This window comes from Alexandromys fortis, unplaced genomic scaffold, assembly GCF_014885135.2.
Source record: "Alexandromys fortis isolate MF-2015 unplaced genomic scaffold, M_Fortis_MF-2015_v1.1 scaffold_1, whole genome shotgun sequence".
NCBI classification, from domain to species: domain Eukaryota; kingdom Metazoa; phylum Chordata; class Mammalia; order Rodentia; family Cricetidae; genus Alexandromys; species Alexandromys fortis.
In genome coordinates this window covers 12,583,969-12,654,950 of record NW_026067927.1, presented here as the reverse complement: position 1 = coordinate 12,654,950, position 70,982 = coordinate 12,583,969, and the positions used below count along the sequence as shown (strand labels likewise).

The window sequence follows — 70,982 nt, the reverse complement described above, 5'->3', positions numbered from 1 at the left end:
GCTTTGACAAGAAGCCAGGATAAGAAATGATATTGCTCCTTCAAGGCATGAGCTGCGTCAGAAGCCAGGGAAGAAGCTCAGTTTAAAACAAAAAGTACATTTGGTTTACACAGGAATTCAATGGCGTTTCAACATCAGAAAAGCCGCTCATGGACTACTTCACACTATGTGGTTACAGAGGGAAAAGGGATTATCTCGCTGCCTGAAGGGAAAAGCCACGGATGCTAAAACCCAGTGCCCACTCATGGTTAGAGATGAATGAACCAAAATCAAAAGGAAAGTGCTGCTGCTGTTTAAAATTGCATTTGTATATTAGATACTCCAGTATAACATATTATATTATATGATATTACAAATACCTTAAGCCTTATCAAGCAACATAGTTAATGCTAAAAACCAAGAGAACTGTTTCCAGGTGGGAACAGTGTAAGGATGTCCTCTTATCAATCGATGGGACCTTGATGGACAGCTGATTCTGAACAAGGCTGCCGGTTCATCCAATGGGGAAAGAAAGGACCCTGCCAGACAACTGCATGTAAATACTAACCCTAGATTCTCATACCATAGTTTAAAAGGAAGAATTCTAAATGGGCCAAACATGTAAATGTGAGCAGTAAGACCTTATAATTCAGAGGTAATTCCTGACCTGGAATTTGGCAGGTTTCTTAGTCGAGGCACCGAGAGCTTGACTAACCAAAGAAGAAAACAGATCAATTAGACTTGACCAAAATAGAACTTTCTGTGGTGGTGCCCACCTGAAACCTGAGTACCTTAGAGGTAGAGCCAGGCAGAACTCCTTGAGTTTGAGGCCAAACTGGGCTAAATAGTGAAACCCTGCCTCAAAAATCAAAAACAGAACAAAAGTTAAAAGCAAACACATAAAAGACAAAAGCGGAGCTTGAGGTTGAGGGTATAGCTCAACAATAGTGTGCTTGCCGAGCAAGTCTGAGGTTCAAGCTTCAATTCCCAGGAGCTAAAAAAAGAAGGAAGAAGGCAGAGCCAGCAATGGCTCAGTTCAAGAAGACACACAAGGGACACCTGATGATGCCCTAAATTCAACCCCCAGGACCCACAGGGTGGAAAGAGAGAACTTCACAAGGTGTCTGTCTTCAGACCTCCACATGCTTGCCTTGGCATAACCACACACACCATCACAGTCAATACATGAATGTAAACAATACAGCTCCTGCAATTCTACTTTTTTGTGCGTATTTTAGAGCGCTAAATACCTCCTGTCTTCCAGGAATCTAGATGAAGATATCACTTCAATAGATTAAAAATGGCCACAAAGGGGGCTGGAGAGATGGCTCAGAGGTTAAGAGCATTGTCTGCTCTTCCAGAGGTCCTGAGTTCAATTCCCAGCAACCACATGATGGCTCACAACCATCTGTAATGGGGTCTGGTGCCCTCTCCTGGCCTGCAGGCATACACACAGACAGAATATTGTATACATAATAAATAAATAAATAAATAATTTAAAAAAATGGCCACAAAGCCTTTCCATCCCCACCTCATCCTGAGGTGAAAACTCTTTCCCACTTTCAAATCTAAGCTGGTCATGTGGATCGCTTTAACCAATGGGATTCCACAGATGGGGCAGCTGTCTGGTTTGTTTCTTTTGGGGGGGAGGGGTGGGAGCTCGACATAGGGTTTCTCTGTGTAGCCTTCCTGGCTGTCCTGAAACTCACTCTGTAGACTACGCTGTCCTGGAACTCACAGAGATCCACCTGGCTTTGCCTCCCAAGTGCTGGGATTACAACAGAGTGCTCCACCACCGCCCGACTAGCTGTCTAGTTCTGAGAGTCAGCCCAGGCTTCACGACATCTGCTCGTGTACTCTCTTGCAATTTGCAATATTCCCATTGCTCTGCAAAGAAGCCCAGCCTGAGGGCAAGCCTCTGACCTCCTAGGGAAGGCACCGGATGCACGTGAGCTGTAACGGATCATCGCGTCATCGGCCACCTCACTACAGCTACTAAGTAAGCCGGGTGTGAATGAAAGAACATCCTTGTCAGTTCACAGAATGTTGACAAGAAACGTGCTGGTTTAAGATCCTGAGTTTTCTCATTCCCCACTAATAGTAAAGGAGAACTGACGCTAAGCCAGAGCATTCACAGATCCCGGCTTCCTGACTGACATACAGTGTGACCTGCTGCCTGTGCCTGCAGCTGTGGGACAAAGTAACCTCTCCCTTCCTCCAGTTGCTGTTGTTAGGAGTTTTGTCCCAAGGGATACAAAGTAACTAATACATTCACCATCATGCAAGGAAGTTCATCTGCTGAGGGGCTCAGACCTTCCTGCTGAGGCTCCAGACATGTAAGGAAGGTCTCCCAGGTCCTGCAGAATTCAGAGCTCAGCAGGGGATGCAGCTCAGAGGTAGAGCACCCATCGACAAAGCCCTGGGTCCAATCTCCAGCACCACAAACAACACCAAAATAATCCAAGGTGCTAATATTCAGATGAGCTAGGCTGGCCTCTGGTAGAAAGGCTCTTAGCTGTTGGCATGGTGTGACCATCAGTAAATGGAGTTCCTCAGTGTAATGGGGGACTCTGTACTTCACGGGTCACACACAAGTGTCATGTGCATCCACTCGGAAAAGGCTCAAAAATACATAATTGTAGGTGAAAAAGTGAGTTGTAGTCAGGCATGGTGGCGCACGACCTTAATCCTAGGACTCTGGGAGTTCCAGGACAGCCTGGTCTACATAGTGAGTTTAGTTATGTTGAGAGAGACCCTACCAAAAAAAAAAAAAAAAAAAAAAAGAACGAGGATTATGGAGCCTGAACCAGTCATCTTCTGTAACCAGGCAAGGCTTCCAGTGGAGGGATTGGAACATCAACTCAGTCACAAAATCTTTGACTTAAAATTTGTCCTGTGTGCAAGATACGCTGGGATAATGGTGGTGCAGAACTTGTGGGAGTGGTCAACCAATGACTGGTCCAACTTGAGCCCATGACATGAGAGGGAGACCATGCCTGACACTACCTATATGGCCAGGAACCAGAAACTGGCTAGCCCAGAGGACTAAGATAGAATCAAACACAACTGGCCAAAAAAAAAAAAAAAAAAAAAAAAAAAAAAAAAAAAAAAAAAAAAAAAAAAAAAAAAAAAAAGTCAATGAAATGATCCCTAATGACCTTCTGCTGTACTCGTAGACCGGAGCCTAGCCCAATTGTCTCCAGAGAGGCTTCTGCCAGCAGCTGATGGGAACAGATGCAGAGACCCACAGCCAAAAACTTGGTGGAGCCAGAGAACCCTGCAGAGGGGGAGGAAGGATCGTAGGAGTCAGAGGGGTTGCGAACACCACAAGAAGCAGAGCCCAGAGGGGCTCACAGAGACTAAAGTAGCAACCATGAAGCCTGTATAGGACTGACCTAGGCACTCAGCCTATTTGTTACAGCTTTGTAGCTTGGTGCTCTTGTGGGACTCCTAACAGCGGAAGCGAGGAGGGTTTCTCACCCTTTGGCCTGTTCTTAGGACCCTTTCCTCTTACTAGGTTACCTCACCCAACCTTGATATGAGGGTATATGCTAGTCTTGTAGTAACTTGCTGTGCCAGGTTTGGTTGACATACCTGGGAAGCCTGCTCTTTTATGAAGGAAAACGGAGGAGGAGTGGGTATGGGAGTGAGGGGAGGTGGAGTAAGGGGAAGCTGCAGTTGGGATGTAATACGTGAGAGAAAAAGAAATTGATCAATAGATAAGCCCCCAAAAAGTGAGCCACAGTGTGTCATAAATGTTTCTTAACTGGGAACAGTGGTGGTACATACAATCCCGGCATTTGGGAGGTAGAAGCAGGAGGATATAGGCTTTTCCTGACTGTGAAGTGAGTTATAGCTGACCTACCTCTAAAAAATGAAACGAAATAAAGGGACTTTCAGGGAGCAGGAAGAGCTTGTGATGATTAACAGTCCAGAAGGAAGGCAGCCTCTGGGCACACCTGGGAGACTACTGAGATTAGGTTCCTTTAGGCAGAGGACCCACCCCCTTCTTTGGGAGGGAATGCCCTGGGCAAAGGAAGACCTTAGACTAAGAAAGAGGCAAAGGTTAGAGTCCTGGGAGTGGACACGCTGTTACCAGCTAGCTGCCTGGGCCCCTATCTACCAGGCCTAAACGGACAATGTCTTCAAGCTGCTAGCCAACAACAACAATAAAAAACAAGAACAAAAAAATAAAAAAATAAAAAACAAGAACAAAAAAAAAAAAAAAACAAAAACAAAAACCTAATCCTTTCTCCCCAAAGGCACTTGTCAGTGTGTTTTGTGAGCAGTACAAGTGATTAAGACAGTCACACAACAATTTAGAATATGGCCTGTGCACTCTCTCTGGTTTTTTTTTTTTTTTGAAAAGAAAAGAAATTTTATTAAAAAGAAAAATAACAAAAGGAAACCAGGACCAGAGCGCAGGGTTAGTCCATCGGGGCCATCAGTGTCCTGGTGGTGATCTTGTCCTTTTCAATGATGTGGACGATGACACCCATGCCCAAGACAGCATCCCGGGCCACAGCGTTCAGCATGGCTTGGGAAATGGTCTCAAACAGGTGTTCTGGATCCGTGTTGGGCTCCCAGAGAGACTTGCACATCCCATACATCTGTTTGGAGCAGGTACCACTGACTACAAAGTTGTCAGTTACCATGGGGCAGCCAATGAGGTCTAGAGAGCAAGTGAAGGGCTTAAAGGTCTTCAGGTCCAACCAGGCAATGACAGGCTCTGTGTAGTAGGGACCAAACCGTTTCTCATACAAGAGGTTGGCCACCATGCTCGTGAGGGTGTAGGGCTTGATCTGCCGACCTTCCTTCAGCTCATACAGGTTCAGCCGGAACTTGAGGCGCTAGGCAACTGTCTGGATATCAGTGGCCAGCCCGGCCAAGCCTATGAAGAGCCTGTCACCCATGGGAAAGATCTTCTGGGAGTCTGTGGTCACTATGTGGGCCTGGATCCCAAAACGCCTGTCAGCGGCGATGGTCACACAGTTCTTTCCCTTCGTGGCCATGACAGCCCCTCAGTTAAAGGACATAATAGACATGATTTCGCTCTAGTAGGACTCCGGTCGCCACTGCCACTGCGATTCTTGTAAACTGGCTCTGGCTTTCTCTCTCTGGTTCTTGACTAGCCTCAAACTCACTGTGTAGCAGAGGCTGGCCTTGAACTTCTAATCCTCCCTGCCTCAACCTCCCAAATACTGAGACTGCAAATCCGTTAAACATGCCTCTTTGAGGAAAAGGAGGGGGCACAGCTCATAGCTGAGTTACAATGCCTTATTTTTACTCTGCAAAAAGAACACTAGCTGTGGGACTTATTTTTCCATTCGTTTGCATTGCTTGTCATTTGCATTGACTGAGTCTGACTTTGTAGCCCAAAGTGGCCTTTGGCACTCTTTACGTTTAAATTTACAATTCTGTCTCCACCTGCTTGGTGCTGGGAACATAGTCATAAACCACCATGCGTTGGTGCTTCTTTAAAGTATATGTTAAAGGAAGGAAGGAAGGAAGGAAGGAAGGAAGGAAGGAAGGAAGGAAGGAAGGAAGGAAGGAAGGAAGGAAAGACTGCCCTGCACCTTAGCTGGGGAAAACAGTAGAGCTGGCCCTGGAGGTGGCAGTGCCAGTGAGCCAGTCCCTAGGGCGTGAGAGCAGAACTGGCCCCACTCCTTGCTGCCTGCTGCCTTGGGTAGGCTAGCCGGGGCGGTGCTGGAGAGCTGACCCAGGTGGGAAGATGAGGGAAATCTGGCAGGCTGATCACCCCGGCTACCACCCAGGTCCAAAACCAGGGCTGTGAGTTAGCCTACCCCAGCATCCACTTCATATCTAAACCACCGGAGCCTGTGAAGGGGCCAGACCTTCAGATCCGAAGTTGCAGGATCTCCATGACACGAGGCAACAACAGGATATTCGGGAGTTCCAGTGAGGACCCAGCATCGCTGGTGCAGCAGAAGCCAAAGGCCTTGGACCAGACCAATGACTTACAGCAATGAACACTTGCAAGTAAAGATGTACGGACTAAAGGGTTGATTGGGTGACTCAGCTTTACTGCCCTACAGCTTCCCTGCCAAGACTTTTGGTTTGTTTGTTTTCTTTTAAATTTTATTTTATTGGGGGGAGGTTGCAAGGGAAGAGGGCGGATATGAAAGGATGGGAGGATGAATGGGATCGGAATGCATGATGTAAAATCCACAAAGAATCAACAAAATGTTTTTTAAAAACTGACCGGGTCTAGGGAAATGGCTCAGCTGGTACAGTGCTTGACTGTGCAAGTCGAAGAACCGAAGTTCCGACCCCCAGCACCCACAGAAAAGTGGACACACTCAGGGTACATGCACTTGTAACCCCTGAACTGGGGAAGGGAGACACTGAAACGGTGGATTCCCCAGAGCTTGCTGGCTAACTGAATCTGTGAGCTCCAGGTTCAGTGAGAGACTGTCTCAAAAAATAAAGTGGAAAGGACTGCAGAAGCTACAGTGTCCGGCCCACACGTGCGCATATGCACAGCACCACCACCATCACCTCCACCGTCACCTCCACCATCACCTCCACCACCTCCACTACCTCCACCACCAGTTCCTTCCTTTCTGCAGCGTCAGCCTGGAGCCCTGCACCAGCCCTGCACCAGCCCTTACATCTCTCTGCAGGTAGGCAGACAGGCTGGTGGAGCCAAGGAACATGCTGCACCCCGTTCTGAACGCTCAGGCCTCTTGCAAGCAGGGCCCCCCCATGCCCTCAGGTGGTCACATTCTTGCCAAGGCTTTAGATCTCAGGCTTTGATCCTCCCGAACATCAACTCGTTAGTTTTACTCACGTGACAAGATGGACCCCCCCCCCAAACTCTGAGGAGACCCAGGCCCTCAGGCCAGCTCCAGAAGATGGGGGGGGGCAGCCACAGAGGTGCTTCCCAGAGGCGATTTCCTCCCCTAGCAGCTGTGGAACGGAGGGCTCTATCGGGTCTTTAAATTTTTAAAGAACTTAGCTGGTGATGTTTTTATCTTGCCGTCACCCTTTATCCAGGGAGTGGCTTTGGTGTCCTAACTATTGTGTAGTAAGGTGTGAAAGCCACTCCAGCAAGCCCTACAAAACGCATGTTAGTGGCAGAGCCAGGAGACTTGTTAGAGTCTCTGCAGAGATCTTCCGGAGTCTTCTGTTAGTGTGTTGTGTGTTACCCTACCCCCACCCCCACCCCCACCCCCGCCTGCCCTGGAGGTTGTCCTTTCTGGCTTGGGTCAACTGGTTCTTTACTGGCAAATCTTAAAACCTGATCTCTGTTTAAAACTACTTTTTAAACTCACAAATGACAACATTTTAAAATATTTTTTTACATTGATTGACTGATTGGTGTATATGTGTGGATACACTGAATCAGAGAACAACCTGGGGGAACTGGTTCTCTCCCTCTCTACCTTGTGGGTCCTGGGAATCAAATTTGGGCCATCAGGCTTGGTGACAAGTGCCTTCACCTGCTGAGCCATCTCGCTGGCCCAACAGTTTGTTTTTTGTAGAAAAACAAAAAAGAAAAATATACAAATGTGATACAAGGAAGATGAGAGAGGAAGACACAATCACTAATAATTTTGCTATTCACTGACTTCTCTTCCAGAAGACAGCTTCAACAGTGAGAATGACAGGCTCAGTCCAATAGATCTTTCTATTTTATTGTTGTTGTTGGTGGTGGGTTTTTTTAATTTTTTTCCAGACAGGGTCTCTATACCCAAGGCTGATCTGGAACTCAGACACCCGCCTGCCTCTGCCTCCTAAGAGCTTGAAGCAAAGGTGTGCTCCACCAAGCCTAGCTGCTACTACTTCTTTTTCGGTTTCATTTTTCGAGTTTTTTTTTTCTTTTCTTTTCTTTTTTTGCCTGCATGTATGTCTGTACACGGTGTGTGTGCCTGGTACCTGCAGAGGCCAGAAGATGGTGTTAGATTCCCTAGAACTGGAGTTACTGACAGTGTGAGCTGCTGTGTGGGGCTGAGAACTGAACCCAGGTCCTCTGAAAGAGCAGTCAGGGCTTTTAATAGCCGAGCCATCTCTCCACCCTACTTTTTAAATACAAACGTATTTCTTTTTTATGTGTATGAGTTCTTTGCCTACACAGATGTACATGTACCAAGTACATGCCTGGTACCCGTGGAAGCCAGAGAGGCCATCAGATCCCTTGGAACTGAAGTTACAGAAGGTGGTGAGCTACCATGTGGACGCTGGGAACTGAACACAGGTCCTCTGGAGGAACAGTCAGTACTCTTAACAACTGAGCCATCTCCCCAGCTCCACATTTGAAACTCTTGCGTCTCTTGCCTCTCGTTCCCAAGTACTAGGATCGAAGGCATGTGGCTTCGTGCCCTGCATGTTTAGAGTTTTTGAGACAGGGTCACATGTAGCCCACAATGGCTTAAAACAATCTACTTAGCTGAGGCTGGCCTTGAACTCCTGATCTTCCTGTCTTAGCTTCTAGAGTATTGGCTTATTATTATTGCTGTTGTTATTTTGACACAAGATTTCATCAAATTGCCAGGCTGGACTCAGATTCTGGATGTAGCCTCGACAGGCCTTAAACATTCAGTTCTCCTATTATAGCCTCCCAGGGAACTAGCTTTATAGGATCATGCTATCAGGATCTGATAATTTTTTAAGTTGTTCTACTTTATTTTATTTATTGTATGTGTATGAGTGCTTTACTTGGATTGTATTGCTGTGCATCACACATGTGCCTTTGGAGGCCAGAAGAAGGAACTGGAGCTGCGGGTATCTAGTTGAGAGTCTTCATGTGGATGCTGAGAACCAAACTCAGAGTCTCACAATAACTAATGCCAGCTGCTCAGTCACCTCTCCAGCTCTGAAACCCATCTAGAATATCATGAGGATTTCTGCTTTGAGATAGTCTTCCTCTGTTGCTTGGTTGACCTTGAAGGTGAGCCTGCCTCTGCTCCCTAGTGTTGGTATTCTAGGCACACACCACAATACCTGGTCTTAGATGTTATTTTTAATTATTTGTTTATTTATTTATTTATTTACATTTTTGAGACAGAGCCTAGCTGTGTAGCCCAGGGTGACCTCAAACTCACCATTCTCCTACTTCTGCCTCCCAAGTGTTGAGTACAAAATACCACATCCAACAGAATAATTAGGTCCAAATATTATATTACAAATTATTCTGAAAAGCTGAGGAGATAGCCTGGAGGATAAGAACATTGCCGTCTAAGAATGAGAACCTGAGTTCAGATTCCACACATATATTAAAAGCTAGGGGTGGCTGTGCACACACCTGTAACCCCAGACTGTTGGGGGTGGAAACAGGAGGATTACTGGGGCTTGCTGGGCACCAGCAGCCGGCCTGGCTCCAGGTTCAGTGAGATACCATGTATCAAGTGAACAGAGCAAAGAGCGATAGAGCCAACACTGCCATCCTCCTCCAACCATGCACACGCCTGCATGTGTGTACACACCATACACACCCACACCACACTCACATACATATACAATACATGCTAAAGAAGACATATCAGTCAGTAAAGTGCAAGCCTTGCCAGTATGAGGACCTAAGTTTGATCCTAGAACCCATGTTAAAAAAAAAAAATAGGTATGGGGCTGGAGAGATGGCTTAGAGGTTAAGAGCACTGGCTGCTCTTCCTGAGGTCCTGAGTTCAATTCCCAGCACCCACATGGTGGCTCACAGCTATCTATAATGAGATCTGGTGCCCTCTTCTGGCATGCAAACATACATGGAAGGAATGTTATATACATAATAAATAAATAAATCTTTATAAAAAAATAAGTGTGATGGTGCATCTTTGTAGTCTTTAACACTAGAGGGGCATCTGCACACTCAGGACACACACACGTTCACGCACACATACACACACACACACACACACACACACACACACACACACAGAAATTAAAATACACAAAGGAATGAAAGAATTGTACCAGAAGCAACCACCTGGATTCCCCGAGCGACAATTTCGTATGTTTGCTTTATCACATATCTGTCTAGTTACCCACACTCTAGCCAGCCACCGGCACCTTTCTCTTTGTATTCAACGGCGCACTGTGGACATCTTTTCATAAAAACAAACACTTCCATGGTGGTAGTGTGTGAGATGGCCTCTCTCATGCTGCCACTGATGTGGGCCTTCTGTAACACCTGCAAGAACCTGCCTTAGTGTAATTGTTTAAGGAGAATGTTCCAGTTGGGATGTTTGATGGGGCAAGGAGTGCTCAACACCCATATTAGAAAGCCGAGTTCTAAACCAACAAGGAGACAAATCAGAAGGTGGGGACCCAAGTGCACCTGCATTGCTGGTGAAGCTGCTACTGGAGAGCGGAGGCTCTGCCTGCAGATAAGCGAGCTCGTGGATCTCCCGGGAGGAGAAAGACCTGGCCAGCTAGCTGTTCTCTCAGCACCCGAAGGAGCAGAGTAGAACATGTTCTCTCATTCTTTCGTGTGTTTGAAGTTTTTCATAATGTTTGGGCTTTGCTGTGGTTTGAACACATCTCCCAAGCTGATGTGTTAAAAGCTGGATTGCCGTTGTTGTGGTGTTGGGAGGTGAGAGTTAATGAAGGGTGGTCAGGTGGTGAGGGTAGAGCCTTCAGGAATTATCCTTATGTCAGGAGCGAGTTAGTTATCGGGAGAGTGGGGCGCTTCAAACCTGCAGCTGGTAAGGTAGCTCAGCAGTTAAGAGCTTGTGCTGTTCCAGAAGAGGGTTGGGTCGAGGTGGAGAGATGGCTCAGCAGTTAAGAACACCGGCTGTTCTTCCAAAGGACCCTGGTTTGATTTCCAGGACCCACACACCTGCTATCAGCCGTCTGTAACTACAGTTCCAAGAGGATCTGAACCATCTTCTGGCCTCCATGGGCACTGCATGCACATGGTACACAGACACACACGCAGTCAAAACACACATACACATAAAAATAAATAAACCTCAAAAATTTGCTGGGCAGTGGTGGCACACATCTTTAATCCCAGCACTCCAAAAGCCAAAGAAGAAGAAGAGACAGGAAGTTGGTTCCTAGCATACAAGTCCAGTGGCTCACAACCACTAGTAATTCCAGTTCCAAGGTATCCAATGTTGCCTTTGGTTTTCTAAAACACTGCATTTGTGTATGTGCATGAACACACGCATACACGCACAATTAAGAATTAAATAAAATGAAAAATGGCAAATCCAAGCCAAGCTAATCTACCCGCTCAGACTGTGGCAGAGAGACTGGGGGTTCATAGCCAACTTGGGCTACACAGTAAGACTGTGTCTCAAAAAAAGAAAGTTAAAAAAAAGGCAAGTCCACCTTTGTACTCCCTTCTGCATGTAGGGGCCTCTTCTATGCCCTTGGACTCCCCAAACTGTGAGCTAACCAAACTTTCCTTCTTTGGCTCACCACCTTCCCTTTTTGAGACAGCATCTCATGGCCTCCTGTAGTCCAAGCTGGCTCCAGAGTCACTAGGAAACAGAGGGTGATCTTGAGATCTCCCTTCCTCCACTTCCCAGTCCTGGGGTTAAAGGATTGTACCACCATGCCTGGTTTATAAGGCACAAGGACCAAACCCAGGGTTCTGTACTTGCTTCTCACTCTACCAACTGAGCTTTGGAATGTGTTTGAGCTGGAGGTCAGTCTCAAATTTTTCTTTATAAACTACCAAGTCTGTTATAGCAATAGAAAACGGACTGAGATAATTTTAAATTGTTTTAAATAAAAGAGGCCCTCGGGCAACCCATTTTTAATAGATACTCCAAGGAGGTAACATCAAGATGGAGATGCTAGGTGGTTCAGTTAGCCCTGGGTCTAGTTTCTAGCATCCTTGGTTAACTTTTCCTGAGGTAAACACTGTCGAGGACCGGCCTCCACAAAACCACCTATTGCCAGGGTGGGGCGTGGGAATTTTAGAAATATAAGTAAAGAATATGAATATGCATAAAAATAATAAGACAAGCCGGGTGGTGGTGGCGCACGCCTTTAATTCCAGCACTTGGGAGGTAGAGGCAGGCGGATCTCTGTGAGTTTGAGACCAGCCTGGTCTACAGAGCTAGTTCCAGGACAGGCTCCAAAACCACAGAGAAACCCTGTCTCGAAAAAACAAAAAAAAAAAAGAAAAAGAAAAAAGACAGAAACCATAGAATAATACCGGGAGGGCTTTCCAGTGATTGCTGAAATCCTGAAATCACCCACGTTTATTTTTCCACAGCTTTTACACCCAAAGTAAATGATGGAGAACAAAAGACTTTATTAACATGATACTTGGACAACTTAACCAGTCAATGGCTTCATCACTCTGAGCATTCTGTTGTTCAGGCAGTGGAATTGCTCTAGGTCACAAATCCTGAAAGCCATCCCTCCCCAGGTGGCCTCATAGTTATAAAGGAAGGAGCAAAAGTATGTATGCATATCCTGACCATCTGTCAGGACTGAATGTCAATCAATCAATGTCAAAAGAACCAAGCACTCACATCCTGAGTGGGGACACACACTATGCTTGTCAACCATTTTGAGTGACCTTCAAACTTTCTTACCGTCAGACAAGGTGGAAATTAGACTCACATTTTCAGGCCTCCACAAAACACAATTCGCCCCTAGATGGGCACCAACAACTGACCAAAGTATGCGGTCTGTGTCTATATGGGTGGTATGTGCTCCTGAGTGTAGTTGCATAATAATGCCAGAAGATGGCAATAGATTTTCCCTACAGCTAGGGTCACAGGTGGTTGTAATCTGCCCAGTGTGAATGACCGGAACCTAAATCATGTCCCTTGCAAGCTCATTCCCACTCTTAATGGCTGAGCCATCTCTCCAGCCCGTCTTAGCCTTTCTTTTAGCCAGAGTCTGGTCAAGTATTTAACTGAGAGGAATTTAAACATAGTAATGGAGAGCCTGAAAAGCCAAGCAGCGGACAGAAATGAAACTCAGATTAAATAAGATGAAGTCAAAGGCTTTTCCTCTGGCCTGCCCTCCTGCCCCCAACAGTGTCTCCTGCTGGCTGAAGGAAGTAATTTCTGAAGGGAACTGGGAGACAACCCGCAGAGGTAACCCTGCCTTGCAGAGGGAACTGAAGAATGATCCTGAGAGCAGCTGTTAATATTCTATTGTTATTGTTTTCTTTAAGGTGTGGGGGAGCAGGGTCTAGAATTCTGAGTTTCGGGAGCTCAGCCTGCCAGTGAATTCTGAAGCTTTCTAAGTGCCTTATTGATCCTTTGCCCTCTGTGTGTAGAGATGCCTGCTTGGCTTCTGGTCTCTGCAAGGTAATTGCTCAGGCCTTGGCAGGCACTCAGTAAGCCCTGAAGTCAGCACTGCCTCACCCAAGATTCAGGGAAGGGAAGCAAAGCAGAGGGATTTCTCAATAAACGTAAAGAGGTTGTTGTCTCAGCACCTCTGAGGACCTGAGGCACAGATGGGAAGTATTGGCTAATGACGTCACATGGCAAAAAGGAGGCTCCCGGGGAATTCAGGGATAGACTCAAAGAAGCAAGACTGTGAAACAGTTTCTGACAGGGCTGGGTGGTGCATGCCCAGAAATGGCTTCACCCAGTTTTAAGGCCACTTCCTGGATGACTGGGAAACATCTCCTGGTCTTTGAGACATCCCCATCCGGGGATGTGAAACTTAGGAATTTAGGATGTGAAACTTAGTGAGATCTGGGGGAGTGAAACTTAGGAATTTTATTACCAAAAATGGGAAGAAAGTCTCTATCTAAATATTTCTCAGAAGACCCAGAGTTTAACCTTGAACCAAGGTCAAATATGTTTATTTTCCGAGTTGAGAAAAAGGATTGTTCTTTGGAAACAGAGCTTATTTGGCCTGCCGTATGCAAGGCCCTGGGTCCAGTCTTCAGCAAAACAGAAAACTCTCCAATATTTAAAGATTCTCTCTCAGGTACAAAACATATTCTCCAAGTTCATTCCAGAAAATGCTTCTCAATAGCAGGTTGGTAATGGAGTCAGGCAGCAAATTTTGGAGAGCAGAACTGGGGTAGATAGACTGGTTTTGCCTCTGTCCTGGCTGTCTGGCTGTGCGCAGGGGACAGAACTTCTAACTATTAAGAAATTTGACCAGGACAACTAGAGCTATACAGAGAAGCCCTGTATCAAAAAGAGAAGAAAAGAAAAGAAATATAAATCACATGAGCTACTCAGAGAACTGTATGAACTGGAATAAGCTCACACATGGAAGTCCACGGCTGCAGGTCTGCCATGCAGTGAGCAATGCGGAAATGCGGTCATTCAGTTTCTTATGATGCACTTGATTTGTGTGCACTTTGCCAAGACCCTTCCCCTTGCGTGATGCACTGCAGCACTGTTGTGTGCGGTCAGCCAGGGAAGCAACATTGATTTTGCTTCTCTTGTGCATTTAGCACCCCGCCGGATGCTGACAGTTATTGTTGTGTTGGTTTCACTCATTCAATAAATATTTGAGTGTTTGAGCATTTGATGCCAGGCTGTTTTCTGCACTGGGGATCTAGCCGTGGACAAAGAAGACAAAAATTCCTGCCTGGGGTTGGAGCGATGGCTCAGTAGATCTCCCATGTCCAAACATGCGGATCTGAGATTGGATCCCCGACACCTACTTAAAAGTCATGTGTCTATAACCTTAACACTGCAGGCAGAGAGGTGGGTCCCCAGAGCTTGACGACTGGCCAGCCTAGCTAAATCAGTGAGTTCTGGGCTCACTGAGAAACTCTGTCTCAAACAAACAAACAAACAAACAATGAAGTGGAAAACCAGTGAGGAAGACACTCGACATGGACCTGTGTAGTCACAGGCACAGGCAGGAGTGAAATAGCTTCCAGCGCTTAGCACAACTGACTCCATGATGGAAGTACCACTCAGGCTGTAAAACTCAGCGTGCAGACAGCACCATCTGCCAAAATTGAAAGCAAAAATGTAACCCATCAAAGTCCAAAGTTCTGGGAAAGTCTCTAAGCCTACTAACCTTGCTTTTTAGCTTCTGAAATATGTCAACCCAGGATATGTTTTTTGTGCTTAAAAGGCTTGGGGTTACACTGGGATCCCAAACAGCTTGCTAATAGTGACTTTCTATTGGCTTACAGTTCTGTCCAGGCAGTCTTCTGTGGTGGACTGCACACACAAGTATGCCAGCATAAGCACATGCACAAATGTACACACACACACACACAAATATGCACGCATACATACACTACACACAGAAACACTCACAAATAAAAAAAACAGTAATTAAGAGATGTTCATTAGGGCCAGGAAAGAGTCAGGGAAGAGCACCGTTGCTCTCCCAGAGAGCCTGTATGGCAGCTCACAACCACCTGTAGCTCCGGTTTCAGGGATCTGGGGCCTTCTCTGACCTCCACGGGTAGCAGGCTCTCACATGCACGGACATTTCAGCCTAGGAAGGCAAAGACATGGGATCCCCAAAGGAACCTAGCTAGCCAAAAGTATAGCTGTTTTGGGAAACGCTGGGTTTGATGAGAAACCCTGCCTCAAAGGATGTGGTAGAAGAACCATAGAAAGATTCCTGACTGACAGACAACCCCAAGCCTCCACATGCATGCGTTTGTGTTTCGTACATACCCACTACATACATGTGCTCTCACACTGAGAACACATACACACATACACACACACACGAGGAAAAGGAAAGGCAGGCTGTCTGTGGATTGTACCTTTAATCTCACGCATATTTTCCTGTGTGGGTGCTGTGGGGAAGTCTGGAGTTGTTTGATTCTGACAGCCCCAAATTAATTTTGGCTTTTAATCTTTTTTTTAATGAATACATTTATTTATTTATTTATTTATTTATTTATTTATTTATTTATTATGTGTACAATATTCTGTCTGTATGCCTGAAGGCCAGAAGGGGGCGCCAGACTTCTTTACAGATGGTTGTGAGCCACCATGTGGATGCTGGGAATTGAACTCAGGACCTTTGGAAGAGCAGGCAATGAGCCATCTCTCCAGCCCCTGGCTTTTAACCTTTTAAAAATTTGTTAGTGTATATGCTTGCCTGCATGCATGTACACCATGTGTGTTCCTGAGGAGACCAAGAGCTGGTGTGGAGTTACAAACGGTTTAGAGCCATCCTGTGCGTTCTCTGCAGGAGCAGCAGTGCTCATAACTGCTGAGCCGTCGTCTCACTAGCCTCTTCACTTCTGTCTCCTAAAGTTAATTTTTTAGGACAATCGTATGCATGTATAAAATATATTTGGACACATTTATCTCCTGTTACCTTCTCCCGACTTCCTTTTCCCCCTACCAGTTCCCTTCTTCCTGCCTAGTGCACCCCGTTTTCAGTATGTCTGAGTGCAGGTGGTGTTTTTTGCATGAACTTAAGTGGAAGTTGACTTACCAGAACTTCCCAGTGGCTACCCCACAGAAGAAAACTGTCTCCCCAGCCCACTAGGGAATAGCTCTGGAGCACCAGGTCCATTCCTCTTCCTTTCTTTCTTTCCTGGCCAGGAGGTAAGTGGGTTTCGTGTTCCTTTATACCTCTGCCATGATATGCTGCTCTAGCATAAGCCCAAAACTTTGGGAACTTTCAGCTGTGGCCTGGAGCCTCCAAAACTGAGAGCCCCAAACAAACCTTTCTCTTTCTAGGTTGCACATTGTGGGTATTTTCTTATTATGACAGAAAACTAACCAATACAGACGTCCAGAGGCCCAGAGTCCGCTAAGCAAGACTTCTGCTGTAAGGTATATTCCCATTGTGGAAAACGAGTACCCCCCAGCCAGACACTTCCTCTGAAATGAAACAACAGCCGGAAGCCTCACATCTGATCTTAGGTTTCTGAAGCATCACCAGACAGAAACTCTTGGTCTTTCTCCAATCCCAAACTTGTTCTGCCCATGGTGGGATTCCAGGAACCCAATCTTTGTGTGTGGTGGTGGTGGGGGGGTGTTTCGAGACAGGGTTTCTCTGTGGCTTTGGAGCCTGCACTGGAACTAGCTCTTATAGACCAGGCTGGCCTGAACTCACAGAGATCCACCTGCCTCTGCCTCCCAAGTGCTGGGATTAAAGGCGTGCGCCACCACCGCCCGGCCAGGAACCCCATCTTGAGATAAGGATTCACATTGCCCACCTGACACACGAAGTGCTCCCAGGAGGAACTGGTAACCAAGACAGAAGGGCAAGAGGCAATGTGAACACAGCCCTAGTCCCTTAGAGGGTAGCATCAGCCTAACCTTCAGGGGAGCTCGATGGTGCAATTACATTTTAGGATTTGTCTATCTGGGAGGATATCGGGCTGTCACCTACACCAGGTAATCATCGGTTGTGGGTGGAAAAAGCAAATTCTGGGCGTCTGTTTCGTTTTTCCGAGACAATAGCTTGTTATATAGCCCATGCTGAGCTGACCAGGCTATCTGTAAATTTAACTGAAACTCAAGACCGAAATTCATTCAGTTAAACGATTGAATTGATGAATGGGCAGCTGGGGAAGCTGCGCAGAAGGCTGCGTCGTGATCCAAGCTCGCAGAGGAGCTGAGTACCGTTTGCTTCACTCTGCTCGCGGCCCCCGCTGGAATGCTGAGTGCCCGGGAAGGCGGCGGAAATGAGCCCGCTCCACAACTCTCCAGCCGAGTGTTTACTTAATTAGGGCCTGTATCCCGAGGCTCGTTTGTGTTTAACTGTCCGCCTAATGGCTTCGTCTGGCTCCGCGCCGGCGCAGGGAACTTTGGGGGCGAGGAATAGGTCGGGCCGCCCTGTCCCCTCTGGGCCAGAGTCGTTGAGCAACTCGTGCCAGCACCTAGGACTCAGCAAGCGTCCCCAGCAGGAGCGCTAAGCCACTAGCTAGCTGCCTTGGGCTTTTCCCGCAAGTTGCCTCCACCCACCACAGCTGCTGGGACTGCGCAGATCACTGAAGATCCCAGAGATGGCAGATGCCAGGTACCCTCAGCCGTGAAATTGAAGGATTCCGACACTGCTCATTCTCTTAGTTATGGAAATGGGGGTGTTGGCTAGGAGAGGAACGGCTGGCAGGAAAGCCAAATGGTCCGCATCTCTAATAATGACAACACTGGGCCCTTGCTCTGTGCCAACAACGAGTTCAGCGTTTTTAACACATTAATCTGTTTAATCCTCATGTGCACATATTCACTTAATCCTAATACAGCCGAGTACAGTATATGGGGATGGGGGTGAGGGTGGGGTGTGTTCATGTATGTGAGTAGAGGTCAAGGTGCATGGCCGCAGGATAACCTGCAAGGTAGCAGTCCTATCTTTCACCTTGTTTGAGACAGGTTTTCTGTTGTTTGACGCCATAAACCGGGCTAGCTAGCCTGATAGCTTCCCATCCTCCTCCCAGTCCTCCATAGGAGATTATAGATGGGCTACTGTTTTCCATATTACATAGGTCCTGGGGATTTGAACATAGGACTTTACCAAAGCACATTACTCACTGAGCTGTCTTCTCTATTCTTATTCTTCTTCTTCTTATTATTATGTATACAATAATCTGTCTGCGTGTATCCCCGCAGGCCAGAAGAGATCACAGACCTCATTACAGATGGTTGCAAGCCATCACATGGTTCCTGGGAATTGAACTCAGGACCTTTGGAAGAGCAATGCTCTTAACCTCTGAGCCATCTCTCCAGCCCCCCCCCTTCTCTATTCTACCCACCTGTTTTTGAAGCACTGGCTCACTATGTAGTGCAAGCTGTTCTTGAACTTGCAGTAATCATCTTGTCCCCCATCCCGTGTTGGGATTAAAGGCATAGAACACCACTCCCAGCTCTAGTACAGTACTTTAGAGGGTATCAAAATAGTTCCATACACCAATGGATAGATAAGGATTCCATCTCAGTAAGAGGTGGGATCCAAGCCTGAATCCCACCCAGTGGAGCAAGTAGCACCCAGTGCTTGCCTGATTGTGTCACAAGTTCTGTTGCTCAGTCAGAGACTTGTGGTAAGAAGGACAGGTAGATTCAGGCATCATCCTGGGGTTCTCTGGAGAGCAATGGGGGGTGGAGAGAGTTCAGAGAAAAAAAAAAAGTTTGATTGGTTCCGACCGCTCAGCTCCAGAGTGGAGGCTGCAGCTCAGTGGAGCACTTGCTGGGTGTGTGCAAGGCCTTGTGTTTAGTCTCTGGCACGGCACAGGCTGAGGGGCAGGGCAGGATGGGCTGACTCTACAGGGAAAGGACAAGGAGAAGGGCAGTTGGAACCTATGCCTGCCCAGGGACTTGTGTGCCCCAGTGTGCCTCAAGGACAGCCATTCTTGTCCAGGAAAGTAGAAAGAGCAACATAGAGCAAGCAGGGAAGCTGTCTTCTAAGGGACAAGCATTACACACCACGTAGTTTTCAGATTATAGACAGGATTTCAGACTAATAAAAGGTACATTTAAAATTGCCATTATTGGGCCAGGTGGTGGTTGCACTCCAGGGGCTGAGACAGGCAGATCTCTGTCTGGTCTACAAAAGCCAATTCCAGGACAGCTAGGGCTGTTACACAGAGAAACCCTGTCTCAAAAAACCAATCAATCAGGAAACAAACAAATAAATAAATTTGCCATTATTGGGACTGGGGCTGTAGTTCAGCTGATAAACTGCTTGTCTGGCATGTGTGAAACCTTGGGTTCAATTTCCTTGAACAACTAAACCAGGCATGGGAATACATGCCTGAAATCCTAGTACTAGGAAGGTAGAGGTGGGAGATTCAGAAGTTCAAGGCCATTCCCAGTTGTATATTGAGTTTAAAGACCAGCCAGAGATACATTAGATTCTTAAAAATCGTCGTGTCAAATCTTTAATGCCAGCAGTTCAGATACTGAGATGGAAAGTATAACAAAACAAAACCCCCAATCGACTCCATGAATTCAAGGCCAGCCTGAGAATACAGTGTGAGATTCTACTTAAAAAAAAAAAAAAAAGGAGGGCAACAGAGATGGCTTAGCAGCAAGACTCTTTCTGCACAATCCTGATGCCCTAAGTTCAAACTCCAGAACTAAGGAGAGAACCGACTCTGCAAGGTCCTCCTCTGACCTGGCCCATAGACACATATAACAATAATAGATACAATAAAATCTCCATTTTTTGTATTTAACATCAAATTGAGGAAACATTTCAAGGGGGAAGAAAGCATTTTTATTGCGGGTGCTGGAAATAACGGGGCTAATAACTTATAACCGTCTCCCTACCTCAAGCCCTTTGAAGTTACTATGGCTTCCAAACTCTGGGGCTTTCTCTGCTTGCTTCCTACCATTTGTTCAGCCGCAAACGGAAGTAACTATTCTCTCAAACGTATATCAGATCGTGTACCGCGGTCCTTTGAGACCTCGATGCCAGTTTCAAATCCCCAACGCTCCCAAAGGGCTCGCGTGGGAGGTGGAGAACGTGGCAGAGGGCAGACCCCGCAGTAGCTGGTGTGAAGACACGCCTTGCCTCCATCAAAGCTTTGAACACAACGCCTCCGGCAGCATGAATGGGAAGCCTCTGTTTTTTGTCGGGTTTCAGACGCGTCTCCACTTTTTTTTTTTTTTTCCGTTGTAGTTGCCAGCAATGGAATATTTGTCTTCTCGTGCTACAGGGGCTGAGGTGGAGTCGATTGGGGGTTTTGTTTTGTTATACTATTTTCCAGAGAAACCAGAACCCTGCAAGAGCTACGGGATACCTTTCAGGACTAGTTCCAAAATAGCAGGGAGGTCGCCGGAGGGAACCAGGGCGGGGTCCACAGGGGCTTCGCGATTGCCTCCCGCTGGCTAGCCTCGGCTCCACCTGCGAGGGGGCGTGACCTTGTGACGTTGGACCAATCAGCGGCTACCTGAGCGCACCTGGCCTCCTCCCGCGGGCTCTAGTGAGCCGCGGTGCTCAAAACTGTTCCAGGCACTTTAGTCCTACCGTCGCGGCAGCCTCTTCACTTCCCTCCAGTCATGGGACTCCTTAGTGGGTCTCTCGCTCTGCTTCTCCTGCTTCAGGTACCACAGTGCCTTGCACTAGTCCTAACCCAGATTGCTCCCTGGAGAGCGGGCGGGGTTCTCACGCTGAGGGCGTCGGGCGGGGGCGGGGGGCACGGACCTCAGGGCTGTGTTTCTTGGCGCCAAGGATGTTACGGGGTCCCACCTAGGACTCTCAGGGATGGTGCAGAACCGGGGACGCCTGTGACTCAGCCCCCCTCTTAACCCTTCTGCTCTCAGACGCAGATTTGCTGGCTACCAAGCGTGGCCTCCGAACCCTACCCGGTGCACTTCGGGGAGGCTGAAGTGACCTTGGAGGCGGGAGGAACTGATCTGGAGCCCAGCCAAACGCTGGGGAAAGGTAAGACCCTCCTGGAGCCAGCGGAAGATCACACTTGGTCGGCTTTGCTGTGACCCTCCGGTGAGGTATCTGGACCAGAGCTGGGGATGTCTGGAGCCACCTCACATCCTGGGAAGGCGCAGAAAGTGGTTCCCGGGCTGGGCTGGGCTCGAGAAGGCTGAGCAACGGTGCACCTACCCGAGTCCAGCTCTTCCTTGCGCAGCAGCCGCTGCTTGTCTTGACCTCCTAGTGCCTGGTGGCTGAGCCCCTCACCCAGCCCCGACGTGGAAAACATCTCCCGCGCCGGCCACAGCCGAGGAATGCGCAGTGCACATTCCTCCCAAAACCCCCGCGCAGGTGTGGGGATGAGCGGTGCCCCGGGCAGCCCCCTTCGCCCTTCTCGGGCCCCCTTTGTGAACCGTGCTTTGTGTCTCCGACAGACAGACCGGGTCTGTTTCTTTTCTCTGGGCTGCCCTCCCCACCCCCCTTCTTCCCGGGCTGGAATGCACTCTTAACCCTGCCCTTCCCGGAGGGCCTGAGCCCCTGCAGTCTGCCTGCGAATGGCCTGGCACACCTGGGCAGAGGCCATCACGCACAGGGGACACACTAGGTCCCACACTCCAAGCATCCTGGTAGTAGGATGTTAGATCACTTGAGTCACAGGGTAGGGGGGGGTGGGGGAGGGCGCATCTGTGTCCCAAGCCGGAGGAGTCTGAGTAAACGATCAAAGCACATTTTGATCTTTCAGTTGCGCTTTTCTCCATTCAAATTTAAAAAAAAAAAAAAAAAAAAAAACTTGAAAGTAGACGGTCATTTTGGTGCTGAGAACCCGTGTGCCATGAGACCCGAGCATCTACCAGCTGGTGGGGGCTCCTGACTAGAGAGGACAATGGGCTTTTCTCTGTAGATCAGACCGACGTTGTTAAGCCAGGAGTAACTCGGGATTCTTGAGTGAAGTTCCAGAGGACTTTTGCATGCATTTTTTTCTGGGGAGGGGATCTATAGTTTAAACGACTTTCAGAACATTTACCACCTAGCATTTTTAAGTGCTTCCATCAAACGCTCACCCTCCGTACACATGTCCACAGTCTGAAGATGGGGGTGTCACAGCTTAAGGGCAGAATGACTCTCCTTTGTGTCTCCACAAAAAGTGAGGCCCTTGAGTCTATAGAACTCCTTAAACAAACAAAAAACTTTGTTTAAATAACTCTGAAGATTGACAAAATAATTAACACCCCGGCTAGGCAAGGTTCCTTAAAGGCTTGGCTGTAGGGAGCCCGAGACCAGGCATTAAGAGGCCATGCCTCATAAACTTTAAAATTCTTGCACATGGCTTTATTACTGGCGGGCTAAGAAACTGCAACTGAGCCAACCTGTAAAAATGTTAACTTGGGCAGGGCCCCAAATCCAATTCCGGCTCCCCGAGGAAGCACTATGGCTCACCAGACCTCTGCCAAATCCACCTCCCCGCCCCCAACAGCGCATTCTCGGCTGTATTCCGAGAGCAGGTATGGCTTTGAGTTGTGAGTGTCTTATCTTCCTTACCAAAGCAAAAAATATATATCAGATTACCTGTCACTTTACTTGGCTCCAGGTTGTGGACAAGTGCTGATCAGGTTTTTGATTACGTGATTGAGTTGGCCAGTGCTTCCTGGTGATGTCACGAATTTTAAAACTTTTTTTTCCTAAGGAAATGTTGCTTTCTCGAATGTCTGGTTTATGGTCATGAAAACGGTAGGTTTGTGCCAAGAACACACCTGGTTTATAAAACAAAGAGTGGGCTAATGTGCTTAGCACACCTTGACTTCCCTGGAAATGGGAAGTCACTCTGGGTTCTAAGTAAGAAAAGCTCCTGGGCCCATATGGTGCTAGGAAGTTGAGACTCTTCAAACTGGATGGCATGCTTGTAGTCCCGGCTACCCCAGAAGCTGGGACAGGATCCCTTGGCCCTGGGAATTCACGGCCAACAAAGAAAAGGTAGCAAAATCCTCTCTCAAAAAAAAAAAATAGTTTTGTGTGGTCGTACACGCCTTTAATCATCACTCAGGAGGCAGAGGCAGGTGATCTCTGAGTTAGAGTCCAACCTGGTCTACAGAGCCAGTTCCAGGACAGTCAAGGCAACACAGTTAAGACCCTATCTCAAAAAACAAAACAACAATATTTATTATTTGTGACCAGGGTGTATTCAGGAGTCTATTCTCTCCTTTCTCCGTGGTTTTCCCAAGATTGAACTCAAGTTTTCAGATGTGCTCAGCAAACTTTTTCACCTGCTGAGTCAATTGAGTACCCTATCTATGTGTGTGTGCACACACACATCTGCATGAATGTTTGTGCACCACACATGTGCCCACAGAGGCCAGGAGAGGGCATCAGTCCTCTGGAACTGAAGGTACAGGGCTCGTAAGCCACCTGATATGAGTGCTAGGAACTGAACCCAAGTCCTCTCCGGGAGCGACTACCTGTCTGAATCACTGGGCCATCTCTCCAGCCCAGGATTCCATCTCTTAAAGAAGGTAAATAAGAAGAGTTGTGGGTATAGCTCAGTGGCAGATGAGGCCTTGAGTTTGATCCTTAACACGCAAAACTAATTTTTTACAATTTATTTAGCCTTATTTTATGTGCCTTAGTATGAGGGCCTCAGATCCCCTGGAACTTTTGCAGACAGCGTGAGCTGCCTTGTGGGTGCTGGGAATTGAACCTGGATCCTCTGGAAGAAGAGCCAGTGCTCTCAACCACTGATCTCTCTCTCTCCAGCCCCTGCAAAACTAAATTTTAAAATTTTAAATAAATGAAACTCCCAAACAACACCAAAAATAGATGCCTCATTCTTCAGTATATTTCCTCAAGGTCCTCACCTGCTGAGAAGCTTCTACTTCAGTACCACCACCCTAGTCCCCCTTCTTAAAACATCAACGTCCTTGGATCTGACAAGGTTGAAGGGGTTATCCTGCGGGTACATACAAACCCCTCAAGTTTGGCCAGGCAAACAATACTTTCCATATTACAATCCCTCTTTGCCCCTGGGTTATGGATATTATAAGCGGCTGTGAAGTCGAGCTCAAAAGAAAGATCTGGTATAATTAGCACCTTGTTTGTGTGTCTACCTTCCTCTTCAAAGCCCTTGCACAGCTCTGAGCTTGCTTTACCCTCCAAACATTCCCTTGAAGCAGGGAAGGTGAATATTAAATACTTTGAGGTCTTAATCTCAGTGCTGGGACTTGAGAAACCCCATAGCCAGACCCTGCCAGAGGTTTAAAGGTGGAGAGACAAAAGAGTGGCTTCCTCGGTTTAATTTGTTCGAAAGTTCAGGAACATCTTTGAGGCTCCCAGACAGAACTTTACTTCCTGTTACCCACCCAAGGCCCAGGAGGTCTGCTGGAAGAAATCAAGACAGTCTTTGTGAAGGTCAGTCTATTTTTTGCCCACCCCCCCATCCCATCCCATTTTTTAAGATAGGGTCTCATTATGTAGTCCTGGCTAGCCTGGACCTGTGTAGATCAGGCTGACTTTGGACTCAAGAGAGATTGTCCTGCCTCTGCCATACCCGGCTGGCCAACCCATTTTACAACAGGAATTCTAGGGGTTGTGGTTTTACCACAGTCATTGTTGCAGCCCCCAGCTAGAACTTGAAGAATTTTCTGACTCCCTGTTGTGTGGGAGGCATAATCAGAATGAATGCTGGATCTCGAATCTCACAGCCACCAGTCACAGTCCCTATTCCCGTGAGTTCGTAGTCTTTTGCTTGTTTGGTTGGTTTGTTGTTGTTTTGGCTGTGAGCCTAGCCTTTAATGTCTGAGCCTTCTCTTCAGCCCTGTTTGTTCGGTTTTGGTTTTTGTTTTTGTTTTTTAAGACAGGATCTCACTATGTAACCCTCACTGGCCTGGAATTCACTATTTAGACCAGGCTGGCCTCCAACTCACAGAGACCCACCCGCTCTACCTCTGCCTCCTGAATGCTGGGATTAAAGGCATATGCCACCATGCCCAGATAGTCAGATTTTCTTACTGTAGGATTTTTCCAGAAACACTTCTCCACAGGATTCAGTCCCTCGGGGTCCTAGTATTAAGTTAATCTGGAGGGGAGAGAACAGGGGTGTTGTCCTCTTCCGGCCCATCCTGATGGGGCCTGTGTGACCTGAGAGCTAAGACAAAGGAAAGAGGAGGGAACTCGTGAGGTAGGAGTGTAGTAGTCAGAGGTGAGGAGCCACGGCCACCTACCCATCCTTGATGTTGAGCAGTGGAGAGAAACAGCTTCATGACATTGATCAGAGACACTCAGGCCCTAATTGGGACCCCCTCAGCAGTATTGACCAATTCTTAGGAAGCCTTTGGGTAAGACAGGAAACTAACCATAGGAAGCTTTCACTAATGAACGTGACTGAGCTTGGGTTAGTTTCAAGATGGTTGTGTTTAGCTCAGCTATCGGTATAAAAACCCTACCTTTAGTTTGGAGTTATAGGCCATCCTTTCCGCATACATGTAGCCGAGATCTGAATGTTTCAGGGTCTGTTTTAGAAGTTTATCTAACAATGAATGAATATAAGTCCCTGCCTTTAGGAAGCTTACAGTCTGGTGTGAGCTATTCTTTAGTGCTATGGTTGCCTGGCAAAGCAGGTGATAGTACCTTCCCCTTAGATGTAAAATGGAGTCACTGGGGCAGAATCAGCAGAGAGTCCAGAATGTAAGTCCTAGTTGGCTGCTTCCATAGCCCAACGGGATTCTGTAGTGCCCCATAAATCTGCCTCTGAGGAATGAAGGGTAGGGAACTGGGGTTTGGAGCCCAGCCAGCTGCCTTCCTCGCTTAGCAGGGGGGAGGGCTGGTTGCTGAAGACTGCCCTCTGTCACCTTCCATTGTATCAGGGGAGCAGGTCTCAAACCTCTAGTCACCTCCTCTCCTAGCACTGTGTTCCTAGGTTACCCAGAGTGTTCTCACCTCCCTACTGCACCAGGAGGAAGGTGTCGCTTTTGAAGGACGGTGAGCAGCTAGGGTCAGAAGCTGAAGTTCTGTGAAACACGTGAAGTGGGCCGTGAGAGGAGGGGAGAAGGTGCCTGCCAAGATCAGGGAGGCTTCTGTCCTGATGCCAGACAGTCTGTGTTAGGAGACTGATGTTGAAGAGTAACTTCTGTTGAGGGCCGGAGAGGTGGCAGCTCATTTAGGGCACTTGTCTCCAAGCACAGTGACCCGAATTTGATCTCTGGGACTCACGTGGTGGAAAGAGATGCAGCCATTCGCGCAGGTTGTCCTCTGACCGCCATATGCATTCCAGGAAAACTGGCTTTCCCTCCTTCCCTTGCCATAGCTAACTAAATAAACATGATTTATTTATCATTTATCTTTTGGTTTTCGAGACAAAGTTTCTCTGTGTAGTCCTGGCTGTCCTGGAACTCACACTGTAGACCAGGCTGGCCTCGAACTCAGAGAGATCTGCCTGTCTTTGCCTCCCAAGTGCAGGGATTTAGAGCATGCATCATCAGCACCTGGCAAATAAATGTAATTTTAAGAAAAGAATAAATATGTTGAGATAAGTGCCAAATTAATTAGCTTACTGGCATCACCAGCTTAAAATGCCCATGTACCTAGCACACAGACCAAGAAATGGCATCACTGGTAACTTAGATGCCCCTTGCCTTCCAGCTACCCTTCTCTCAAGGTAACTACTATTCTGACTTCTGATACCCCAGATTAACCTGCCTGCATTAGAACATTATGTATAGTCATGTAGTCATATAGTACTCTCCCAGCAACCCCAGCACCCAGGAACTAATGGCAGAAAGATCAGAAATTCTAGATCACCCTCAGCCTAGGATATTTAAGAACTTGTCTCAAAAAAAAAAAAAACCAAAAACAAACAACCAGGGGGCTGGAGAGATGGCTCAGAGGTTAAGAGCACTGACTGCTCTTCCAGAGGTCCTGAGTTCAATTCCCAGCAACCACATGGTGGCTCACAGCCATCTATAATGAGATCTGGTGCCCCCTTCGGGCTTGCAGGCACACATGGAAGGAATGCTATACACATAATATAATAAATAAATAAATATTTAAAAAAAAAACAGATGGGCCAATGAGATGGCTCAGCAGATAGACACCTACTGCCAAACCTGAGTTTAGTTCCTGGAACCTACATGGTGGAGAGCAAGAATTGGTTCTTGAAAGTTGTCCTCTCTCCTGCATGTGTGTGCGTGTGCTGTGATTCTCTCTCTCTCTCTCTCTCTCTCTCTCTCTCTCTCTCTCTCTCTCTCTCTCACTCACACACACACACACACACACACACACACACACACACACACAAACTAAATAAAAAGCAAATAGAAACAGACAGGAAAGATCGTATAAACTGGGAATGGTGGTGATGCATGACTGTAATTCCAGCACAGAAGAGAAAGAAGGCAGGAGAGTCTTGAGTTCAAGGCTAGCATGGGCTACATTGTAAGAGCTTGTGTTAAAGGAAAGAAAGATATGAAATGAACTATCTGCTCTTGGGCCTGGCTTCTTTCGTTGCCCATGTTGAGATCTTCATCGTGATTCTGGGTGTGAGGGCAGTTGAGTCTCACTGTTTTATCCCACTGTGTGACCATCTGTGGTTCCGCAAGGCTGTCAATGGCCATTTGAGTAGTTTTGGCTATTAGTAACAGTACTCTGTACAACACACACACACACACACACACACACACGGTTCCTGCAGGGACTCTAAAGTGCATACTATGCAGGTTCTTTGCCACTAAGCTACACCCCCGTCTTCCCTCATGAACATCCTTTAATCTTTTTGAGACAGGTTCTCATAATGTTGCCCTGGCATACATGGAACTCACATAGACTGAGCTGACTTTGAACTCTCGGAGATTTACCTACCTTAGCCTCCCAAGTGCTGGGACTAAAGATGTGTATCATCATACCCAGCCCATGAGATTTTTGTTCTCATCTTCTTCTGAACCTGTGTCCCTTTCTGAACACATTTGCTGGGTTAACCCTGGGTCTCCTGTGCAGCCCAGTACTGTATGGTATTGTATCAAGTGAATAGCTGTCCTCTGTCCTAAGATAGATGCTGTCTTTTGGATGCTGTTACCTCCTAGACTGGTTTCTCATATGGCCAAGTGCTAAGGACACAGCAGGTTTTTAGTGTGCATTTGGTCCTTTGCCTTGGGGAGACTCTCATCCTGTTTGCTGTTAAGTTAAAGGTTGTTCCTTTTCCCCAAAATAGGAAGGAAGCCTGTCTTAGTCACTGTTTTATTTCTGTGAAGAGACACCATTACCAAGGCAGTTTCTAGAAGAAAACATTTAATTAGGGTCTTTCTTAGGATCTCAGAGGGTTAGTTCATGACCATCATGGTGGGGAGTGTGAGGGCACACAGGCATGAACAGCTGATCCACCAACAGGAGGCAGAGAGAGACTGGGCCTGGTGTGACCCACCCCCAGTGACACCCTCCTCCAACAAGACCACACCTCCTGATCCTTCCTAAACTGTCCACCAGCTGGGAACCAGACACTCAAATATGAGCCTACAGGAGCCATTCTCATTTAAACCACCACAAAGCCTGACAGGGGCTGTAGCTTTCTAGGCAGAGATTTTCATCTTGCCAGGGCAAGGGCGGGAAGCAGCTTTCTCATTCTGTCCCATGGTCAAATCCAGTTCACCCCTCATTATAGAAGCAGTGAAGTATCTGAGATCTAAAGCCAAGCTGAAGTGGTCATTCAGCCCACAAATGCCCGGGCATGTACTTGCTGTGAGATATTCAGAGTTGAGCAAGACCCATAGCTTCTTGTGAGCTCCCAGTTAGAAATACACACAGGGTCAGTCTTCAGGCAACTGTAATTGCTAATCCTCAATTCAACACCACCCCATGCCCCACCCTACTTCAGACAGGCTCACACTATGTAGCCCACATCGTCCTGATCCTCTCTTCTCAGCCTCCTTAGTGCTGGGATTACAGCGTATGCCCGATTATGTTCTAGGTGCTGGGGATCCATTAGTGAACAAATGTACAAAAGCCCTAAGCTTCAAAGGCTGCTTTGAAAAGTGGAGAGGCAACCAAAATAAGTATTGGGGTGGGTAGGAGCTGAGATTGACATTAGAAGGGAATACTAGGACGGCACCTGTAGGAAATGATGTCTTAGAGGCTGGGAAGGAACCAGGCTAGAGAGCTGGACATGAGATATGGCAGGGAATGCTCCTGCGGGTGATCGGCATGGATTCCAGGACTGAATCTAGTTCATATGGCTGGACCATAGAGTGCAAAGTGGAGAGGGGAAGTGAGAACTGTTTAGGACTGTCTGAGCCTCAGCAAAGGCAGCTAGGTAATGTTCAGGAAAGGCAGGACAGAGGCCTAGGCCCTGCCATAGCCTTGCTGAAGCCAGGATGCTGAGCCCCCACGCTGTGTCCCCCATCCTTACCTCTCCTCCCTGGCTTTCCTCAGCCCAGACGATGTTTTGTGCATTGACCCTTATCCCTCACTTCGTTTATTTGGGCAGAGGAACTAGCGAGAAAAGGTCCAAAAGCCGTCAGTCTAAATGCGATCTCTTTTATTATATTTATTTATTGTGTGTTCATGTGTGTGCATGGATCCGTGAGTGGAGAAGGTCAGAGGACAGCTCCCAAGAGTCGCCTCTCTCCTTCTGCCATGTGGGATCCAGGCATCAAACGTGGTTGCCAGGCTTGGTGGCAAGCACCTTTATCCATTGACTTGTCTCACCAGCCCCTGAGTGCCACTTCTTGAGAGCTTACGCATTCCAGAATCACACTTTGCCCTTTATGTACTAAGCCCCTTTAATCCTCCTAAAAGGCCCCACGGGACGGGTGGAATTGGCCCCAGTTGGCTGAATTGGAAACCTACATTAGTAATTTTGTGACTTGCCTAGTGTCATCTACTAGAAAGCTATGGAATTGGACCTTGAGCCTAAGCGTACAGTGCTAACCATGTGGGAATCAGGTGGTTGATGGAGAGCTATTGCTAGTCCTCTGGCTCCAGACAAGCCAGGGGAAGATTGGAAATAGTTAACCTCTGACTCAGGAGCCTTGAATTCCTGTTCCCTCCCCTGGTCTCTGTTAATCACCGTGAACTGGAGTGGTGAGGCCGAACACTTCCGTCCGACCGCTGTGGCATCTCCTTTAGGATGGGGGTGGGGTTCAGATACCAGGCCTGGCAGGGCTCAGGCTGACGTTCTTAGCAGACACTGCCACTGGCTGTTCATCCTCTGCCTCGGCTTGACCCACACCTCCCACTCCTGACCTTGGATAGTGGAGCTTGAAAGACTTCCCAACCACTGCCAGATTCCAAACCTCACCCTTCTGGGTTCCTGGGAGCTTTAGCAACAGTGGTCTAGAAACTCCACTAGCTACCTAGGATGCAGGCTGCAGCTACCCTGGTCTTGCTTGAAAATACCTCATTCTACGAAAGCAAACCTCTTTAAACTCCTGCTTCGCCTTTGTCCCTGATTTAGCAATAGAGAAGACGGCTCAGAGCCACACAGCCAGGTGTGTGGGGGAACCTGACTTAATGAGTACAGATGGTGGGCTGCTTTGCCTCGTGGCCTGAAGGAAGAGCTCTGGGCTGAGGAGGTGTAATCCCAGACCTTCCTCTCCCTTCTTAACTAAAGGGTCCCATCTTGGCTCATTGGAAAGTGCCTAAGGGCCAGGCATTGTGGGACATGCCAGGGATCCTAGGACTTGGAAGGTGGAGGCAGGAGAATAGAAGGTGCCTGAAAGCTGGGCGTGATGGTGCATGCCTGTAATTCTAGGACTCGAGAGTCTGGGGCAGAAGACCGTGGAGCAGAGCAGCCTGTCTTGATAAATACATAAATAGACTGCCTCAGAGGACTGGAGGTAGAGCTAGCTCGGTGGTAGAGCGCATGATTAGCAAGTCTTTGATCCCTCGACTTACGTGTATAGGAGTGCACGTTCATATTTCTAAAAGAGTCTCCTAACTCTCGAGACACAGGCTAGCCTGGAACTGGAGACCTTCCTGCTGCAGCCTTCCAGGTGGTAGAATTACATCCATGTTCTGCCAGACCTGGCTTCCTTTCTCAAACTTGAGGACCATAGGATCTTTCCTGATCTGTCTCTTGTTATAGTTGTGTGTGTGTGTGTGTGTGTCTGCATGTGTGCAATAGCAGGCACCTAAAGGTCAGAGGACAGCTTGCAGGAGTTGGTTCTCTCCTTCTTCCGTGTGGGTCCTGAAGATCAAACTCAGGCCGTCAGGCTTGGTGGCAGGCACCGACCCATCTCATGGTCGTTGGTCATTTTATAGAGAAACGAGAATCACCATCTAAACTGAGCATGTAGCATAGGTCTGTAATCCTAGTGCTCAGGAAACTGAGGTGGGAGGACCATGAGTAATGCCAACCTGAGCTGTATTGAAAGATCATATCCCCATCCCCCAGATCCCTTTAGACTCTGGTTAAAACGGCCAGAAGAGACAGACCTATGTACTTAAAGGAAAGGGGAAATTTCTATCTTGATGCTTACCCCAAACTGTGTGACCTGAGGCTAGTTCCTCTAAGCTCCACCTGGACGCTCTGAGTGCCCCAGTGCCCTGGGGCTATGAGGAAGGTTCTGCTCAGGCTATTTAGAGAGACAGTTGGAGGGTCTGCTAGGGTTCCGTGCCTCTTGGCACATCCTGGGTGTCCTGCTTCAGGCTAACTGCTGGCTGAGCTGCCTTCTGGGACAAGCCCTGTCTTGTATCTTTAGGCATGGGGTAAAGAGCTGCTTGTGGGTTCCCCACGTACAAGCCAGAACAAGACTCAAGCCCCACACCCAACCCTCTCCCTATGGAGTCCCTCAGCCCAGCTTCCCAACAGCCTCCCAGACCTTTTTATCCTTATCCTTTATGGTCTTTATTCCATTCCGGAGTTTCCCTGCATTCCCCAGTTTGGACTGAACCCTACTCCCGCTGGGTTCATCCCTTCCTTTGGCCTGTGAGCCAATAGTTTGCAAGTTTATCTTTTGTGAGGGTGGTGTGTGCTCTTAACTGCTACCGTCTCTCCAACCCCTGAGGTTTTAATTAAACCATGCACTTACGCTTCCTATAGATGTAAACACTTTTACAGTAAAATGTGTGGCCCTTTCTATGTGACAAGTGTGATTCTAATCTCTCGATATATACTGGCTCATTAAAGTCTCAAGCATTGTTTAAAGGAGATACTGTCACCCAGTTTTATAGGCGAGGGAACTGAAGTCAGTTAAGTAACCCCCCCTTCACACTGAGCGTAGCAGACAGAGAATTTGGACTTAGCAGACTAACTCCTCGTCAGTAGCAGCAAATCATAAATACATACAAGGTAGTTCTTTTCCCAGATTCTACTCCCTATGAGCAAGCACAGTTAGTGGCTTAATATATTCCTATTTTGTAGATTCTTTAATTTTTTAAAACGTTTTTTGTGTATGTAGACAGTTTGGAGTCAGGTTTTCTCTTTCTGCGGTGTGGACACCAGGGGTTGAGCTTGGGTCGTCAGTCTTGGCGGCAAGCTAATTCACCGGCTGTACAAAAACGTGAACACACACACAGGAATTTTTAACAACTGGACTATATCATGCATACATCTTACTGTACAGCTTGCTTGGCTTGCTAAAAGATGCAGGCATCTTTCCAGATTGTGAAACGCACATCTATCTTGATTTTGACCACTCCGGAGTCTTCCAGTGGTAGACAGGACATGATTTATTTGAGCCAGCCCTCTGTTTTTATCTTTTACAGATGTGGTGATGGGGAGGAGCTAGCACAAAAATTGTGAAGTGTTTGGATTTTTTGAAATCTATCAGGAGCCGCCTTATTAGGAAAGACAGCGGCTGAGAAGTGATGGAGTAGGCTGTGCGCCTCAGCCCCGTGCAGGCGGAGGGAGCTTTTATGGCCGGGCTGTGCTGCAAGCCCAAGATAAGGCATCTGCACTATTTAAAAATCATTAGTTTTCACTGTAACATTTTTTATGACTCCATAATGTGAATGTTTCCAAAGCATCTGAAACCACCCAAAACCAAGACAGTTGAAAGTTTAAAGACTTAGACGTCAACTGCCAAATGTATTCACGCCGACATTTTTCTCAACTACTCAGAGCTTGAAAGTGGTTCAAACAGAACAAGAAAAGAAAATGCATTTTTCTCCCCTCAGAATTTTCTTTAGACTTCAGATTCTGCTAGCAGGTCTTTTGCTCCCTAAAAGATGGTTTCTGGTCTTAAAGCAGACGCTCATTTCTGATCTTATTTTCCCACTGAAAGAGATATATAAATTCTTTCTTAATCCCAGATAGTGCTGTGGGTGACAGTCTTGGGCAGGGCACAGTTGCATTGATGTAAAGGGTGCATTCCGGAAAGCCTCAAATAATTCATAGCACCCATGATATGAGACGTATGTTTGCATGTGAACACATGTGTGTGCATGGCCCCGCCAGACGGGAGTTTACAGCCCCACCGCCTCTGCAGCCTAACAGCTGTGTGACTTTCTACAGTTATTTTAATACACGATATTTGGGATTTAGGTTTTGTTGTTGTTTTAAGATTTATTTTCTATGATGCTCTGTCTGCATGTATATAAGTGCGTCATATGTGTGCCCAGGAAAGTCAAAAGAAGGCATCAGATCCCCAGGAACTGGAGTTACAGACAGTTGTGAGCCACTATGTAGGTGCTGGGAACCGAACCAAGGTTCTCTAAAGGAGCAGCCGGAACTCTTCACCTCTGAGCCATCGCTCCAGCCCCCAAGACAGGGATTTGTGTGTCTTTTGTTTGTTTGTTTGTTTTGTTTTGTTTTTTCGAGACAGGGTTTCTTTGTGGCTTTGGAGCCTGTCCTGGAACTAGCTCTTGTAGACCAGGCTGGCCTCAAACGCATAGAGATCCGCCTGCCTCTGCCTCCCAAGTGCTAGGATTAAGGGCATGTGCCACCACTGCTCGGCTGGATTTGTGTGTTTTTAAACTTTGCACACGAAGAGGGGCTTTGTTTATGGAATCATTTCAAACTTGTTTTTTCTTTTTAATGATTTATTTTTATTTCATGTGCACTGGTGTTTTGCCTGCATGTGTGTCTGTGTGAGGGTGTCGGATCCCCTGGAACTGGAGTTACTGACGGCTGTGAGCTGCCATGTGGATGCTGAGAACTGCTCTGCAGGAGCAGCCAGTGTTCTTACCTGCTGAGCCATGTCTCCAGCCCCTCATTTCACACTTCTGTAGTTGAAGTTTGCATAAAGTTTATCAGCAATGTGCCGTGTAGGGTGCTTGGGCTGGGTCTGTTTGTTGACTTATTAGCTACGGCTCCTGCGTCAGACTGTTTTTCTAATCACTGCACCTTAGTTTCTCATCTATGAAATAGAGGTGTTAGGGACTGGAGAGATAGCTCAGTGGTTAGGAACACTGACTGTTCTTGCAGGAGACCCAAGTTCAAGTCCCGATACCCACATGATGGCTCATAACCGTTCTTAACACAGTTATAGAGGATCCAGCGCCTCTTCTGACCTCCATGGGCACCAGTCACACATGTGATGCACATATATACATACAGGTGAAGCGTTCATACACACAGAATAAAACCAAAAACAAATTTAAATGTATTTTGAAAATAGAGATATTAGCTGGGCACGATGAGAAATAGAGGAAGGAGGATCGGGAGTTCAGTCGGGGAGCTCAGGGCAAGCCTTCGGTACATATGGATTTGAGTGCAGTCTAGGCTACATGAAATTCTGTCTCAGAAAATAACAGTTAGCTGGCTGTAGTCAGGCACACTTTTAATCCTAACACAGGGGCAGGCTGATCTCCGTGAGTTCAAGGCCAGCCTGATCTATGTAGTGAGCCTGATCTACATAGTGAGTTCCAGGACAGCCAAAACCATATAATGAGGTCCTGTTTTGAAAACAAAATAATGATAATAACTAGGCATGGTAATGCATGCCTTTCGGGTGTGTGGAGGGAATCTTGCTGTGTAGCCTGGCTGACCTGGAACTCACAGAGACCCTCGTTTCTACCTTCTGTGCTGATGCACTGTAAGATATTGGTATCAGCTCGGGACAAGGAGAGTCATTTGCCCCAGAGGGACAGAGGGCAGGGAATGAGAGACAAAGACAGGAAGTCGAGAATGCGGAGAAGGGGAAGGGAACAAGGGGAAGGGATATTCTTCCTGGAGGGGAATGAAGACTGCCTCTGGTGGGAGGAGATGGAGAGGAACCGGAGGTGGCACGCAGGAAAATGGCGGTTTATAAAGGAAAGGGGAGGGGTAACCCTGTGTTAGGATGAGGTGTTTAGTTTTAACTGGGCATGTAGGGTAGCCAAATGAGGCTCTTGATTGCTGGACTTGGATAGTTTGGTAGCTGGACTTTAGTTGTCATCCTCAGGAGGAGGAAGTAGCTAAATAAGGGAACAGACCTTGGTGGCCAGCTTTAGGGCTGTAATCTATGTAATCTAGTGGTTTTTAGCTAGGCAGAGGGATTGGGGGAGAAGAGCAAGGCCTGCCAGAGTCATGGTTGCCGAGTCCAGGCTGGCTAGAGTCCCTTCATGCACCACCACATCTGGCCCCGACTCTTGCCTTTAATTCCACTATTTGGGAGGCAGAAGCAGGTGGATCTCCATGAGTTCAAGCCCACTCTGGTCTGGTAGGAAGTTCCAGGCCAGACAGGGCTATATAAAAGCCTGTCTTCGAGAAAGTTACTACTACTAATAAGGAAAGTGAAGTTGAAGATGAGGGGTTAGAAAAGAAGGGTGAGAATGTGGCTGGAAAGTGGAGGTAAAGATTGCATATTAATGTTTTTGAGGGGTTTTGTTTGTTTTAAAGATTTGTTTTTTAATATATATGTATGTGTTATTTGACAAAAAAAATTCCTGGGGAGACAAAACACCCAGATTGGGAACCCATAATAAATAGACCAAAGTACAGATGCCACCAAAGATTGCTTACTTTTAATGGGGCTACTTAGAGGGGTTTGGGTGAGGGCAGAAACAAAAGCATCACCAAAGCCCACCCCAGCATGTGTGACAGTACAAAAAAACTGGGCATCTGGAGTGCACTGCACTGCCTGCCGACAGCTCATCTAGTTGGAGACTGTCCTTTCCAGGGAACTCTGGTCTAGACCTCTTCCAGACAGCCCAGCTGGCTTCTGCTTTCTCCAGGAAGCTGGTCTGGTCTCAGTCTTCTTGGCAGCTCAACTGCTCTAAAAGCTGGGGGATGGGGGAGGATGGGGGTGTTAGTGAATCTGGTCAGTTTCAGGTACTTCTTGAGCTATCTTGAGTTGCTTATCTTCCGTCTCAAGGAACTCCCCTGCAGGATGGACTGACTTCCTCTCCGATGGGCTGCTATAGTATCTGTATGTGCCTACATGAGTTTATGTGCACCATGTTCTTGCTAGTGCTGGTAGAAGCCAGAAGAGAACATCAGAAACTCCTGGAACCAGTTACAGGCAGCTGCAAGCCACCCAGTCTGGGTGCTGAGGACTAAGCAAGGGTCCTCTGCAGGAGCAAGACCTTAACCTCTTAACCTCTGAGCCATCTCTCCAGCCTTTTTGTTTCTGTTTTCTGAAAGCAGAGTCTTAGGTAGATGCGGTTGGACGTGGACTGTGCTCTGTAGTCCCTTGAACACATGAGCTTCTTCTGGTCCTGTGTCCCTCCTGAGTTCTGTGTTACAGGGGCACCCCACCCATTCATCCTAAGATCATTGCCACATTATTGATGAGTTTAAAACAAGAATCCCATCCTTTAGCCCTCCAGAAGACAGTAGATTCAGGGTGCGTCTCCAGAACCTCGTGGTGGGGTTTCAGCCTGGCCACTATTGGCACTCTGGAGGAGCACTGGACCCCCAAGCGTGCTGGAGATTAACTTCAGTGAAGCTAGCAGGGGGATGGACCCTCCAGCATGCCCTGGGACAGCTCAGCCAGAAGCACAGGGACTCTCAGCCTGCACAGTGGATACATTCCCAGCATGCTTCTCTACCCTACGGCCTCTCCCCATTGGTCTGCTCAGTTCTAGTCCTATTCAACATTGTTTTCCACTGCCAACTTTTTGTGCTCTCTTGCCTCAGCCTTTGCTGTTGCTGTATATGAGCACAAGCCACCACAACTGTCCATCTTGGTATCCCCTTGTTTAAACGATGCCTAATGGACAGGGTTCAAAGACAGGGCTCGGCTCCATCTCTCCTTGTTTGTGCGGTGTGAAACTATTAATAATATATAATTGTTGGACGTGTACTATAAATGGCTCCTTGTGATCTTTTCCCTGCTTTGTAGAGCACTGTTTTTCCTTGGGAGATTTTCTTTTATAGTATTTGAGGCTATGGTGTAGATATTCGAGCGCCTGTAATACAGCCTAGTCAAGCATTCCATTGGAAGGTTATTGTGTCCTTTCTTTCTCTTCTATGTAAGCAACAGATTTAAGGATCCTCGTGGGTCTGTTTTTGCCATATCTGGGATAATTTCTGGCACCGTACTCAGGTCAAAGGGGTTATTTATAGGTTTTTGTTGTTGTTTGTTTGTTTGTTTGTTTTGGTTTTTCAAGACAGAATTCCTCTGTAGCTTTGGAGCCTGTCCTGGAACTAGCTCTTGTAGACCAGGCTGGCCTCGAACTCACAGAGATCCGCCTGCCTCTGCCTCCCGAGTGCTGGGATTAAAGACATGCGCCACCACCACTCAACTTAGCAATGGCCTTTCAATTAGTATTTTTCAGTGTGTTGTGTGTGTAACACACACACACACACACACAGCTTTACTTTGGAAAACCCCAGCATCTTTCCAGTCATTTCTACATGCTTTCCCTCTGTGCTTCGCATGCTAACGCTCTTCAGAAGCTTGTTTGCTCTGTGAGGCAGTTGTGTCCCCAGACAAAGTAGAACTGCGACTTGGAAGGCAGTGTCTCCGCCACTCTCACAACTGTGGTGTGAGCACACCCTGATCAGGTAGATACTTCCCTTTTCCTCTAGTCTAACACCGGTATCAGCAGGAAATAGGCCAGGACTGATCGCTGTCTTTGGTCCTCAGATGGGGCATTTTCTTTTGCCAGAGCATCTAACATATTTGGACATTGGAGCTATGTAGCACCTTCGTATTGTGGCTGGGAAGTCCAGTGCCCCCTTTCAAGGCTGTTCCCTTGGGCGTGGGAAGGAAGGAGTCTGGGCATTTCTAACCTAAATTCAAGCAGATATCCTCAGCACAATGCCCATCAGTTTGCATAGATCTGCTTAAAACGCTTCCTTCCTTCCACAGCTCCAGGACCTGAGGTTTATAGTGGTGTCAGTCTAAGATCTGAGGCCAGCCTTCACGGGAGGCCTTTTAGAGAGGAGTTTTGAACCGGTGCCAGGGACTCCAGGTTCTGTCGAGTGTCTCCTATCTAGGGCAGAAGCACGAGGCTCCGTTCTTTTTTGTTGTCGTTCTTGTCCATTTCTATAGAAACAGTCCTGTCTGAAAGCTGTGTTTCCCAGGATCCAGCAGGCACTTCTTCCTCAAACCCCTGTGGGGAAAGCGAGCTGCTGCAGTCAAACGACTTTGAGGCCTTGGGTGGGTGTGGAGGTCAGAACTGTCTAGGCCTTTGTTTTCCAGCCTTCAAGTTTGAACCGTTGCGTCATGTATCCGTTGGTGCTCGTCAGCTCACCTCAGAAAGAGCGTGACACAAGCCCATTCATGCCCCCGTGAGTGAGCCAGGATGTGAGGCCTTGAGAGCTTCACAGCCAGGAACAAGTATCTTCTCTCTCTCAGGAAGGTGAGGCCAACGCAGGATGAGTGATGATGAGACCGGGGTTGGGGCTCAGCTTTAGTCTGAGACAGTGGCAGAAAGCCACAGATTCCAGGAAGCGTCCAGGAGGAAGCTATAATGGTCCGCCCCGGGGCTTAACCTCTCAGCAGTTTCTCTGTGATGCCTAACTTACAGAGAAAATGACTCATGTTCTCACAGATGCCCAGCAAGTTTCCCTAGAGAGGTCCGTGTGTCTGTGAGATCTCTGTCCTCTGCCTCCCCCGGTGAGCCACAGAGGGGACACACACACACACACACACACACACACACACACACACACCACACACACACACACTGCAGACAGCCCTTCCAGAAGCAGACCGAGCGAGTTTTCTTCTGTGTTCTTGGGCACTGAGCATCCACTCTCTTGGGCTCTTCAAGTGTAACAATCTTTTTGCAGATGGGGAGATGTTTTTTTCTGTGGTCTAGAAAGGACTAGCTAGAGGAGGGGGAGGGTAGGTACTGGGGAGATGGTCCAGGGGTTATGAGCACTGGCTGCTCTTACAGAAGCCTCAGGTTCAGTTCTGGGCCACCAGTGTGATCTCTCACAAATACCTGTAACTGCTGTTTCAGGGACTCTTGTGCCCTCTCTGGCTGCTGCTGGTATTGCATGCACATTCAGACAAAACACTCAAAAAAATTTAAAAAGTACACATTAAATATTTTTAAAAATAAAAAAGGCCAGCTGGGTGTGGTGGCACACACCTGTTATCTTAGTACATGGAAGGCCAAAAGGCAGGGAAATTACTGCAAGTTTGAGGCCAGCCTAGCCTGCGTAGTAAGTCCAAGGCCAGCCTAAGCTGCATAGCAAACCTCAAAAGAGTGAGGGAACCAGGAAGTTGGCTCAGCTGACAAGAGCGCTTACCCTGCAAGCGCGAGGACCCAAGTTCAAACCCCCACATGAAAGTCTGGTTTGGTTGTGTGTGCCTGTAACCCCAGCCAGCATCATTGAGGGTGGAGATGGGGTGGTGGGCCTGAGAGGGCTTGCTGTCCAGTCAGCCCAGCTGGAGGAGGGGGTCCCGGGAGGGGGACATCGTGGGGGCCACTTCCCATTCAATAAGAGACTTTTCAAGGCAATAAGGTAGACCGAGATAGACACCTGTTACATTGATCTGGCCTCTGCATGTGTGTTTATGTACACACTTACGTGTATGTGCTATACACACGTATGACACACGTATGCACAGCATACAAAGGGAGCTGGTAGAAGCCAAGACTTGCATCTAGACGCGCTGGCTAACCGTGCTTACATAGACTGACCGTACCTTTTACTACAGTCTTATCCTGGACCAGGCACACATTATTATTATTCTCACTTTTCAGATGAGTGGATTGAATTTCCAGATGCCCACACCATTTCGTAGGCATACAGTTGACAGCCAAGTGTGCTGGACCTCTGTGTTCTTCACTGACTGCCTTCAAGATTTGAAGTCCTACGGCCTTTTAACTGTTGGGATGTTCTCTCTGAAGCTGTCCCTGGGGCAGTTCAAGGCACCCTCTATCCCTTTGCCCCTACAGCCTCTTGCTTGCTGAGTTGCCGGGTTGGACGTGTAATACCTACCTTGCAGGTGATATTGTTTCCCAGGACTGGGAAAGAAAACACTTAGCTGAGTGTCTCCAGCAGAGTGGGTGTTTGAAGCATGTCCCTGCCTGCCTGAACTCCTGCCCCTTGGTTGTATTCTGCTTCCTGTTGAATGTGGGTTAGAGCTGATGTGTCTGGAATATGTAGCCTGCGGGGGAGGCCGAGACACCCATTAATACATGACTGCTGGCTGCTTGATTGCTGGCACTGTCCCCTCTGAGAACAGATGGACACCCTAGATACTGAGATCTTAACGTCCAGCACCATGTAGTAGTGGGAAGTTCCAGGAGACAGCAACAGGGTGTGCTGGCGTTCCGTGGGAGTAGAGTGTGCAGATAATAAAAGGAGATTTTTCTGGCTTACTGTGGATATGGCATATTTTAGAATTTGGGGGGCTTAAGGCTTATGAGTATTGGGGACGTCATTAGGTGCCCTGCTGGGTAACCTGGAAGGATAGAATAGGGAGCTGCTGGAGTCTCCCGCAGTTCAAGATCAGAAACCAAAGTAAAGTAACTATTAGGTTTTTTATGTTTGTTGTTGTTTTGAGATAGGCTCTCCTACAGCCAAGGATGGCTTCAAACTCCAGCTGACAAGCACAGTGAACTCCTGATTCTCCTGCTTCCACCTCCTACGGGCTGGGGTTATAAACATACAGTACCACGCCTGGCAAATGTTAAGTCAGTGTTTTGAATAGCTGTACGAGGGCTGGAGAGATGGCTCAGCGGTTAAGAACACTGGCTGTTCTTCCAAAGGTCCTGAGTTCAGTTCCCAGCAACCACATGGTGGCTCACAACCATCTGTGATAAGATCTGGTGCCCTCTTCTGGCCTGCAGGCATACATGCAGGAAGAACACTGTATGGATAATAAATAAATAAACCTTAAAAAAAAAAAGAAGAAGAATATGGTAGTAACCATGGGACTCCAGAACAATCTGCAATAAATAATCACCTCATCTTTGTCCCAGCTACAGAGTTCTCTGTCCAGAAGCCTATTTCTTTTGGATGGCTTTTCAGAGATACGTTTCCATTTTTGTTGTTGGTGTTTTCCATTTTATTTATGGGGGGATGGACACAGTCCAGGGGAAGGCATCAGCTCCCATCAGGAGCTGGAGCTGCAGACGTCTGTTAACTTCCTGACATAGCTCCCGGCATCTGAGCTCTGTTCCTTGTGATTGATGAGGACGTGTTTGTAACCACTGAGCCATTTCTCCAGCTCTCAAATACAGCTTTAAAAGGGCACATGCGGACTAGGGTTGTAGCTCAGTGACACAGTTTTTGCCTGGTATGTGTAAGGTCCTGGTCAATACACCATTGTCTCACATACACTCAATATCTAATAAATAATGAAGTACAAATGTGAACATATTAGCAGGGAAACCAGATCACTTTCTACTATTAAGATGATAAGATTTATTAGCAGTATGCCCTAGGATCTTCTCATAGGCTACGGAATAAGGATGCCCATCTCTTATAGCTTGTTTATTTTTGGGGTGCTGGGGAGTCAAATCCAAGGCCGCATGCTAAGTGAGTGCTCACCAGGGAGCTAGCTCCCCTGCCCTGTCGTAGCTTCCTGTAACTTCCGGATGATGATGTAACCAAAGTCAGTCCCTCACTGATGCACATTAATTAAAGTTGTCTCTGCACTTCTTCTGTGTCAGCCGGGCATTGTTGATTAAGTTGACGGATGGTGTAGACGGCTAAGAAAAAGTGGCTTCAGAGCGCCCTGTAGGAATTTGGAGATGCGTGCGGACAAGCACTTTTAGCTTGGCTTCCAGGCAAATGTCAGGGGTGCACGGGTTTGAATGAATGCCTTGCTGAAGGATCTGACCTTAGCCTCTGCTGGGTTCTGCTTCTAAATCTACTCTTTAGCAGTATGGGTTTAGGCAAGTCATCTCACCTTGGAGTTTCCTCTTGGTGGGGATCCTAGGTGATGCTGTGTGTGGTTGACAGAGTCGTGTTTTGTGTTTTGATTTGTGTGGTCCTCCTGATGGTTCTGTAAGTCGAATGGTGGTCTTCCAAATCTAAACTTTTAATAAATTTAATCCGAGTTCTGCATCAATAAATCGGTGTTCGTGCCGAGTGGTGGTGGTGCACGCCTTTAATCCCAGCACTCAGGAGACAGAGGCCGGTGGATTTCTGAATTCAAACCTTGATGCTCACAACTAACAGGCTTTAAAATAAAAATATAGGGGGCTACAGAGATGGCTCAGTGGTTAAGAGCATGGACCCGTGTTTGGTTCCCAGCACCCACACTGGGCAGCTCACAGCCCCCTGTAACTCCATTTCCAGGGGGTCTGATGCCCTCTTCTGGCCTGCTCAGGTACTGCACACGAGTGCTGTACTAGCGTACATGCAGGCAAAGCTGCCCTATGCCTCAGGTGAAAAATAACAAAGAGCTGGCTTTAAAAATGATCTCTGTTATTTCTGTGGATGAGGAATAATGGGAAGTGGAGGAAGCTCTTGGGAAGATGAAAAAGACCACGTGACTGAGGTGGTTATGGAAATGACAGGTTTCAGATAGGTCTGGGAACTACTTTTAGCGATTTCATTGCCTAGCTATGTGACTTTAATGAACATGTTAAACCTCTTAGCTAGACATGATGGCACATGCTTATATTTAAGGTGAGTTAGTCTTTATCTTTTTTTTTTTTTTTTTTTCATTTTTCAAGACAAGGTTTCTCTGTTTAACAATCCTGGCTGTCCTAGAACCCGCTTTGTAGACCAGACTGGTCTCGAGCTCCACAGAGATCCACCTGCCTGTGCCTCCCAGGTGCTGGGATTAAAGGTGAGCACCACCACTGCCCTGCTGGTCTTTATCTTACATCTATCGTTCCTGGTCGTCTTTCTAGGATTAAGGAGAAGCAAAATTCCCCGGGTGAGCCTGCAGACATGTGCAGTAGAATAAAAGCCAGGGCCACTCCATGGTTCTCATGGCTCCTGGCACCCTCTGGAATAGAATCAAGCCCGGGTCCGTTTCTTCCCTTCTTCCCCCAGCCAAGTGTGTTAGCCAGGACTCGTCAGAGAGGATATCGTCAAGGAGGCAAGGCTGTCTCTAAGCAGTCTTCGTTTTCCTGCTCGTACACTCCAGCTTTCCAGGAGGATCCTGCCTGAGTGTGTGTGCTCTGGAGCTTTGGGGTTCAGGGGCTCCTGAAAGCCGGCCCTGGACTCCTGGGAGCTGCCCGTGGCTCGTTATGGTAGTTAAGCCCTGGGGCCCCGTTGACTGACTTCATCCGCCTCCATAAGCTCTGCCAGCTTCCCAGCTTCACGGGGTGGAATCTTGCTACAGGAAACCAAAATGTGTTGCCCCAGAAGATGCCTGGTGGATATAAATATTTTTGAGCAAAAGGCAATTAAAAAAGTACCACAAGAGGCAGGCATGTTGGTGCACACCTTTAATTTAATTTCAGTTCTGCTAGGATGACTCGCTGAGTTCAAGACCAGCCTGGTCTACAAGGCTGTATAAGACGACTTTGGAGAGAGAGAGAGAAAGGGAGGGAAGGAAGGAAGGAAAGAAGGAGGTGAGGGGGTATATACTCAGCATGTTTAAGCCCTGGATTCGATACTTAGCACAAAGAATAAAGATGGCTGGATGGATACACATGCAAATGCAGGGGCTGGAGAGGTGGTCAGCAGGTAGAGAAGAAAGGGGAGGAGGCCCTTTCTGCCCTCCCAGCTTTCCCCCAACAGGCTATAATTCTCCTTTCTGAAAGCCACTCTTATCAGTAAAGAAACCTTGCTCCATGAGTTTGCTCCCTGGATTTACATCAGTTTCCTGCCTCTGTAAGTGCTTCCCTTTGTCTTTGTGGCTTCTCTGAACTGCACTGTTCATTGTTGTAAAGTTCTAGCCGCACAGAGGCTTCGCCCATGTGACACATACTGAATGCGTTAATAAGCTTGTTTTTCTCTTCTTACTCTGTCTTTTATTACAGGGTCTGTCTGGACTACCGAGACTGCCAGCTTCGGCTGTTTGGGGGAGGGGGTGTTTCTTCCTCCAGGGGTGTGCATCCTGCCTCCTCTCTGGCTTTGCTTCTCCTCCTTGCTGCACGTCCTTGCAGTTGAGTCATTTCAAAGTGTGGTGATACCGTGGTGTTTCTGTCCGCGCTGCTTCCGCGGACACCTACCATTTCCGGTTGCAGCAGTGATGAGCACCTGTGTGATGCAGTGCTGCTGTGGACGTCTTAACATGCACTTTTGGCTGGAGATTGACCCCGGGGCTTTGTACATGGGAGGCAGCACTCTACTGCTGAGCTGCATGCTCAGCCTTGAGACTACATTTTAATTTTTTTTTCAAATCGTATTACTTTATGTGTGTGGGTGTTTTGTCCACATGTCTGTCTGTGCACCGCATGCGTATTTGGTGTTCACAGAGGCCAGAAGAGGGCGTCAGATCCCCTGGAACTAGAGTCACAGGTGTCGTGAGCCATCTGTTGGTGCTGGGAATTGAACCCAGATCCTCTGAAAGAGTAGCCAGTGCTCAACGGTGACCGCCTCTCCAGCCCCACTGCCAGACTTTTCCACAGTGGCTATTCACTTACACGTTCCCACCAGCCATGCATGCGAGGCATCTGGTTTCTCCACATCCTCCCTCTGGGAGTGCGACTCCATATTGTCTGACATTCACTCAGCCCTGGGCTTGACCCCAGCAACACAAATCAAGGGGGTGGACTAATGGCTAGCTTGGATGTATGCTGGTGACTTGTAGTCAGTAACTCCAACTGCTGGGGAGATGGCTCCGTGATTAAGAGAACCGGCCGCTCTTCCAGAGGACCTAGGTTCAAATCCCAGCAACCACATGGTGGTTCACAACCACCTGTAACTTGAGTACCACAGGAATCCAAATCTCTTTTCTGGCCTCTTTGGTGCACAGACACACAGGCAGGCAAAACACCCGTACGTGTGAAATAAAAATAAATAAAACTTTTTTTGGGGAGAGGGGGCCTTGCAGGTAGAATTGAAAAGAAGTATGATGAACTAAGTTACCAGGAACTGCAGAAAGTGTCTGTGGGTAACAGGGTCACATCCTCGGATGCCCGCTGTGTGTAGATCATCTCCGGAAATCATCATCCTTTAGATGTAACTCAACAAGGCTACCAGCAACTGATGCTGTGAATGATCCCAGCCTTGGTTCTCTGGCCTGGTGAACAAAGAGGCTGGACACACAAGCTGATGGTGAGGTGGTCCTCCCGCCACCAAGACCAAATGGAGGGGCTGAAGAGGTCGCTCAGTGGTTAAGGACATGGACTGCTCTTCCAGAAGACCTGAGTTCAGTTCCTAACTCTCATATATCAGGGCGCTCAAAACACCTGCAACTCCAGCTCCAGAGCATCTGGCTCTCCTGTCCTTCACGAGGCCTCACATAGAGCAGCATACACTCATACACATACACATGAAAAAATATTTAAAATAATGGTAAGACGGTGTGTAGAAATGCCATCTGAGACTTGTAACCACCTGCTGGACAGAGACTCCGGATGCTACCACTTGGTAGTCCTTAATCTAGTCAAGGGGCGGCTTTCTAATTGCCTCTCTCTTTTCCTCACAGTAGCACTGACTGGACGCACTGGACATGAGATGCATGGTGCTGACCATGGAGAAATCACCGTGCTGAGCAGTAGGACAGTCCAGGTAAAACACCATGTTTGTCTTCAGGACAAAAGGAAGATGCTGTGTTCAGATTACTGCTGGCCAGTTTGATATAGCACTGAGCGCTGCCTACCATCCGCGAGCATCGAAGGCTAGTCAGAGCAGGGAAGTGACTATGACTGAAGCTGCCCAGTAGGAGGCACTAGAGAGGCAGCCCATGAGGTGGGAAGAGGGGCATGGCTGCCAGCACCCTGTTCACTAAGGCTCTGTAGGTCCCTCCCATCCAGTTTGGTCCATGTTACCATGGAAACCCCAAGTAAAGGTCGTTTCAACATAGGACTGCCAATTCTGTGAACCTCTAGGATTGTAGACCTGAGGTACTTGGCTGTGCTTCCTGGTGTCTTCCCTGTATGGCTCTGGCTGTCCTGGAACTCACTCTGTAGACCATGCTGGCCTCAAACTCAGAGTTCCACCTGCTTCTGATTCCCAAGTGCTTGTATCAAAGGCATGTGCCACTGCCACCCAGCTTCCTAGTGCCTTTTAATTTTTTGAATAGTCAGATGTTCAAAACAAAACTATTTAAAGCCATATAACAGACAGCCTCTGTCTCCATCTGCTCATACCCCTGCCCACCTTCTTGAGAAGGCAGAGATAAGTAAGCACTGTGAGCAGGTTCTGTCCCTTTGGTTCCTTCTACGTGTCACACACGGTTAGGACAATTATTCCTTGCGTATATACAAATAAAAATAGACTTTTCCTCTTCTTTTCCTTTATTTGTAATATTACAAGTGTTATTACTGGGCCTTTTTATTGACACAGGGTCTCACATGATTTAGGCAGTCCTCCAGTTCCTCAAATTGCTGGTGGCTGAGAATGACCTTTAATTCCTGATCTTTGCCTCGGCCTGCTGAGCGCTGGATTATGGGTGTGTGTAACCACACCTGACCCCTTTCTCCTTTCGTGTAAAAGCTAACATTTTCACACCTTTCTTTGCAGGCAGGGATGCCTGCAGTGAGCGCCCTGCCCAACCGCATCTTACGAAGACGCAAGAGAGAATGGGTGATGCCGCCGATATCCGTCCCCGAGAACGGCAAGGGTCCTTTCCCTCAGAGGCTGAATCAGGTAGGTCTGTGCCTTCCGCTTGGGCAGCACTGCTGTCTGCAGGGTTTATTGTCTGAAGACCTAAGAGCAAGCTTCCTTGCTGCCGGGTGGGGGCTGCAGAAGGCTCCTTGCCACCAGGTGAGGCACCTGTCACTTTGTCAGCTGTCATTTTATTTTGTTTCCAGCTCAAATCTAATAAGGACAGAGGCACCAAGATTTTCTACAGCATCACTGGGCCTGGAGCAGACAGTCCGCCTGAGGGCGTCTTCACCATAGAGAAGGAGACAGGCTGGTTGCTGTTGAATATGCCACTAGACAGGGAGAAGATTGTCAAGTATGAGGTAAGTCGCCTTCAGTATCCAGTGTAGATGTCTTTCCTGAGGTAGGCCAAGGCCTGGTGAGGGGGGAACACCAGCTGACCCCGGACCTCTGTGCCTACAGCTTTATGGCCATGCAGTGTCTGAGAACGGTGCTTCTGTGGAAGAGCCCATGAACATCTCCATCATCGTGACAGACCAGAATGACAACAAGCCCAAGTTCACGCAAGAGACCTTCAGAGGGAGTGTCATTGAGGGAGCAACACCAAGTAAGATTGGGGAGGGGCTGCCCTGGGCCAGCGGGGTCCAGATCTAGTCGGGGATCAGCTTCTGGAGGTCGCTATGTGTCAGATTTCCTCATCACACCAGCCCTCCCGCCCACCCCGGGAGTCCTGATGGAGCCTGACTTGTGGCCGAGCTCAGACACTCACATTTGAGGGCTTCCCAGAAGCTTGGGCTCAGCCAGACTTAGAAGCTCAGAGTTAAATCTGGACTTTACTGCCTGTGACCTTGGATACATCCATGACCTATCTCTGCTTTTCAACCCAAATGGGAGTATCAGCCTTGAAATACTGTGAAGGTTAGGAATAACCCATGCCGCTGAGGGTGCAGCCCCGGTGGAACACGTGCTGGTGGTATGAGAGGCCTTGGGCACCAGCACCGCACAGGAGAGAGAAAGGGCTTTTACTGTGGAGGACCCAGCCAAAGTTCTGCAGCCACGGGGCAAGCAGCCAGGCCCAGCAGGAAAGCAAAAATAGGCTGCTATCCCTAGGGAAGAGGAATAGAAGATGAGGGAGTAGATGTGGGCTCCTAAACTCAGTGACAGGCACTGGGGACAAGGACAGGGTCAGGGTCCTCTTCTTTTGGCGTAGTCTGCAGTCAAATGCTCTACCACTGAGCTATCCCCCCATTTTGGAGTAGTCTGGACTGACCACCTCTTGGCTGTCTGGCTGAGCGTTTCAGAGATGAGTTGATCAGAGATGTCCAATAACAGAGATTCCCACCACTAAAATAATTGGTTGTTTTTATTTGCTTGTTTTGATTTTTTTTTAGACAAGATCTCCCCATGTAGCCCAGGCTAGCTTCAAACTTGTGACCCTCCTGCCTTAGCCTCCTGAGTACAAGCTTGCGCCAACAGTGGTACAACTGTGGTCTCACTGTGCAGCTCTGGCTGGCCTGCAACTCACCATGTAGACCAGGCTGGCCTTGGACTCACAGAAAGCCACCTGCCTCTGCCTCCTGAGTGCTGGAATTACAGGATTGTGCCACCACGCCTCGCTTCTAAAGGTCTTCTGTTGTAGTGTGGGTTTGTTTGGAACATGGTCTCACTGTGTAGCCTTTGTTGGCCTGGAGCCTGTTGTATAGATCAGGCTGTCCTAAACAGTCTTAACAAAATGAAAATTTTGCTTTTCCCTTCTTGATCCTGAGAAAGCCCAGAGGCAATTGATCCAGGTAGCAATAGGGCTTCAGTTAAAGGTCGGGTTTCCTGTCTTGTTATTCTGCTGTTCCTAGGCTAGCTCTTGTGGCTGCTGGAGCCATAGCCATTACATTTAGCCGAAGGCTGAAGAACAACATGCATACTTACTGTTTGTTTGAGACAGAGTCCTGCTACCCTGTAGTCAAGGCCAGACTTTAGCTCACGGGCAGTCCTCCTGCCTCAGCCTCCAAAGTTCTGGGATTACAAGCTTGTGTCAACCTTTCTCCAAATTTATCGGAAATCACTACCATGGCCACAGCTCAGGGATATGAAAAATGTCCCCGGTGACTGTGACCAGCATAAACTGGGAATCCACTCCCAGGAAAGAAGGGCATGACGGCAAGTGGGTTCCAGGAAGCTGGCTGCCACTGAGCTGGAGAGAGATCCTTTGGTGTTGGCAGAACATCACAGGGCTCCAGAGTAGGCAAGGCTGGCACTGGAGAGAGAAAGGTGCTAAGCGGCCCCTTCTCTGCAGGCACATCTGTGATGCAGGTGACAGCCACAGATGAGGACGATGCCATCCACACTTACAATGGGGTAGTAGCTTACTTCATCCAAAGCCAAGAACCAAAGGAGCCACATGACCTCATGTTCACCATCCACAAAAGCACTGGGACCATTAGTGTCCTCTCCAGTGGCCTGGACCGGGAGGTAAGTGACCTTTGGGAAGGTACTATGTGCTAAAGCCTGGCTAGAGTGGAAGCTTCTATGGCTGCCCCAAGGTCAAGGCAAGGCAGTGGAGACCCAGGTCGTGTGCATGGGCAGCCGTGGAGACCCAGGTCGGCTGCATTGACTTGGCTGCTCCTGCACTTAGTTTTGCTGTCCCACAGCTCTTTGGGCCAGTGACCTGCTGCCTAACCTGCTGGCTAGATCCCCTGGGGGTGAGGAGGCAGCTGTAAAGTGCAGGCTTTTGAGCAGTTCTCATTTCCTGTCCAATCGGTTCATTTAGTTTACATGTTGCCGAGATTTGTCCCCTGTGTGTCACAAAGGAGAACTAGCTCCGTGGATATTAGAATTACCTTCTGTTTCCTAATGAATATCTTCGCCTATGTGGAGCAGCCGAGGGTTGGCCAGTGCTGGGGCTTCCACAGGAGAGCTGCCGGGAGATGAGGCTCCAGCCCCACACCCTCACATTGCTCTTTCTCCCCCAGAAAGTCCCCGAGTACACACTGACCATCCAGGCCACAGACATGGATGGAGAGGGCTCTACCACCACAGCGGTGGCCATAGTGGAGATCCTTGATGTCAACGACAATGCCCCCCAGTTTGAGCCACAGAAGGTAACTCCCATTCCTTCCTGCATTCCTTGTCATGTAAAGGACCGAGGTTGGCTGCTTCTCCGAAACCAACCAAGTCCCAAGTCTGTCACTTACTGGCTGTGTAACCTTAGGCAAACCACCAGGTCTCTCTGTGCCAGTTTCTTCATCTGTGAAGTGGAGGTAATGATAAATGCCTGCTAAACTGCTCTGAATTTTCGATGTCGTGATCTGATCATGACCAGTCTTGATGTCATTTGAAACTTACGACCTCGAATCTAACCCCATAAACTGACATAGTTGCCAGGATAGAAAACTCCATTCTGGAGAAGTAGCTTAGTGGGCAAGAATATTTTCTGCTAACCCAAATGACCTGTTTGATCCCGGGACCCACATGGTGGAAGGAGAACACTGGCCCTGTCCTTTGATTTCCACAAGCTCACCACACGACCTGCGCCCCACCCCCAATACATAATGTAATACAAAATTTAAAGGGGAAAAAACCCTCAGCATGAGTTGAAGTGACACATGCCCCTCTGTGCATGTGCACAAATCTCTAGCCTCAGAACCCTAGTTAGGCCTCCTTGGGAGATGGCTCGGTTTATAAAGTGTCTACTGTTCAAGCATGGAGACCTGAGTAAAAAGCCAGGTGTGGTGGCCCACACTTGTAACACCATTGTTGGGGGGGTCTGAAATAAGATTCCTGGGGCTCCCTGGCTTATGTGAGGAAATGAGGTGGTCAGCTTGTGCGGAGCAGTACCTGAAGTTGACCTCTCACCCCTGCAGGCACATGCATATGTGCACGCACACACACACACATACATATGCATGCGTGAGCACATACACGTGTGTGCACACAAATTGTCCTGAAGACTTAAGTAGGGTGTCACATGCCTGTAATTACAATATTAGGGAGGTAAAGCAGGAGAATCAGTAGTTCAGGGTCACCTTCAACCCCGTAACACTTTTAATCCCAGCACTCTAGGCAGAGGCAGGCAGGTCTCTGGGTTCGAGGTCAGCCTGGTCTACAGAGCAAGTTTAAGGACAGCCAGAGCTACACAGAGAAACCCTGTCTCAGAAAACAAACAAAAACCTAAAACTTAACAGAAAGCTAATTTCCTGGTCTTTGTTACCTGCCCCCAAACTGTGGCTAGGCCTCCGACACAGTGAGGCGCCTGTCCTTGTGGCCATCTCTCTGGGGCCTCTGTTCTCTGCCCTAAGGTGGGTGGCTGTGTACAGTAGGGGCTTAGGCACCCAGGCTGGGAGAGTCTGGAGCTTCAGGCCCTCATGGAGAAAGGAAGTGGGTCTGGGGTATGTGACTTTGTCCCCACATCTGTGCTGTCGCTTGGGATTGTCTCTCTGTTCCTGTGTGTCCTGAAATCTCTATGGGCTGGTGGTCCAGAAGTGTGAGAAGGCTGCGGGGCTTCCCGGCAGTGGATGAACAGCCTGTCATGTGACCCGATCTCTGCTCTGACTGCACTGTGTCCCGACCCTCTCCCCGCACAGTATGAGGCCTCGGTGCCTGAGAACGCAGTGGGCCATGAGGTGCAGAGTCTAACCGTGACTGATCTGGATGACCCCGGCTCACCGGCATGGCGTGCCACCTACCGAATCGTGGGAGGTGATAATGGGGACCATTTCACGATCACCACTCACCCAGAGACCAACCAGGGCATCCTGACAACCAAGAAGGTAGGTCTATTTGGGCTTCTAGGACAAAGGGGCGTCCTGCCTGGCTGCTTCCGTTGGGCCATTCACTGGGGACTACACCAAGACAGTGGCTCCTGGTACTGTCCCCAGCTCTTGTGCTGAGAACCCCTTTAAGCTTTTGAAACAGGGTCTTACTATGGATTTTGTTTTGGGGGTTCTGGAGACTGGGAGAGTATGGTGGTACTGGGGCTGGAGCTCGGAGACTTTTCCTTTTATGGTCTGGTTTTCATCAAGATACAGAGAAAGGTGGGGTCAAAAAGCCTTTGGGAACATAGTTCACTCTATGATCCCACACTCGGACTGTGGAGTCTGGAAGGTCGGGAGTTCAAGTTCATTCTCAGCTATGTAGCCAATCTGAGACCAGTCTGGGCTACAAAACAACCTAAATAAATAAATAAACACTTACACAAAATCTAACCTTTAAGAGACAAGCATGTGGACATAGTGTCACACGTCTGTAATCCCACCATCTAAGAATACACTCAAGCCAGCTCGGGTACCTTATGAGTTCAAGGCCAGGTAGAGCTATATATACAGTGAGGCTAGCTCAACTAGAAAAGATGATAACAACGTTTGATGGCTTGAGAATATCGCCCATTTAAAAGGTTCTGGCCAGGTAAAAGGCGTATGCCTTTAATCCCAGCACTTGGGAGACAGAAGTAGACAGATCTCTGTGAGTTTGAAGCCAGCCTGGTTTATAATGCGAGTTCCAGGACAGGCTCCAAAGCTACACAGAGAAACCCTGTCTTGAAAAACCCAAATAAATAAATAAATAGAAAGAAAGAAAGAAAGAAAGAAAGAAAGAAAGAAAGAAAGAAAGAAAGAATGAATGTGGAGCTTAGGGCTGGAGAGATGGCTCAGAGGTTAAGAGCATTGCCTGCTCTTCCAAAGGTCCTGAGTTCAATTCCCAGCAACCACATGGTGGCTCACAAACATCTATAATGGGGTCTGATGCCCTCTTCTGGCCATCAGGCATACACACAGACAGAATATTGTATACATAATAAATAAATATTTGAAAAAAGAATGTGGACCTGATTTGGGCATGGTGACACATTTACTTACTAGCACTTGGAAGGTAGAGGCAGGAGGATTACTGCAAGTTTGTGGCCAACCTGGTCTACATATCAAGCCATTCCAGCCTTGCCTTAAAACAAACAAAATAATGAGTAGACAGATGAATAAAGACTATTTCAGAGCCAGGTGGTGGTGGCGCTCGCCTTTAATCCCAACACTCAGGAGGCAGAGGCCGGCCTGGTCTGCAGAGGGAGTTCCAGGGCAGGCTCCAAAGCTACAGAGAAACCCTGTCCCAAACAAAACAAAAAAGACTATTTCAGGGGGCTGGAGAGATGGCTCAGTGGTTAAGAGCATTGCCTGCTCTTCCAAAGGTCCTGAGTTCAATTCCCAGCAACCACATGGTGGCTCACACCCATCTGTAAAGAGGTCCGGCGCCCTCTTCTGGCCTTCAGGCATACACACAGACAGAATATTGTATACATAATAAATAAATAAATAAATAAATAAATAAATAAATAAATAAATATTAAAAAAAAAAGAGACTATTTCAGATATATTCGAGTGATTTATACCGTTAATCCCATACCTTTGGTCTCTGAGTTCAAACACAGCCTGGTCTTCGATATTGCATTCCAGGCCAAGGATTGAAAGCTAACTCAGTGGTTAAGAGTTCCAGGCCAAGCTGGGCAGTGGTGGCCCACATCTTTAATCCCAGTACTTGGGAGGCAGAGACAGGTAAATCTCTGAGTTTGAACCAGCCTGGTCTACAGAGTGAGTTACAGGACTACCACGGCTATACAGAGAAACTCTGCTTCAAAAAACAAACAAGCAAAGTTCCAGACCAGCCAGGACTATATAGTAAAACTGTCTAAATAAATAAGAGGAGGAAAAACTATTATGCATCTTATAAATATATAAGGCTATAATATATATGTAGAAAGATAATTATAAAATATAAGGAAGGGTTCCTAACTATTTTGGTGTTGTGCACTACATTGGAGCTCAGCTACAGCAGAAAGCAGGGTGAGGTAGTCAGATGCTTGCATTTGTTTGCAGACATTCCAAGTGCAGTGGATCCTGTGTGTCGGCCTGGTGACGCATTACCACCACTGCTACTCAGAAACAGAGCATAAACAACTGAAAACATCCTGAACAAATTAAATTAGAAGCCCCTTTCAGAAGTTGCGTTCCTCGAGAACTCAGTCTGCATTAAAACCATACCAAAGCTTGCTTTGTGTATTAAACATGTTCTTGGCTCTAATTATAAACAGGTTTCTCACTCCAGTATATGAGTGACCATGGGGACACCGGCAAGTCACAAGAGACACAGAGGTGGTTCTTTGTCTGTAACATTGGTAGGATGCAGCATCCTACCCAGGCTAGTCACCAGAAGGAACTCAGTCATGACTAACATGCCCACAGCTTCTCGGCCATCCTAGAGGACAGCATTGTCCCATTGGGAACGAACCTTTTAGGGCTCTCTAAGCCTTTGGGGTGGTCTAAGAGACCCTAGTAGATTTCCCCTTAGGAAACATGGGGGGGCGGTGTGGGGGGGGCAGGATGGTTGTTGACCAGAGTCTTGGTCCCTATACTGTGACCCTGCTGATGTCCACAGGCCACTTCACAAACTGCTGCCTCAGCTTCCTCTTCTCTCCTAGGGCTTGGATTTTGAGGCTCAGAACCAACACACCCTGTACATAGCAGTGACCAATGAGGCTGACTTTGTGCTGAATCTCCCGACGGCCACTGCCACCGTAGTGGTCCACGTGGAAGATGTCAATGAGGCCCCTGTGTTTGTCCCACCTTCCAAAGTCGTTGAGGTCCAGGAGGGTATCTCTGTTGGGGAACTGGTCTGCTTCTATACTGCCCAGGACCCAGATGAGGAGGACCAGAAGATCAGGTACCTGGGGACTGGGTACCAGGTCAGCCATGTACATAGGTACGCTCGGGTGGCTTGTTCCTTCATCATCAAGTTGGTTCAATACCAGTGCCATCACCCTTGCACCAAACCCTTCCTGCCATGCTCAAGGCTGAAGGCTCTGCACTTGGTCTAGGAGGCTCTGAATGATTTCAGTAGGATTCTTCATGTGCTAGATGTGACCCTTCTCAACTTTCTGTCCAGCTACCACATCTTGAGAGACCCAGCTGGCTGGCTCGCCATGGACCCAGACAGCGGTCAAGTCACGGCTGCAGGCATCTTAGATCGTGAGGATGAACGGTTTGTGAGGAACAACATCTATGAAGCCATGGTTTTGGCCACAGACAATGGTGAGAGCTTTCAGCCAGTCCTTCCATGGGCAGGCCTATGATACCCAGAGCATTAGGACACAGTCTGTTCCCTCCTTAGCAGGAGATGCTGGTAGGGAGGAGATTGACAAACCAGGCTGGATTTAAAGTCCTGACTGCTATGATCCTAATTTTTCTGAATCCCAAGAGATAGGCAAGGTACCGAGGACTCACTTTTCCGCTTGTTTTTAGTTCACTGAACTCTGAATTGACCTCTCAGTTTCTACTGATGGTTGACTGACAGGGACCGCTGGGCATCCCACAAATGATTAGTGGTGTTGCACCATTACCAGGGAGATTTTGATATTATACAGTCTCTGCTTAACAGCTAGTGAATCAAGGCCTTGAGGCTGGTTTCTCTGAAGCTTCAGGTTTCCTGAAGCTGATCAGCAGACAACTGTACAAGCATGAGGGAGCATGTGGGTTTTACTCTGTGATCAATTATAATGGCTGTCTGAATGCAGTAGCTGCGGCTGCACTGTGATTTGTTAGTAATGTCTGCTGTGGACACAAATTAGAACGATGCTGTGATTACCATGATTTTCCATTGCCAATTTAGTTTATAATGAAGTTAACGTGTGGAGGGGCTTAAGAGAGTGGTAACCAGGAGCCACTTGTAGGCCGGTTAAGTAGGTCTTAGGGGAACTTAACATTGGTTCATTCACCAATCAAGAGTAAGAGCAGAAGCTGAAGACATCATGTGTGTGATTGTGAACAGGGAGCCCTCCCACCACTGGCACTGGGACCCTCCTGATAACACTCACCGACATCAACGACCATGGCCCACTCCCAGAACCACGCCAGATCACCATCTGTAACCAAAGTCCTGTGCCTCAAGTGCTGAACATCACGGACAAGGACTTGTCTCCCAACTCCTCCCCTTTCCAGGCCCAGCTAACACATGATTCAGACATCTACTGGGCAGCAGAAGTCAGCGAGAAAGGTAACTAACTCAGTTGTGGTAGCAAGAGGCTGCCAGTTCCGCTGGGTGGGTGTCGTTCCCACAGTAGTTACCACACCTGCGTTCCTGTTATCACACCTGTAGGTCACAGAATTAATGGTCTCAAAAATGGGCATCAAGTGCTCTTCCTTAGCTTTATATCAGAAGCCCTAAAAGATGTCTTCAGAACCAAAACACATAGAACTAGGCATGATTACACTTAATCCCAGTACTCAGGAGGCAAAAGCAAGCAGATTTCTGTGGATTCAAGGCCAGCCTGATCTACTTGGTGAGTTCTAGGGCTGTATGAGACCCTGTCTCAAAAGAACAAGCAAACAGCAGCATCCACAATAAAAACACAAACAAAAGTAGATAACCAGAGCTGGAGAGATTTCTCAATGATTAAGAACATCTGTTTCAGGGGCTGGAGAGATGGCTCAGTGGTTCAGAACACTAGCTGCCCTTCTAGAGGACACTGGTTCAATTCTCAGCACCCACATGGCAGCTCACAACTGTCTGTAACCACAGTTCCAGGGGATCCAGCCCCACCCTCTTCTAGCCCCAAGAGCACCAGGCACTTACGTGGTACACAGATGTACAGATATGCTGAGAGGTAAAATATCCATACACATTAAAAAAGAGGGAAAGAGATGAATTAATTTGGGGGCTAGGGCTGGAGAGATGGCTGTCTTTCAGAGACCCTGAGTTCAATTCCCAGCAACCCACATGGTGGCTCACAACCATCTTTAATGAGATCTGGTGTCCTCTTCTGGTTTGCAGGCATACATGCAGACAGAACATCTTATACATAATAAATAAATAAATAAATAAATAAATAAATAAATAAATAAATAAATAAATAAATAAATAGATTTTGTGGGCTAGTAAGGTTTCTCAAAGGGTTGCACAAACTTGGTGGACCAGAGTTTGACTCCCAGAACCCAGAGGTGGAAGGAGGAGACTGACTCCCAAAAGGCTCACTTCTGATCTTCACATATGCCTTATAACACACGCTTGCCTGTGTGCGCACGCGCGCGCGCGCGCGCGCACACACACACACACACACACACACACACACACACACACCAGCAACAAAAATAAGACAACAGCTGGGCAGTGGAGGCACACACCTTTAATCCCAGCACTCAAGAGGTAGAGGCAGATCTCTGTGAGTTCGAGGTCAGCCTGGTCTACAGAGTGAGTTTCAGGACAGGCTCCAAAGCTACAGAGAAACCTTGTCTCAAAAAATCAAACAAACAAACCAAAAAAAAAAAAAAAAAAAAAAAAGTAGTGATAAGACAATTAAAAAAATACTAAAAAAATGAAGTAACTTTTGTAACCCAATACTCCTTCTCACAGTGTTAAATTTTACTTTAGCCAGGGTTTTGGGAACATTTTGTTTGTTTTGTTTTGCTTTTGTGTTCTGGGTCTTGAGCCCAGAGCCTCACAGATGCTAAGCAGGTATTCCATCACAGTGCTACACTCAGACAAAGACTGCCTCTTGTTCATCGGGTGCTGAGGCTCTTATCACCCCTTATCTTGTATTCATTGCTCACCATGCGTGACATCTCTAGACTAAGAAATTATCTGTTTCTCCAGGAGACACCGTGGCCTTGTCGCTGAAGAAGTTCCTGAAGCAAGACACATATGATCTGCACCTTTCTCTGTCTGATCAAGGCAACAGGGAACAGCTAACCATGATCAGGGCCAAAGTGTGTGACTGCTATGGCCACGTGGTGACCTGCCCCGAGCCCTGGAAGGGTGGTTTCGTCCTCCCCATCCTGGGTGCTGTCTTAGCTCTGCTGAGTGAGTACCATACGCCTCCATGTGCAACTAGGTACTTAAGAGACCTGATTTTTCTCAGAATTTCTGAAACTAAGAGTACATCCAATATTTCTCATTTGTTTCTTTCTTTTGTTTTATGCTTATGAGTGTTTTTGCCTGAATGTATGTGTATCGCATGTGTGCCTCCACAAGCCATAATGGGGTTAGATAGCCTAGAACTGTAGCTATAGACAGCTCTGAGCTGCCATGTGGGTGCTGGGAATCGAACCCAGTCCCCTTCAAGAGTAGCCAGTGCTCTTAAACCGTTGAACTGTCTGTCTCCTCCCCAACTCATTCGTTTCTTAAACTCTCAATTCTACAAATATCATCTAATTGCTAGATGTGTCTGGAGCTTGAAGAATATGCCAGGCTAATGTTTTCCTGTCAAGTCACTTTGAGGCCTAAGCAGTGGTTCTGGGTAGTCTAGGAATTTGTTAGAAAGGCAGACTCTCAGTTTCAGGCAACCTTTCATGACTCTATCTGGCTGTCCTGCTTTTAAAAGATTCTCTTGTCTGCCCTCCTGCAGACCTGATGATCCAAAAACTTAGAGGTGAGACCTAAGTTACCTGTGTTTTAACAAGCCATGAAGTGCTTTTAAAACATGCCACAGTGTAAGCGTCATGGGCCAGAAAGCAGAAGTATTTCGTTAAAAACAAATCTTTCACGACAGCTGCAAGGAAACGGACACAGCTGGAAGCCATTATGCTAAATGAAGTAAGCTAGACTCGAGAAGACGCTGCCGCAAGCTTCTGCTCGCATGTGGTACCCAGACTTAGGGTTATGTATGTAAATATGTTTATGTGTGTGCATGTGCATATATGTGTGTGATCATAGGTATGTATTCGCAGGTCATGAAACTAGAGTGGGGACTCCAAGGTGAGGAAGTAGAAGGAGGCAATAGAGTGAGTGCAGGGCCGAGGGGAGCAGGAGGGGCAGCGTGTGAGGAGAGAGCAGCAGAGGTGGGCGGAGGGGACAGGAACAAATGAGAACAGAGTACAGTAAACGTGTATGAAGATGACGTGATGAACCCTTACTTCGTGTGCTCACGTCAATAATAAATAGCTGGGCGGTGGTGGCGCACGCCTTTAATCTCAGCACTTTGGAGGCAGAGGCAGGCGGGTCTCTGAGTTCAAAGCCAGCCTGGTCTAAATATCGAGCTCTAGACTAGACAGAACTGTTTACACAGAGAAAACTTGTCTCAAAAAAAATAGTAATAATAAATAAATATTTCTAGACCGGGCAGTGATGGTCTACCCCTTTAATCCCAGCTCTCTGGGGGCAGGTGGATCTCTGAGTTTGAGGACAGGCCTCAGTCCCTAGATTCCCCACAACCATCCAGTTATTCCCCTGATGTTCAAATATGTTATATGAGCCAGGGAAGGTGTTTTCTCACTGGGCTACAGAAACAAAAGCCAGATGGAAGCAACGTAAGGGAGAAAGGTTTGTTTTCAGTTCAGAACCTGAAGCGTCTAGTCACACCCACAGTCAAGAACAGGGAGAAGCAACCAGGTCTGGTGGCACATTCATTTAATCCAGCACTGCAGACTGGTAGACTTCTGGAGTTTGAGGCCAGCCTAGTCTATCTACATAACAAATTCTTGGCCAGCCAGAGCTTCATAGTGGGACTGTCTCAAAAAGGGGGTGAAAGGGGCTGGAAAGATGGCTCAGCAATTAAGAGCACTGGCTGCTCCTCCAGAGGACCCATATGGTGGCTCCTAACCATCTGAACGCCAGTTCCAAGGGAACCAGCGTCCTCTTCTGGCCTCTGTGGGCACCAGACATACATGACACAGATGTGTACATAATACAGACATGCAAGCACCCACACACATAAAATAAAGGAACAGAGACTGGATGCATGCAAACTTACATTCATTCTCTTCACTCATGTACAGCTCAGGATCCCCTGCCTAAGAAGTGGTGCCACCCACAGGGGCAGCTCTCTCTACCTCTATGTCATCCCCCACGGCCCTGCAGCAGGCAGACTTGATCTAGACAGTCCTTCATGAGTTTCTCTTTCTAGAGCATTCTAGATTGTGATGCATTGAATATGCAGACTAACCATCATGCCAGTGCTGGTTGCATCTTGGAAAGGGGTAAGGACAAGCGAGACTTCATAAGACAGTCCACCCCCACATCGTTCAGGTACTCAGACTAAGTTGAAATTAGCCAGGACTCTCTGCTTTAAGAGACCTGGACCTTGACAAAGTGTCAACTCTGGCGGACATCACAAGAATTTATGAGTATTGATATAAGACAGCTCTTTGCCTTAGCTGAACAAAGTTTCCTTTATTGAGTACCAGTCTGTGTAATGGATTTTAAAAAGACAGTGCTTGCCTAACAGGCTTGCACCCTTTTACTGTATCCCCAGAACCACATCGAAAACTGGGCATGGGTGGGGCTGGAGAGGTGACTCAGTGGTTAAGAGCACCGCTACTCTTCCCCAGGACCTGGGTTCAAATCCCAGCACCCACAGGGCAGCTCATAACCATCTGTAACCCCAGTTACAGGGGATCTGACACCTTCATACAGACATACATGTAGGCAAAACACCAAGGCCCATAAAATAACTTAGCGACGATGACCGGGCCCCCCCCCAATACCACCAGACTGGAAAGTCTGGTTTGGTAAATGCTGTAGGACTATGGTTGGAGGATGGAGTCATGCTGCTTCCAGGAGGTGGTGACATTGAGTGAAGACCTAAAGGACAGAGACGGGAGGACTCTAAACCTAAGCGGAACAGGACATGGTAGTGCATTCCTGTGATCCCAGCGTTTGAGAGGTCGTGGAGGCAGAGTGTCAAGGTTCTCTAGAGGAATAGAACTTAGAGAATGAATATATATAAAGTATTTATTAGAGTGGTTTACAGGCTGTGGTCCAACACTGGCTGTCTCCTGATGGAAGGTTCAAGAGTCCAGTAGAAAAATAAATAAAAAAGGATAAATAAAAAAAAAGAAAAGAATCTAGTGTTGTTCAGCCCGCAAGGCTGGATGCCTCAGCTGATCTCCAGTATGCTGGAATCCTGAAGAAGTGGGCTCTAAGGCCAGTCACAGTATGGACTTTCCAGCAAAAGCTTCCTTCTTCCACGTCTTTACAAGGGCTTCCAGCCGAAGGTGTGGCCCAGATTAAAGGTGGATCTTCCCAGCTCAAAAGGTCTGGATTAAAAGTGGTCTTCCCACTTCAAATGCTTTAATTAAGATAAAATCCCTCACAGGCGTGCCCAGCTGCTTGGATTTTATTAATTCCAGATGTAGTCAAATTGACACCCAAGACTTGCCATCACGGATCAGAAGTTCAAGACTAGTCTCAGCAGGCTGGAGAGATGGCTGAGAGGTTAAGAGAGCACTGACTGCTCTTCCAGAGGTCCTGAGTTCAATTCCCAGCAACCACATGGTGGCTCACAACCATCTATAATGAGATCTGATGCCCTCTTCTGGCATACAAACATACATGGAAGGAATGTTGTATACATAATAAATAAATAAATCTAAAAAAAAAAAAAAAAGACTAGTCAGCTAGACAGCGAGACCAATCCCAGCTACATGAGATCCTCTCTGAAAAACCCATAAATAAATGAATGCACTATGCTCTGAGGGCCTGCGGTCCTGGCTGGCCTCGTGGCTGGGGGAGTTCTCATATTTCCCCACTCTTCCAGCCCTCCTCCTGGCGCTCCTCTTTTTGGTGAGAAGGAAGAGAAAGGTCAAAGAGCCCCTTCTGCTCCCAGAGGATGACACCCGTGACAATGTCTTCTATTACGGTGAAGAAGGTGGTGGTGAAGAGGACCAGGTGGGTCACTGGAGTGATTAGGAGGCAGATGTGGGTGTTCCCAAGGCTCACAATGGAATGGTTGGGCTACCCTACAACCTCTGTTAGCTCTGTTCACCAGCCCTGGCGGAGACATCGGTCTTCATGCAGAATTGGCCACCAACCCCTCTCCTGGGAGGGTGTCTAGTACTAGATTCTCTTTGCCCCAGCTGAGTGGCTCCCAAGTCTGCCCTTAATTTGGAAGAAGGGGGAGGGGTTCTGGGATCTCTGGCCTCTTCCCAAGCATCAGAGGGCTGAGGGCTGAGATGTAGCTGGTGGAAAATGGGGCACATTCTCAACCCGATGCCCCCATTTGTTTTCATGAAGGACTATGACATCACCCAGCTCCACCGGGGGCTGGAGGCCAGGCCTGAGGTGGTTCTCCGCAACGATGTGGCCCCAACCTTCATCCCCACACCCATGTACCGTCCCCGGCCAGCCAACCCAGATGAGATCGGCAACTTCATCATCGAGGTGAGGCCCGGCAGACTAACCCACGCTACCCCTGAGTCACGTGCAAATAGCGTGGGAGAACAAACAAGGACTTTCTGTGTTGATTCTGAGTTCAAATCCTGGCTCTACCCACCAGCTGTGTGAGCTCTGGATACTCGAGTATCTGTGGCTTCTCTTTCCTCCTCCATAGACTCCAAATTTATAGGAATAGTTTCACCATTTATTCAAACACTGTGATTAGGAAAGTATTCTGGAGCCAGACTACTTAGGTTTGAGTTGGAGTTTTGGTGTATAAGGCTCTCTCTCACTCGCTCGCTCTGTGTGTGTGTGTTTTGGTTTTTGTTGATTGATTTTAAACTATTTTGTTTTATTATTTTGTGTGCATGGGTGTTCTGCCTACATTCACGGCCGTAAACCACATGTACAGTGTCCCCAGAGGCCAGAAGAGGGTGTTGGTACCTCTGGGCCTGGAGTTGCAGAGGTTTGTGAGCTGAGCCCCAATGTGGGTGCTGGGGATTGAAACCCTTTCCTCCGGAAGAGCAGCCTGTGTTCTTGGCTGCTGAGCCATTGCCTCATTTTATATTTGTTTTTTTTTTTTTTGAGTGTTTCCTGTTTAGTCCTGGAATTCTTGCTGTAGACCAGGCTGGCCACCAACTCACAGAGAGTCTCCTGCCTCTGCTTTCCAAGTGCTGCAATTAAAGGCAGTGTGATACTATTCCTGGCCTCTTGGTGTTTTAGTTTTATTTTGCATTTTTACATTTTATTTATATATTTGTGTTTATACACTGTCTGCCATGGTACATATATGAGGACCAGAGGACAACTTTTTAAGTTTTTATTTTAAGATTGTGTATGGAGCTGGAGAGGCTTTAACAGTGAAGACCACTGGCTGCTCTTCTAGAGGAATGGGGTGTGAGTCCCAGAACTCACACGGGGGCTGACAACTCTCTGTAACTCCAGTTCTGGGGGGATCTAATGCCCTCTTATGACCTTTGCTGGCTCCGTATGCTCATGGTACACATGCAGGCAACACCAATGCACACAAAATAAATGTTTTAAAAACAAAAATAATTTCTAAAAACTGGGTATAGTGCAAACCTTTAATCCCAGCACTTAGGAGGCAGAGGCAGGTAGATGTCTGAGTTCAAGACCAGCGTGGTCTACAGAGTGAGTTCCAGGACAGTCAGAGGTACATAATGAGAATCCATCTTTTTTTAAAAAGTAATAATAATAAACAATAATTTAAAGGAATAATTATGTGTGTCTGTGTAGGGAGGGAAATGTACACGTGGAGCTGGAGTGATAGCCGGTGACAGTTGTAACCCACTGATTACGGGTGCTGGCATCTGAGCTTGGCTTCTCTGGAAGAGCAATAGCAATATGTGCTCTTAACGTCTGAGCCATCACTCCAGCCTGCTTAAAAAGTTTTTTTTAGAGGAGCTGTAGAGTGGCTCAGAGGCTAAGAGCATTGGCTGCCCTTCCAGAGAAACTGAGTTCAATTCAGTTTCAATTCATTACAGATGGCTCACAACCATCTGTAATGAGGTCTGGTGCCCTCTTCTGGCCTGCAGGCATACATGCAGGCAGAACACATTTTATTTTATTTTTTTAGGTGTGTATGTGTGTGTGTGTGTGTGTGTGTGTACGTGTACCTGCCTGCCTGCCTAAGTGTATGCGTGTTTATGGAGTCAGAAAAGGGTATCAGCATCCCTGAAACTGGAGTTACATATGGGCAGTTGTGAGTGCAGGGCACTGAACTTGAATCCTCAAAAAGAGCAGAAAGTGAACCAGACATGGTGGTGCATGCCTTTAATCTCAACACTTGGGAGGCAGAGACAGAGGCAGGTGGATCTGAGTTCGAGGCCAGCCTAATCTACACTAGAGTGAGTTCCAGGACAGCCAGAGCTATACAGAGAAACCTTGTGTTTAAAAAAGCAAGCAAAGCCAGTGGTGGTGGCACACTCCTTTAATCCCAGCACTCAGGAAGCAGAGGCAGGCAGATCTCTGTGAGTTCGAGGCCAGCCTGGTCTACAAGAGCTAGTTCCAGGACAGGCTCCAAAGCTACAGAGAAACCCTGTCTCGATTTTAAAAAAAAAAAAAAAAAAAGCAAACAAAGGCAGCAGGCTGGTGACCTTGGCCATCCCTGTCGCCCCCAGAGACAACTTCTAGAAATTGGTTCTTGCCTTCCTTCCACCACATGGGTGTGGGGATCCAGCTTGGGGCAGCAAGTGCCTTCACCTGAGCCGTCTCGCTGGTTCCTTTATTTTATTCCTTTTTCTATTTTGTTTTGTTTTGATTTTTGTGTCTCTTTATTTTCTTTTCTCTTGCCCCCGCCCCCTGGCCAGGGTTTCTATGTGTAGCCCTGGCTGTCCTGGGAGTTTGTTTGTCTTTTAAAACAAGGTCACCCTCTATGGCCTTGTCTGACCTAGAACTTATGTAGACCAGATGGGCCTCCAACTCAACAAGTCCGCTGCCTGTTCCTGCCTCCTATGTTCCGAGATTAACAGTGTGACCAGCTGTTAATAGAGATCCAACTGCCTCTGCCTCCCAACAGGTTTGAATTCTAGAGATTAAAATATGAAGCCAGATGTGGCCCATACATATAATCCCATCACTTGGAAGGCTGAGGCAGGAGGACTGCTATGAGTTCCCAGCCAGGTTGTGCTTAAAAGTGAAACCCCGCCTCAAAATAGATAAATAAGATTTTTTTTAATATTTATTTACTTATTATGTATGATATATTCTTTCTGCGTATATGCCTGAAGGCCAGAAGAGGGCACCAGACCTCATTTCAGATGGTTGTGAGCCACCATGTGGTTGCTGGGAATTGAACTCAGGACCTTTGGAAGAGCAGGCAATACTCTTAACCGCTGAACTATCTCTCCAGCCCCTAAATAAGATTCTTGTTTGTTTGTTTTGTCTTGTTTTGTTTCCAGACAGGGTTTCTCTGTGTATCCCCGGCTGTCCTGGTGCTTGCTCTGGAGACCAGGCTGGCCTCGAACTCAGAGATACTCTTGCCTCTGCCTCCCAAGTGCTGGGATTAAAGGCATGCGCCACCACCACCTGGCAATAAATAAGATTCTAATGGAGAGAAAATTGTGGAAGCTATTGTGGATTACTTCAAGGACTGGATAGATTGATACTGACAGAGGCCCCCAAACTTGCCTGGCACTGGAATCCCTCAGGGAACTTTCAAGACTGCTGGAGCCTCTGACACCCCCCACACTCCCAGGACTGGGCCTCCACTGATCTGGATGTGACCCAAATCTAGCTTTAACCCTCCAAATAAGCTATTTGTAGAGCCATAAGTTAGGAAGGTGGGAGGTCTGTGTGAGCCTACTGTAGACTCCCTAGAGTTGTCTTCAGATCTGCACACACACACACACACACACACACACACACACACACACACACGGTCTTCAACCCCAACTTCTACTCTGTTCTGTCTTCTGCGGAGATGGAAACAAACCTGCTTGCCCCTCTTGCCTGTTGGAAGTAGTCCAGCAGCCTCTTTTTGGGTTTTAGAAATAGCGTTTCTTTATGTAACAGCCCTAGCTGTCCTGGAACTTGCTCCGTAGAGCAGGCTGGCCTCCAGCTCATAGAGATCCAACTGCCTCCGCCTCCAAGTGTTGGGATTAAAGGTGTGCGACACCACTGCCTGGCAGCAAACCTCTCTTGAGCTTTGTTTAGAAGAATACTGCATCAGACACACGGGGCTCTCACACCTGGAAACATTGCTCGGGCAGCTGTTTCAGAGAAGATGCTTTGAGCGTCTCGTTAGAGGAGGACAGTTTCTAGACGGTTTCTAGATAGTTTGCAATTCTGTCTTAATCCCCACATTTGTAAATATAAAGATGATGTCCAACTACATGTCAGCTAGTAGCCTACCAAGAGTTGTGTGTGTACTCAATTCCTCCAAAGCCACGGGCATCACCATGTTACAGATAGGAAACAGGCCTAGAGCAGCTGAGAGGTTTGCCCAGTCTCAAAACTGGTGTGTAAGCGGGCGATGGTGGCGCACGCCTTTAATCCCAGCACCCAGGGAGGCAGAGGCAGGCGGATCTCTGTGAGTTCGAGACCAGCCTGGTCTACAGAGCTAGTTCCAGGACAGGCTCCAAAGCCACAGAGAAACCCTGTCTCAAAAAAAATGGTGTGTATAGTCTTCTGGCTTGATCTGTGGGACTTGCCCACCGGCTTGGGTTGCCCTGAGCCGCTATGCAAGGGTTGCCGTCCTGCCATTCCTAACTGCTGATCTCTGTTTCCCTAGAACCTGAAGGCTGCTAACACAGACCCTACCGCCCCACCCTACGACTCCCTGCTGGTGTTTGACTACGAGGGCAGTGGCTCAGATGCCGGCTCCCTGAGCTCGCTCACTTCCTCGGCTTCCGACCAGGACCAGGACTACAACTACCTTACTGAATGGGGAAGTCGATTCAAGAAACTGGCTGACATGTATGGGGGTGGTGAGGATGACTAGACTCTCCTGCCGAGCTGTCCAAGAACTGAAGATCCCGTCACAAGGGGAACCTAGCTTCCACTTTGCAAGGACTCTGGAACTTGCCAGGAAGTGACCTGCGAGGCAGGCTGCATCTAACATGAAGGCCAGACTGTAGCCTCTAAGATGAAAGGCTGTGGCACTGACTTCAGCACTGATCCTCTCTCAGCCAGGGCAGGGCTGCTTCCGAGGCTGAACTTGCCGAGGTCTCCCACCTGCCGCTCCGTGCTCCGCCCACCCTCTCAGGGCCTCCTCGCTCTGACGTTCTTCATGACTTTCCCACGGTTCCCTCTCTTTAGAAAGAGGCCTCTTTCTGCAGCCCCCCCTTTTTTTTCTTATGCGGTTTTTAAAAAGTTAGAGGCCCTCCGGAAGAGAAGCCTGCAGGACCCGCTGGTCCTGGTTTGTCTGATCTCTGGGCCTTGAGGCCTCACGCTGGGCTGGATTACTGCTTTATTATTATTTTTTTGACTGAGTATGTCTAAGTTGTCTTGCATTTTTTATTTTCTCTGTTGTGTCCTGTGGATGGACAGTGATGACAATCATGTATATGTTCTAGAATTTTTTTATTAAACAAAATTTTCCCAGAGGTGCTAAGGGAATGAATTTAAAACAAAACCCTTATCTAATTCTAATTCTCTCCTTTAACTGGGCGTTTATGAGAAAGGTTCAGTTTGCTGGTTTTAGACTTTTTAGAAGCTCTTGCAAACCCCCTCACTTCTCAATTTCCTCCTTGTGGTATAGATTTCTCAAGATTCACTTATGTGTCTTGTGGGTCCCTCTGATCTCAGAGCAGGAAGGTGGATGTGATGCTCTGGACAGCCTGGGTCACCGACCTCCCCTCCACTGGAGCTTCAGAGCTCTGAGAGAACCCGAGTTAGCATCCTTCCCCGGGAATTGAGTGGCCCGAGCTGGTAATTGTAACATCAGGGAGGAATTCAAGGTCATTGCAAACCACACAGCAAGTTTGAGGTTGTTAGCTACAGGGAGGGGGAAGGGAAGAAGGATCTTGGGTGATGTGTATCTGTAATCCCAGCACGCAGAGGCTGAGGCAGGAGTTCTCATATTGGAGGTGGGCTCTTGTCTCAGAAAACAAAAGTGTTTCCCAGGCCAGCCAGAGCTTTGTGGTGAGACCCCGTCTCACACAACAAAGGGTTGGATGGATTGATAACCTGCCGCATGGTAAGGGCTGCCAACTCGGGACTTCCCAAGCCCCATAGCACCTAACTTCCTTAAACTTGGCCCCACAGTCCTCCTCCTAGGGCATTTTCCTGCGCTAAAGAGTGACTCCGGCTGGGCAGTGGTGGCACACGCCTTTAATCCCAGCACTCGGGAGGTAGAGGCAGGCGGATCTCTGCGAGTTCGAGGCCAGCCTGGTCTACAAAAGCTAGTTCCAGGACAGGCTCTAAAACTACAGTGAAACCCTGTCTCGAAAAACCAAAAAAAAAAAAAAAAAAAGTGACTCCTTCATAAGAACGTGGTTGTTTTTTTAACTTTGTTTTTATTTTTTTAAAGGTTTATTTACTTATTTTGTTTACAGTGTTCTGTCTGCATGTATGCCTGAAGAAGAGGGCACCAGATTTCATTACAGATGGTTGTGAGCCACCATGTGGTTGCTGGAAATTGAACCCAGGACCTCTGGAAGAACAATCAGTGCTCTTAACCTCTGAGCCACCTCTCCAGCTCCCTTTGTTTTGTTTTTAAATGATATGCCAAAGGCAAGCAAAATGGGGAGTTGGAGAATTCACTCAGAGTGTTGGTCAAATTATAATAAATTACCATGTTCCTGATACTGCTGGGGAGTCAGAATGACTTCAAAGTGAAGTCCAAACTTGGCCTTTGGTTGTTGTTTTATTTTATGTACCTGGGTGTTTTCCCTGTATATATGACTCTGTACCGTGTGTGCCTAAGTAACCCCTTTGCCCAAGGAGGCACCAGAAGAGGGTGTTAGATCCCCTGGGACTGTGAGATGCCGTGTGGGTGCTGGGAATTGAACCCATGTCCTTAGGAAGAGAAGTCAGCATCTTTTCCACTGAGCCATCACGAAATTCTTTTCAGAAGAGTATTCAAGTATGGCCATCAACAGAATTGTTCTTTTCAATAAGTGAAAAGAATAAAACTGAGGAAATTGTAGATGTCGTGATGGATGTTTCTTCCCCTGAGAGTGGCTTTTGTTTGCTTTGTTTCATTTTGGAGCGTGCTCTCTGGAACCCACTGGCCCCACACAGTCATCTTGCCCTGGCCTCCTAAATGCTGGGATTACAGGTTTGGGACCCCATACCTGAGTAAGAGTGGTTAATTCTTTTCTAAGGTTTATTTTTATGTATATGAATGTTTTGCTTGCATGTATGTACACCGTTAATTTTTTTAAATTTGTGTTTGTGTGTGTATAACCAAGGGAGGCCACAAGAGGGCGCTAGATCCTCTGGAACTGGAGTTACAGCCTGTAGTGAGCTGCCACGTGGGTGCTGGTGTAATGGGAAGCCCACTAGAGAAGATCACTCAGATGTAGTCTACAGCCTTTGATTCTAGCTGACTGGGACTACACTCAGATATTGGGGACCCAAATGGAGCCCCAAGCATTTAGAGCAAGGGGCTTTTAAAGGCAAAAACCACATCCTGGTCTCTTGTTTGGCAGCTGCAGGGGGAGGCTTTATACAAGCAGATAGTTTAACAAATCCAGTCCCGGACTTAGAAGCCACAGCTGTCACCTGATGAGTGGCGTGCTGGGGGTGGAGCCGGTGGTGCCTTTACTACACAGACCCCAGCTGATTTGGGTGCGTGCATAGGTTTGCTATGGAGACTGACAACTGTCATCCGACGAAGAAATCAGAAGGGAATTATGGGGCCAGTGAGATGGCTCTGCAGCAGGTAAAGGTGCCTGCCACCAGCTCTGACAGGAGTGTGATTGCTGAAACCCACGAGGTAGACTTCCCAAGTTGTCCTGTGGCCGCCGCCACACGTGTACCACGGCCTGCATACTCTTGCACTGACACACTAATGAAGTATAGTAAGTATCTCGAGGGATTTGTAGGTTTCTCGCCTGCCCTTGGCAGCTCCTGCCTCTGCTCTTGGGCCCCTTTGCCTCTGGTCCCCCTGCTGCTCTCGTTGATAAGCAGGTGCGGGAGGATAGGATGTCCCAGCCAGTCACACCTGCTGCCCCTTATCTTTGGCTCTCCTCTCGGAGGCTGAATGAAGCAGGGAAATCCTATCTGCAGCTGCAGCGAGTCACAAAACCCAACAGCCACTGTTGGGCCCGACTTCTCCCCTGGGACTTGCCGAGGGTGTCAGAGGAGAAACGGCTTTTCACAGCCAGACCTGGCCTCTGTGAATGAATCCAGGCTCCTTTGACAATGGGAGGACGAACCACCGACCTGGTGAAGAACAGGCCTGGAACAGGTGGTTAAGGCGTGTGGTTGAGGTGTGTGCCACACAGTTCTCTTGCTTTGGACATGCTTCCCCGCTACAAAAGGAGGACTTAGCCTGCGGTCATGGGGTTCTGTGCCAAGAACCAGGGGTGGGATGGCACAGCAGGTATGGTCTATGCTGCCAAGCGTGATGACCTGAATTCATTAATCCAACAAGTGGAAGGAGAGAACTATCTTCCTAAAGCTGTCCCCCCCACACACACACACACATGAACACAAAAAAATTAATGCAACTTTTTGGGTTTTTTTTTTTTTTTTTTTTTTTTGGTTTTTCGAGACAGGGTTTCTCTGTGGCTTTGGAGCCTGTCCTGGAACTAGCTCTGTAGACCAGGCTGGTCTTGAACTCACAGAGATCCGCCTGCCTCTGCCTCCCGAGTGCTGGTATTTAATACAACTTTTAAAAACAAAAACAAAGTATTTCCTGAGAGTGAGCCAACACCCCTGACTTTTCCTCAGAGCAATAATCCCGCACGCCCCTCATAGTCAGTTGTGCTAATGAGGGCTGCCTGGGCATTTGGTTAATCTTTTATGGTCCCCCCTGTTTGGTTGGAAGCATCACCCCAGCCCTTGGCATCCTTATACCCAAAGAGTCTGGAATGTTTGGGTGGAAAGTTCCATCCAAGCCCTCTCCCCTGAGAGTTGCCTCAGTCTGAACTCCACCTCTGAGAAAGCCTGCCTAATGAAGAGCCCTCCTCAGAGATGCACAAGACCACTCCCACAGGGTATTTAAACTGTCCCCCAGAGAACAAAGACGTGGTTTCCAGGTCTTCCTTCCCCATCTCCGCTCTGAGGGCCTGGAAGTCTACCCATGAGTGCTAGTATCCATTAAACCTGGGCTTTTTCTAGTTTGGTTTGG

The 70,982-nt window shown here is 47.8% G+C and overlaps 1 protein-coding gene and 1 pseudogene across 2 annotated transcripts; one reads left to right on the top strand and one right to left on the bottom strand.

The window, feature by feature from the left end:
- Positions 1-4,406: 4,406 nt before the first annotated feature.
- Positions 4,407-5,024, bottom strand: LOC126502458 (proteasome subunit beta type-3-like; annotated as a pseudogene).
- A 15,420-nt stretch (positions 5,025-20,444) lies between these two features.
- Positions 20,445-67,287, top strand: Cdh3 (cadherin 3). Of its 2 annotated transcripts, none has more exons than XM_050144345.1 (16): positions 20,445-20,852; positions 21,072-21,192; positions 45,984-46,063; positions 47,018-47,143; positions 47,308-47,463; positions 47,564-47,708; positions 49,392-49,567; positions 50,068-50,196; positions 51,679-51,864; positions 54,558-54,799; positions 55,022-55,167; positions 55,904-56,128; positions 57,725-57,931; positions 61,605-61,735; positions 62,081-62,227; positions 66,474-67,287. In XM_050144345.1, exons 1-16 carry the CDS (start codon positions 20,808-20,810, stop codon positions 66,681-66,683), a joined length of 2,472 nt encoding a protein of 823 aa, XP_050000302.1. In that variant the 5' UTR covers positions 20,445-20,807; the 3' UTR covers positions 66,684-67,287. The 2 variants fall into 2 exon arrangements, with proteins under 2 accessions (XP_050000302.1, XP_050000301.1); XM_050144344.1 differs by having other exon boundaries at positions 20,446-20,852; positions 45,981-46,063.
- Positions 67,288-70,982: the final 3,695 nt, after the last annotated feature.

Coding starts and splice junctions, on each gene's coding strand:
- Cdh3 (XM_050144344.1), top strand. CDS start 20,808: ATGGGACTCCTTAGTGGGTCTCTCGCTCTGCTTCTCCTGCTTCAG. Junction 46,064..47,017: donor TGAGCAGTAGGACAGTCCAG/GTAAAACACCAT, acceptor CTTTCTTTGCAG/GCAGGGATGCCTGCAGTGAG. Junction 49,568..50,067: donor CCAGTGGCCTGGACCGGGAG/GTAAGTGACCTT, acceptor TTTCTCCCCCAG/AAAGTCCCCGAGTACACACT.